At 48.9% G+C, this 71013-nt stretch overlaps 1 protein-coding gene and 1 long non-coding RNA gene across 3 annotated transcripts; one reads left to right on the top strand and one right to left on the bottom strand.

The window, feature by feature from the left end:
- Positions 1-7127: 7127 nt before the first annotated feature.
- On the bottom strand, positions 7128-41014 carry Clstn3 (calsyntenin 3). Of its 2 annotated transcripts, none has more exons than XM_042274081.2 (18): positions 40562-41014; positions 38211-38333; positions 37582-37777; positions 35510-35718; positions 35113-35262; positions 34714-34899; positions 34035-34316; positions 33113-33225; positions 28589-28751; positions 27970-28023; positions 27068-27225; positions 26789-26937; positions 16879-17105; positions 16389-16559; positions 15370-15515; positions 14818-14953; positions 8271-8473; positions 7128-8038 (listed from the first exon to the last, which is right to left on the bottom strand). In XM_042274081.2, the coding sequence occupies exons 1-18, from the start codon at positions 40623-40625 to the stop codon at positions 7898-7900; spliced, it is 2871 nt and encodes a 956-aa protein (XP_042130015.2). In that variant the 5' UTR covers positions 40626-41014; the 3' UTR covers positions 7128-7897. The 2 variants fall into 2 exon arrangements, with proteins under 2 accessions (XP_042130015.2, XP_042130016.2); XM_042274082.2 differs by having other exon boundaries at positions 27970-28020; positions 40562-40918.
- On the top strand, positions 34516-35233 carry LOC143272523 (uncharacterized). Its single transcript, XR_013050162.1, has 2 exons — positions 34516-34663; positions 34899-35233. It is a non-coding gene; the product is annotated as an uncharacterized LOC143272523 (long non-coding RNA).
- Positions 41015-71013: the final 29999 nt, after the last annotated feature.

Consider the following 71013-nt stretch of genomic DNA (forward strand, 5'->3'; position numbering starts at 1 on the left):
ATTGCTTTCAACTAAAAATTAACCTAAAGCCAATACATATCTCCAGTTAAAAATACAGAGCTCAAGAAAACTTGTCTCAGAAAAAGGAGCAATTTTCAGATTCAACAAAATCCTAATTAAAATATCCATAAAACTCCCTACTGAAATAGGAAAAAAAAATCCCAAATTCAGATGGAACTATAAAAGACCCCAGACAGCCAAAGTAACACTGAGCAAAAGGAACAATGGCGGGATCACCATTCCATATTTCAAAATATATTATAGAGCTGGATTAATAAGACTGTGATGGTGGCACCAAACATATGTGTGACAATGGGACAAGATACTTGACCCGAACATGGCCACACACAACTACAGCCATCCGATATATTTGTAACAAAACAAAAACAAACTAAGGAAAAGACGGTATCTTCAACAAATGGTCCTTGAAAAACTGGATGTTCACACACAGAACATTACACCTGTGTCAATTCTCTGAGTTTGTACACACACACACACACACACACACACACACACACACACACACACACAAGTGGATCAAAGGCCTCACAGTGAAACAAGAAACACTGAAACTCCCAGAAGAAAACATGAGTGTAGGAAATGACTTTCTGAACAGGACTCCGTTTGCTCAGGAATTAAGACCCAAAATTGGCAAGTGGGACCTCATAAAACTAAAAAGCTTCTGTATAGCTAAGGAAGCGGGGAGTTGAGGGAAGGAGAGACCCACAGAGCGGGGGAGTATCATTGCCAGCTCTATATCAGATAGAGGATTAATATACAAAATATATAAAGAACCCAAAATACAAATAATCCTGAAAACAAAGGACCCAACTAAAAACTGGGCTATGGATCTGAACAGAGCGTTCTCAAAAGAAGGAAAATATGGCTAATAGGTACTTCAAAAATATTCATAATCTTTAACAATTTGGTAAATGCAAATTAAACCAACTTTGAGATTTCATCTCACTCCAGTCGGAATGACTAAAGTCACCAAAAAAACCCGGCAGAGGAGTGCTGGAGAAGATATGGGGGAGGGGACCCTCATTCACTGTTGATGGGACAGCAAACTGGAACAACCACTCTGGAAATGAGTACAGAGAACCCTCAAAAGCTAGAGTGGGGATCAGGGAAAGGTTTGGAGGGAGGAAATAGAAGGGGGAAAGTGATATAGTTCTATCTTAATTAAAATTAAAATTTATATATATATATATATATAAAGCTTAATTTAATTCTAAATTCAGACATTTTAAACTTATTTTCAAATTAATTTCAAGGCACTATGATTTTTCCTTCCTGTCTGTATTCTAAATTCTACACCTTCTCAGGGTTTTAAGTAATTTGTCCCACTAGTCAGTGAAGTTTGACCTTCTCAGGGAAGTTGAAATCATTTGGTTTAAAAGTTAGTGGTGGAGGGGACTGGGAGGCCTGGGGCTCAGTGGCAGAGTACTTGTCTAGCATGCCCAAGGCCCTGGGATTGACCTCTAACACCATAAATAAGTAAAAAATAATAATGTCTGCCATGAACAAAACACTATGTCTACCATTCATACACTGAAAGTCCAGTTGATAATGTGAGTGGCTGGAGCCTTGGGGAAGTGATGAGGTCATAGTGCTGAGACCTCATGGATGGGATTAACGCCAATGATGGTCAGAGTTCACTGTCAGCTTAGAAAAAACTAGACTCACGTGGAAGATAGGCCTCTAGGCTCACCTGTGGAGAACTGTCTTTATGATGGGTGTGGGAAGACCCATCTTAATTGTGGACAGGACGATTGCCCGGTTAGGGGTTTCTGGGCTGTATGAAGCAGAGCAGTTAAGCTGAGCACTAACACTTGTGTGGTAATGCATTGCTCCTTGCTCCTGACTGTGAGAACAAGGAGTCCAGCTCCCACGAGTTCCTGCGGCTCTAACTAACCGGCCACGATGGACTGTAACCTAGAACTGTGAGGCAAATGACAACATCTCTCTAAGCTGCTTTTGTCAGGGGTATCTCAGCTCAGTAATAGGAAAAGGAACTGAAGCTGTACAGCTCTGGGAGGTGAGAGGCCCGTTGCCCTAACTCTTGCTTCGTCCTTCCATGTGAGGACAGAGAAACGAACTAATCTACCAACCAGGAGGACAGCCCTCACCACACACTGGATCTGCTGGGGCCTAGATCTTGGACACCCTAGGCTTCCAAACTGTGACAAAGAAATGCTTATTGCCTAAGTCACTCAGGCCACAGTCCTCTGTTACAACAGCCCAAACCAAGTGGCAGCTTTTTATTGATCTAACGAAACACCTGAGATAATTCACAGAGACTTTGGCTTCTGAAACATGACATGACAGGACCATTGTTTATAGGTCACTGCTGTCATGTCAGGTGGCAATGACCCACGGCAAAGTGAACTGCCCGCCTCGGGGAACAAACCGGAAAAGGAAGGGGGTCAGGGACGGCTGCAGTGACAGCCGCTTTGACAGAACAACTCTAGTGACCTAAGAACCTCCCACCTGGTCTCTCATTAATTGGTTCCATCTCCTAAAACTTCCATGGCCCCTCAACACTGACTCTCTGGAGACCAAGCTTTCAAGCCAGAAGCCATAGAAGGGCATCCACCTGCATCACAGTGCCAGGAAACTCACTTGTCGGGTTGGACAGCAGGCATAGAAAGCTCTGGACTACTCGCCAGCAAGGCCACTCTTACTGGTGACCTCTTAGAACTTTCTTCTGGAGGAATTGCCTCTGCCGCCCTCCAGATGAAGAACGAACGTCATGACTCACACCAACCTGGCATCTTTTTCACAGTGCCTTATCTGATCTTGGGTAGACAGGCTGATACTGCCCTCTTCAGAGCTCGGCAGACTGCCCTCACACAATAAGCTCTACACACCCTCGGCATTGTGCTTGTCTACACCAGACTCTATTGACCTGTCAACGGCCTCTTTGTCAGCTTTCTATTGCAAATGCCTGAGATAATCTACTGAAGGAGAAAAGGTGGGACCAAGGAAGCTTTGTCAGTAAGGGTCATTGGGTCCGAGGTTCACGCAGGAATCAGCTCCATGGGGACAGTGGCATGAACTGCTAAGGTCCACTTGGGCTTGGTATTCTGGAAGTAACGTCATACTGTTGTCTGAAAGTTGCCACTGCTCTGCCTTCTTCCGGACTTACTTTCCCTCTCCATAGTGATATGGAAAGAGAGAGGATGCTCCGCGGTGACCTAGCAACAAACCAAAGGTATTCTCCGATTGGCTATTGTATCTGTGAATCGCCTCTCTCCACAGCCAGCCATATTGCAACCCACAGAAAAAGGAGGAAAACACCAGCTGACGAGGGAGGTAGGAGAAGGGGCTGGAGGAACCAGGGGTTATGTCTTAGAGTCTGGAAATTGAAGGAGAGGCTCCCTCATTCTTGTGAACTGGAAGGCAGAGCTTGGAGACACACAGGCTTCTCACTCTTTCTCTGACAGAGCCGGCTCCAGTACACCCCAGAACCTCCATCCCCCGCCTTCTATCCACTGTCTCTAAATTTAGAGCTTTGTCTGTCCTTTTCTTGTCGGATGAGGGTATTTTAAGTACTCTCGGGATGATGTCACAAGAGAGGTGATAACTCTAGCACCAGAGGCAGATAAAACAGCTCCTCCCTGCTGCCTGCCAGGGGTTTACCCATCACCCTCACACCTACCTCCCTTCCCCATGCCTTCCTCCCTCTCAGGAGGCAGTGGAGGGAGGGAGCTGTGAGCCTCCACAAGCTGCTGAGTGAAGTGGATTCAGGAAATTGGCACCCACCCTGCACAGTGGAACTGTGGGCACCAGTCCAGCCTCACACGGTGTACTTACAGACATCCACAGCCAACACCACAGCCCAGAGGAACCGCACGCACATTGGGACTGGTCTGCGAGTTTTTGTGAAATCACTTGGGGGGGGGGGGTCTCTGAAAAGCTGAAATCTGGAAGGAACCTGAGATCTTCCACAGCTCCTTGAAGAATGGGAGCTAACTAGTTCTTGACCCTACCCAACAAAGCCCCCAAGGCGAGGCTGATGTGTTGAGAAGCCCTAAGTGTTACTGATCAGCCCAAAAGTGTAAGGTGGATCTATGCACAACTCCATTGAACCTGCATGCTCGTGCCCCGGTGACACCAAGGCAGGTTCCCAGGGCCCTGGTGTGGTAACATGGATAAAGACACAGTTTGTCCTTGAACTAGTCGTTGACACACCTGCCTGGGGAGCTTCCCAAGAACTCAGATCTTCCTCATGGATTAAGCTAATTAATTTCCACCATCAAGAGTGGACTCAGGAGGGAAAGAGCCCCCGCTGCAGGAGGAGAAATTGAGTGTGGCCAGGGGAAATGTGTTTGCTACGTCTAATTAAATTGGGAATAGATGAACTTGAAGCCCAGCCAAACCTGAGATCCTGGTGTTTTGCCAGATTCTGTAAGGGAGGTTAGGGAATGTTCCAGGAGATCTTGAGCAAGAAAATAAAGACCCATTTGGACTCTCGCCTGCTGCCTTTTCCCTGGATCTTTGAAGTTGGCGTCTTGATAATTCTATTATATTCTCTCCCTCTCCCTCTCTCTCTCGTGTGCATGTGTGTGTGTGTGTGTGTGTGTGTGTGTGAGAGAGAGAGAGAGAGAGAGAGAGAGAGAGAGAGAGAGAGAGAGAGATGGGGGGACAGAAACAGGGAGAGAGGCCAGGTAAGAAGACACTCAAGAAATCAGGGACAGGAATCGAGACATACAATGGTGCAGAGGTCACAAAGAATGAACTGAAAGTGAGTTGAGCCCAAGGCCCAAGCCTCAGCCACAGCACAAGGGGACCCAGAGCAAACAAAATAATGGTAAGGCCTGGCTTCTGCTCTTCTGCTTGGGAAGCCTCGGTCTCTGAGACTCAGGGTGAGTGAGGACCAGGAGATTGACAAGAAGGAGGAGAGGAAGGTCGGAGACGCTGGAAGTCAGGACCGCAGACTTCAGACTCTCATGTACTCTTTGGAGAATTAAAGCTTCCGGTGCTCTTGAGCCTCTGACCTTCACCTTGGGCTTCTGAAGGATGACAGGAGCAGCCGGAAGGCTCCTTCCCATGCGGCGTTGTCACAGATACAAACAACACTTCAGGGCATCTTCTGGGCCACCTACCACCCCCTAACTTCCCAGGCCAGTGGGTCACCAAGGCAGCTCCTCTCTCCCTGGTACGTCTTGTCTTCTCCGAGTCTGAGGATCACCCACCACGTCATGCATCATTTGGGAGCCCCTAGTCTGTGCCTGGCCCTACAGGAGTGGCAGAGGATACAGAGACTCCATGTGGTTGACATACATGTGCTATGGCCTCAGGGGAACGTGCTGCCACGGAGTGTGACCTCAGGGTATCTGAACACAGAAGACTTCTTAGGAGAGGCAGTTTCATGGAGCCTTCGATAATGAGTAGGACTGTTTGGTAGCCAACGGGGGAAAGACATGCCAGGCAGAAGGAACAGTTCAGACAAGGACAGAGAGGCGAGAGAGAGCAGGGCAGCTCTCAGAAGCGCCAGGGGTTCGTGTGCCCTGCATTCAAGTACGCAGGGGTAGCGTGCGGTGGCAAAGAAGCCAGAGTGGGGGAGGGGCTGAGAGGCTGCCAGGGGACCTGGGACTGACTCAACCAGCGACAGAAAGGAAGATCATTCCAAATAAGAGAACGACACAGGTGGCAGTGTGTGTTAGAAAGGCCACCAAGGCCCAGAGCTAAAGGTGAACGATAGTGGAATAAGTCAGAGGAGACGGAGCAGGCGGGAGGCTCAGGACAGACCAGGTCAAAGGTGAAGAGCACGCATCAGTGTGACAACGGCACCAGCAGGACACGTCTGAGAAAACCGAGGAAGCCGTGACAAGGTTTCGTCACCGTGTGGACACGGGGATGGCTGAGAAAAGGAATCTAGACTGACTGCCAGCTTTCTGGATTAGCGCACTGCATGGGAAGGCGAGGGAGAGGGAACCATGAGGGAACCATGACTGCAGTTTGGGCAAAGGCTAAGTTCGAGGCAGAAGATGCCAGGCCTTCATACCAATAGACAGGTAGAAATACCAAAACAGAAAAAGACCTGGATGAGAGACATACACATGCGGAGCCATTAACGTACAGCTGAGAGCTGGAACTGTAAGCTAGGTCCAGGGCACCTGGTACAAGTGCGAGCAGAGGTGAATGGAGCATCGGTAGACTAGGAAACCCCAGTTCCACCGCACGATGCCACAAAGGACCAGAGAACTAGGGAAAGGCTAATGCCCTAGGTCACAGGCTCTTCGGAGAGGAACTAAGGTGCCCTGGTATTATTGCCTGGACAGGGACGGTACGGGAGAGATAGTGTCCATAGCAGCAATTTCCTCTTCATTAGCTCCACCTGGGGCCTAGGGACAACCAAGGCCAGAGAACCAATGGCCCAAAAGGTTGAGGACAGACCAGAATCTGCCATCATAACAGTTCAGTGTGAAGAGAGCTAAGGCCACTCAGCAGCCATGTGGGGGATGTGGCAAAGCAGAGGTCCCTGGGGCCTGAGTCACAGATTGGTCAAAGAAAAAAAAAAGAAAAAGAAAGAAAGGAAGGAAGGAAGGAAGGAAGGAAGGAAGGAAGGAAGGAAGGAAGGAAGGAAGGAGAAAGAAAGAAAGGAAGGAAGGAAGGAAGGAAGGAAGAAAGAAAGAAAGAAAGAAAGAAAGAAAGAAAGAAAGAAAGAAAGAAAGAAAGAAAGAAAGAAAGAAAATAAACCCTGATCCCTTTGTTGCAAAGAGAACTGCCAGCCCCCTCCCTCAGACTCTCCAGGTGGGAGCTGACGTGGGATGTTGAACATGGTGAGGAGGAGCTGACAGGGTCCCCAGAGAGCACTGGGCATTTGCCCATGCTACTACGTCATTCTTTCCCAGGATGCAGAGGGGAGAGGACAGTGCGAGTCGTGTGTCGTCCCCCCCCATCCCCCGTTCTTACCTTCCCAGGGACCTACCACCCTAGGGATTCCCACAGCCAGGGCACCAAACGACAGCCAGAGCCAGCCCTGCCCTATATCACCTCAACCTGTTCAGAGACCTAAGACAACGGCCTCTGAGGTCAGAAAGCCCACAATCACACAGCGTCAGCCAGGTACACAGCAGGCTAGAGAGCCCACAATCACACAGCGTCAGCCAGGTACACAGCAGGCTAGAGCTCTTTTCTGGTTGTTTTATTTGAAAACCCTAGGGTGTGTCCCCTCCTTTACCACACCCATCCCCTACCCTCACCCCAGGACATGACAATGCCACACACACGCACACATACAAGGCTGTGAGCTGCACACAGAAACACAGGATGTGCTCACGACAACATTGAAAAAATATACACTATATATAATACACCTGGGGGGGCCCCCGCTCCTCCTCCTTCCCCACAACCTAGGCACTAGCAGGCCATGGAGAAAGGGACGGGGACCATAGGACCTCGGGACTGGTCAGGCAGGAGAGGAAAAGAGGACAAGAGTGGGGGGAGCAGGGATCCCCAGAGTGAAATGGAAGTGGAGGCGAGGGGACCCTAAGGGAAGCAGGGAGGCCCAATGGACAGGACAGAGTGGGATGGGCACACAGCAGGCTCCTAATCAACCCCATTCCCACCTCAACCATGGCTGTTCATGTCCCCCTCCCCAATACAGTGCATGACTGGCAGCCGAAGTCACCCAGCCTCTCCCAGCGCAGCCAGCTAGGGCAGACGCCGCAGAATGCCAGGGGAAGGGCAGCCCAAGGCAGGGGCAGGCTGGAGGAGGAGGGCAGCCCCTGCGGGGCCTGCTGGGTTCTGAGCGTGAAGGAGCCCTCCGCGTCAAGAGCGCTGTCTCCCCTTGGTCTCTCTTCTCTCGGAGGAATGAATGCCGTTCTCCCTTTCTTTCCCGGGTGCCTGTCTCTCCAGGGCAGGCCTCCCTCCAGGCAGAGTTGGAGCCTCAGTAGCGGTGTGGGGGGCTCTCAATGATGCGTCTCTCATCGCTGCTGGGGGAGTCGGCTGCCTCTGAGTCACTGCTGTCCTCTTCCTCTTGCTGGCCACCAGCTACCCCCGCCACACCGGCCTGCTGGTTCTGATAGGACTGGAGAGGACAGAGGCAGAGAGAACAAGAGCTCAACGGCCTGCCCACAAGCAGAGCTTCTCCTTGAAGACGCAAACGCAGGAAGGCACGCACCACCACGGTGTCCCTCCCCATCTCCTCCTGCATCTCACCCTTCCTCCTCCATGCTCTCAGCAGCTGTACCAAAAGCTTTCACCTGGGGCCTGGACCCTCATCGGGGGTATTTGCCCCCTCATTCCTCCAGGCCACTCACCTCCATGGGGTTCACGATAATGGTGAGAGCAGAGTCATCCCAGAAGAGGTCAGGGTCTTTGGGGTCAGTGGAAGGCCCTGAGGGTCCGCCAGTTCCCGAGACGCGGCGGTGAAGGGAGTGGATCCGCACTAGGCCGAGGATGACCATAAGCACCAGGAAGCCCACACATACCACAATGATGAGCGTAGCCGCACTGGGGACCACTGCAGGGAGAGCTAGGAGTCAGCGGAGCACAGCACACCTGGGAGATCGGGGCACAGGGGCTGTAGGGCGCTGAGGGAAGAGGTCCTGGTAAGAAAAGACAGCCCCCACGGAGGCCTCGAGGAAGCCACGGACCTGAGAACGTGGAAGAAAAACAGACCCCACCAGGAAAGGTCAACAGGAAGTGGAAAAAGGCTACTCCAAGGGCCGAAGACACACAGACCGGAAGGGAGATGTGCAAAGAGAGGTGGGTGGTGTGGAGAAGGCTCCCAGCCTGGTGCTGCCTTGAGCAACCATACTGCCTTTGTGTAAACGGCAAAAACTAGACGCTGCCTCTGCCTTTCTGCCTGGACCTTCCCCAGGGACCACCGATTTCCCAGAGGGAAAGAGAGGGGCAGCTAGGGGGCACTGACTGGGATGAGAAGAGAAGCAGCTGTAAGCCCAGCCTCCTGACCAGGGGAGCTGCTGTCCCCAAGGCTGGGGACAGGTTCCAGTGACAAGGAATGGCCCCTCCACTTACCCACCTGGTCTGAGCTCACTCCTGCTCCGTGACACCTCCCTTCTCCTTGGAGGCTTGAGGTTCCTGGTCCTGCGGGGATTCTGTTCCTTCCCAGTCTCCCCCTGAGGTGTTCCTGCTTCCACCGCCGCACCCCCAGGCCCCCTGCCCTGTAGCCTCATTCTGATGCCCAGGTTCAGGGGTACATGGACTCTCACGGGCAGAGAGAAACACATGGGTATGTGCACTCTCACATGGACCTTGGAGCTGATGGCCGAAAAGCAGATGTGCATACACAGGCATGCGCCAACCAAGAGCGAGTGGGCACACAGCTGGACAAACGTTGCCATGCCCCATACCCGAGCCAGGCCTCTGGTTACCCACACACCTGCCTGCACCAGCCACCTAGCAGCCTGCTCACAGAGCAGGATTAACGGGATCCGTGCCAGAGTCTCTAGCACAGCACCGAAGAGCCATATAGGCAGGGTCGCGCAACTCCCCACCAGCTGGGCGAACCAAGCAAGCCCCTGAAGGAAGACATAAGCACTACAGGCATGGGCCCCAAGGGCCGCAGAACAAGCAGCTGCAAACACAACCTGGGCTCCCTTCTGCACACACACACAGAGCACTTGGAGAAGCGTAAGGAGCCAGAGCAGGGGAGCCGCCAAGCCCTGAGACAGCAAGTGGAAGAAGACAACCCACAGATACACTCCCAAGCCCAAAGCCCTCTTGGGCAGCTGGATTACTACCTGCCACATGGATCCACACTTCTCTTCACACCGTAGGCAATCCTACTGCTGAGAATTAGTCTGTGTGTGTGTGTGTGTGTGTGTGTGTGTGTGTGTGTGTGTGTGTGTCTCAGACTAGCAATCTCACAAGCAAGCCGTACATGAAGGTCACATTGCAGCCCAGCCTCAGATTTACCTACATCCTAAAACTCACACATTAAGAAACAGAACAGCCCAGAGGAGACAGCATAAAAGCCCCCATACACCCAGCTGCAGACCCCTCTTACCAGCAGCCAAGCACACACACAGCCACCGCTCCAGGACCAATCAGGTAAGTGGAGAATGCCTGCTGGGGCTGTCCCAGCCACCACACACCTCCCTAAGGCTGCCCTGGTTGGTGGCTCTCTGACAAGCTGGTTCGCGGCCTGACCTGACCCATGGCCCATTTGGGACCACTTGCCAAATAGAGCTAACTCTGCGGGGGCGAGGCCAGCAGGCTCACCAGGCCCTGGCTCCAAGGCAAAGATGAGCCTGGTTGGATCAGCATTTCTCAATTGCCTGGGTATGGGGGAAGCAGGGGAAAGGGGACAGAGCTTCTCTTTCTGTGCAAGTGCCCAAAATAGCCCCTCTCAGGTCCCCAGGTCAATGGACAAGTCCAAGGAGTAATGGCCCTGCCAGCAGATGGGCCCTGTGGCCAAGCCCAGGCAATCCCACTTTCAGAGGGCAAGCCACAGCAGGTGACCTTGCACTAATGGGGACCATAATAATGAACCCAAATCAGATGCATTTGTACCCCCGAGGCCCCGACATAATGAAGGAAATGCCATGTTGATTACCATGAACATGAAGTGACTTCAAAAAGGACAAATGCAAACACCCCCAGCTGTGGGCCAACACTCTGACTCATTAGGACAAGCCAATAGGTTGGGAGAGTTTTTAAATTAGCTACTGACTTCAAAAAGCCCATTCAATCTTGCTGCATTAGATCTTACGCAGAGAATTCTGGCCTTCAGTGGCCACTGCAGCCAACATTAAGAGATGCTTAGCAAATGGTCCCTGAGGTCGTAGAGACACTGTTGAAAGCAGTCTATAGCCCAACATAACACCACCCCCCTTGATGAAGAAAGCGCCTCAGAAGAGCTGTCTTTCTGTGCCCAGCGCCTACCCTGTGATTCCACACTTTTTCGGGCTCCTTTCTGCTTTAGCTACCAGCTCGGATGTTTGAATCTGGCACAGCTTTGCAGCCACACAGCAGCTCACAGCGTATGCTTCTTACGAGCTGACATCAGTCCCTGGCTTCACGCATCTCATCTCCTCCCATCGCTGTCCTGCCTGCCTTCCTTCCTAATCCTTTTCTCTTTAGAGTATTTTGGTTTAGGTTTGTTTGTTTTGCTTTATTTTGGTTTCATGAGATGGTGTATCGCTTTGATGCCTAGGCTGGGTTTGATCTCTTGGATCTCAAGTAGTCCTCCTGCCTCTGCCCCAAGTAGCTGGAAATATAAGTGCACAATGCTGTGCCAGGCTTGTTTTCTCCTGTCCTTTTCTTTCTTTCAACCATGGACCCTGAGAGAATTAGTCATCTTTTTAGGAGGAATTTTCTTTTTTCTTTCTTCTTTTGATTTTTGTTATTTCATTAAACAGGGTTACACAGGCTATTTCCATGCAAGTACATAACGTATTTTGAGTATAGTCACCCCAACACCCCAATACCCTTTCCATTCTACCCCATCACTCAAATTAATCACTTTGTTGTCCCAGACAACTTCAATTCTTCTTCCACATCAACATCATTTTCTTTTTAATACTGTTTCTTTGCATATAATTCTGTGGTGCTTCAGGTACTTATAAAAATCAAAGCAGAGAATGGGTCCCAAACTTTGCTGAACAATGGAGTTAACATGGGGATCTTTAAAGTTAAACACTGATGGAGATGGCTGACGAGATGGCTCAGTGGGTAAAGGTGTTTGCCTTGCAAGTCCAGTGGCCTGAATCCAATCCCTGGAAAGCATGTAAAGACAGAAGGCACTGGCTCCACAGAGTTGACCTCTGACCTCTGACACATGTGCCCACATAGACATACACACCCAAATATACAATAATAATATTAATTAATTAAAATTAAATAAAATAAAAAGGCAATGATACCTGTCTCTCACCAATTTGGGGTGTCAACCACCAAAAGATTTTAGTTCCCCATGTGACCGGTGTGAATCAAAGTTTGGAATAGCAGCATAATGTCTTCATCACCTAGTCTCACTCCTTAACCACCCTCCAATCCTCAGCGTCTCCCAAGCTTCTTCCGCCTGCCTGAGACTCCTCCTCTCCACGATACAAGTGCAAACCCCACAAACATCACAAAATCTCCCTTGACTGACAGTTTATTCCCCGGGATCTCTTTTCTCTGCTGCATAAGAAGCTGCACAGAAATTAGCTTCTGCCATTGGAGGAGACGGCAGAGCTACGTCTACTCTCTACATCATCTACATCCACTCTACAGCTCATCTACCTCTGAGACGGTAGAGTTTACGTCTACTGCAGCTTTAGAGTAGTGTAGCTTCATGAAACCCTAGTTGTGCAAAGAATGCTTGGACTTGGGAGGTGAAAGGGAGGGAACACCTTGGTGTCAGAATCAGGGTATGGAACAGGCTTGGTAGGTGTGGATGAAGTGTGTCACCCGGTGAGCTCAAGCTATATCACTCACAAATGGCCTCAGAAAAAATGGTGAACTCTGTGCCTACTGGGGCCAAAATAAGGGAAGAGGTGAAGGCAGGTGACTACTGCTCATGGAAATTTCAACAGGAAGTGTAGTTGACCTGGATGTAAGTCACAAAAGGGCATAGCATGCAAGTATCAGAGCAGGGGGATAAGGGACAACAAACACTGCCTTTGGAGCCAGCGGGGACAAGGCAGCTGGGCACTCCGGGTGGAAGCCCTGAGCAGTTAGAACAAGGACATCCCTCCTGGGACATCAAACCAAAGAGAGAAAGACTGAGATCAGGGCCATGGCACCCAGATCTAGCTTGAGCCTGCTCATGGGAGCAGAACCCAGCATCCAGCCCAACGAAAGGTGCACGAGGTGACCCAGTGGCCATGAGCTCCTCGGGGAATTGCCTAAAGAGCCTGTGACCTTTTGCTGCTTTTCAAAAGTGACAGCCTGTGGCCTTTGGGGGTGGGCTTAATGTTTAAAACTTCTAAGTGACCTCCAGCGCCAACTCCAACACAAGCGGATAGTGAAGTTGGGTAACTTTACTGGGTCAAAAGCAAGGTGTGTCTCAAAAGTGACGGAAATAAATAAACGCACCTCCAAATGGGCTCTGAAAACAATTCTAAGAGGGTTCCCAAGAGTCACTTTCAGCAATGTACCACCATTGTTCAGATTTTAATAATTTAAGACAAGACTTATTTTATAATCTGAAATGCAAGTATCAGGTTACAAGATGGTGTGATGTCAACTTCATAAAATGTAGATGATAGATCATTAGATAGATCAATAGATAGATGATAGATAGAAAGAAAGGTAGGTAGATAGATAGATAGATAGATAGATAGATAGATAGATAGATAGATAGACAGATAGATAGATAGACAGAAAGGTAGGTAGGTAGATAGATAGATAGATAGATAGATAGATAGATAGATAGATAGATAGATAGATAGACAGATAATAGATTGGTAGATAGATAGATAGATAGATAGATAGATAGATAGATAGATAGAAAGGTAGATAGATAGGTAGATAGATAGATAGATAGATAGATGGGTAGACAGATAGATAATAGATTGGTAGATAGATAGATAGATAGATAGATAGATAGATAGATAGATAGATAGATAGAAAGGTAGGTAGATAGGTAGGTAAATAGATAGATAGATAGATAGATAGATAGATAGATAGATAGATAGATAGATAGATAGATAGATAGATAGACAGATGATAGGTAGATAGATAGATAGATGGTAGACAGATGATAGATGGTCAGCAGAGAGAGAAAGAGAGAGAGAGAGACAGAGACAGAGAGAGATGATAGATGGGTAGACATACCATTCCACAGCAGGATGGTAGCCTCAATCTGACAGAAGCAAGGTTGATTTTTCTTCTTTATACTCATGTTTTCTCCTTTCCTCTTTTATTTTTTCTTTTTTAATTAAGGAACTCTTATTATTACAAACAATCATTGAGCCACTAGTGAAAGACCATAACCAGTGGGCAAGACTGCCCCATCCACAGACAACATTTGGCATGTGTTGATTTAGAAATATTCTTGGGATTTTTGCAGAGAACATACAATTACAATTACATGTCTAATAGTGCCTCCTCTTTCCACAGGGAGTGGGGGAGAGCAGCTATTCTGTAATTCTTTCTTTGTATCGCATTTATTTGTTTATTTGTTCATTTATTTGTGCATGTGAGCCATTCTGCCACCCCTCGCTGTTCTTCTCTCTCTCTCTCTCTCTCTCTCTCTCTCTCTCTCTCTCTCTCTCTCTCTCTCTCTCTCTTTTGTTTGTTTGTTTTTCGAGACAGGGTTTCTCTGTGTAGCTTTGCGCCTTTCCTGGAACTCGCTTTGGAGACCAGGCTGGCCTCGAACTCACAGAGATCTGCCTGGCTCTGCCTCCCAAGTGCTGGGATTAAAGGCGTGCGCCACCACCGCCCGGCATCTCTCTCTCTTTTTTAATAGACAGATCTCACCACGTGGCCTAGGCAGGCCTCCCCCGTCTGCCCCAGCCTCCTGAGTGCTGGCATCATAAGCGTGCACCATCACACATAACTCCTAAAAGTCCTTTACACCCCCAGTAGCATCTTCAGGTTGTCCTAGCATGCTGTAGTCACTACATAAATAACTTCACTACAGAAGATCTCTAGATCCCAGCTAACTTGACTTTGGAAGCAGGGAGGGCAGCAAGAATAATAAAATGCCTACACTCCACACTGCTTTGTGAGTCCAGGCTTGAGCACCCTGCATTGACCCAGGATTCACCTTCACAGTTAACAGTCCAGGGGGATGCAGAGGTTCTCCCACAGCCATCACTAAGGCAGGTACCACAGAGAATAGGATCTACTGCCTGGACCTCCTCCCCTCCCAAGGGTACAGAGATGGATGTCATGCCCACTCAGCTTACGTACTGGAGTTCCGGTGGGAGCTGGCCAGGCTGTGTCCAGCCATCTCAGGAGGAGGCTGGTGACCCCGGTGCAAGAACTGCTGTGAGCTGAGCACGTGACTGGGGTGGGCCACTCGGTTCATGCTATGCAGGACGTTGACCTAAGGAAAGGGAGGACTCTGTAGGTATAACTGCTTCTCCCCAGGACCCTTTCCACCCAACTCCAAGCTCACTCAGTACACCCCTCTCTCATTTGGGATGGGACTCCTACCACACAATGTGTGTGGAGATCAGAGGACAACTTGCAGGAGACAGTTCTCTTTGCTATGCAGTTTCTGAGGATTAAATCCAAACAGGCCATTAAGCTTAGCAGCAAGCCGTATCACCCATCCCTATCACCTTAACTATCACCCACATCTCCTCCTCTTTCTCCTCTTCCCCCTTCTCCATCTGTCATGGGTCTGGGAATCTTCAATGCAACAAAGTCCCTGTCCATCAAGCATCTACCTGAGTCCAATACATCCTGGCTCCTTGCCAGGAGCAGGTGACCTAGAAAGGAAAGGGATTTTCCGGGTACCTCCACCATGAATTCGTTGCTGGAATAGCGGCCATTCATCTCTGAGCAGGAAAGCCTGAATTTCCTGGCATACAGGGCGGCTCCATGCCGCAGCTGGTAACGAGCATGCCTCAGGATCTCTTCATACACAGTGATGGTCTCCACCCCTGGGGCATAAGGAGACAAGCTCAGTGGAGAGGTCAGTGAAGGGCGCTCCAGGGCAGCAGTGGGAGGGATGTTAGCCCCACCCCTCAACAGAGGCATAAGCTGACACCTAGGAGAAGCAACACCCCCACACACCTGATCTACAGGGGTAGAGTAAGCAAAGCCACGTTTGTTCCCTGCCCTTCTCACCTAGTCATGTGACCTTTGGGACTCCCCAAGGATGAAAGAATCTAGCTAGTTACAGAAAAGAAGGCAGAGACATCCTCCAAGGGAAGGAAGATAATAGACAGAAGGGACACAGCTTTGGTGAGGCCCGCAATGGAATGGTCATTGCCGTGGTTTCCCATTCTCCCTCCCGGATGCCGTTGCCTCTGGAAACCACCAAACCGTCGCTCCCCACCCCCACCGTTCACCAAGTGAGGACTGAAAGCTGTGGTGGATGCAGGGAAGGATAGAGAGCCTAAACACACCCAAGAGCTACAAGACTCCAAAGCTGGTTGGGGAAGACAGAGGCAGGAGAGGGCAGAGACCCGAAGGGACATGGAATCAGGAGAGGAGGGGAGCCAGGCTCTGGAGAGCAGAGGGAAGAGAGACGAGGTTCAGAGACTCTGCCCAGGCACGCGTCCCTCAATCTGGAAACCAAAGGATCTTCCAGCTAAGAAGGGACAAAATGGCATTTGACCAACATCCTGGGAAGGAGGAGCCATGTGCTTAATTGGTGGAAGGCCACACACACACACACACACAGACACACACACACACACACACACACACACACGCACGCACGCACGCACACGCACACGCGCGCGCGCGCGCACACACACACACACACACACACACGCACACACACACATCAGACCCTGGGCCTCACTGACCAGCAATGGTGAGGTAGGCAGATGTGTTGGTGAGCTCCAGGCCTCGCTGCTGCAAGGACGCCATGTCCAAGAGCAGGCTTTCTCGCTCAGGGTCTAGGTCATCTCCCACCAGAGAAATTTCACAGCCATCCAGGTTGTGTACAATCTCATCTGACATGCGTGTGTCTGTCACTGTGGGAGAGAGTCGGGGTCAAGGTCAGAGCTGTGCCCACTGAGATGCTGAGATCCAGCCACTGTCATGTATTATGGTCACTCCTCCTCCCCACCCAGGGCCACCCCTTAAGGACGGCAAACATCATCATGACTATCAACATGCAACATTTCTCTACACTTGTGGCTTCCCAGAGGCTCTGGTTTTTAAGGGTGAGTTGTCCTCAGTCACACTGACCTGTGAGAAAGCCTTCCCATTCCATCCCCACAGTCACTCCCTCTTTCTAGTTCCAGACATCACTGTTCTCTGGACCACATCACTCCTTGGGGTCATCCCTACCTGTGCCCTGCCAACTCTCATCTGCTTTGGCCTCCACCTGGTGGGAAATGGAGCAGGTGATCTGAAGATCCGGGAACAAGGGGACCCCCTCGGGTCCCTCAAAGTCCACAGCAGGACGGGCAAAATGAGCTGTGCCACTCAGAAGGATCTGGGGGGCATCAGGCTGAAGGACCACCACATAGCCTTCCACTTCAGGGATGGAGACACAGGACTCTTCACTGAAGCACCTATATAAGAAGAGAGGCAGCTTGTCACTCACTTAAAAACCCAGAGTCTGCCCAAGCATGATGGCGCATGCCTTTAATTCCAGCACTTGAGAGACAGAAACAGGTGGAGCTCTGTGAGTTCAAGGCCAACCTGGTCTACATACAAGTTCTAGGCCAGCTAGAGCTACACAGTGAGACTGTGTCTTAAGAAACTCTGAGCCCCCACCTCTGCATCAGAGGAACACCCCAGAGAGAGTGAGGAAAGGAGAGAAGACAGTGTCAGCCTCCCTATACCCAGTCCCCCACAGCAAAGCCCTTCCTTGTACGGCACTGCTATAGGAAAAGCGGAGGGTAAGATAGCCTCAGTCTGTGGGGTAACCATCAAGGCTACAAACCATGGAATGTCTGTCACGTTCTATTTTAACAAAAATAATAAAATAAAATAAATAAAAGAAACTGAACTAACAAAAATGCACATACATGAAGATGGAGTCTTGTTCACATCCTCTTTCTGCCTTTCCACCAAGCATGGTAACACATGCCTGTAGCCCAGCACTCAAGGGGCTGAGACAGGAGGATTGCAAGTTCAAGGCTTGAAGCTTAAGCTAAGACTCTGTCTCAAAAAATAAAGATAATGCCAGGCGGTGGTGTTGCACACCTTTAATCCCAGCACTCGGGAGGCAGAGCCAGGCAGATCTCTGTGAGTTCGAGGCCAGCCTGGTCTACAGGGTGAGATCCAGGACAAGCACCAAAACTACACAGAGAAACCCTGTCTGTAAATAAACAAACAAACAAACAAACAAAATTTTAAGTATAAACACATTTTTCCCAATGACAGTTACATGGGTTCAGTAAAATATCTGCCAGATATGAGTTCCAAAATATCCAACACTAAGAGTGAGCTAGGGTGGGGTATCTATCAATAATGTCATCTTTTTTTTGGGGGGGGGAGGTGTCTTCTATCTCTTTTACTGGACATCTGCCCAGAAGACTTGCTCAGCCAACCAACCAGCTATGCCCCGACACACTCTTCCAGCCCCAGCCCTTGAGTAGCACCCTGACCCCTCACAGTCTCAGGCTCTTGCTAGCTTAGGAAGCATTTTGTCACGTTATTTCCTTACAGCAGTGCTTCTGATAGGGTAAGAGACCAAAGCTTAGAGCCATGCACTGTACTGCATATCTCTAACCCCAGCACCCAGGAGGCTGAGGCAGGAGGATTACTGAGTTCAAGGCTATACATCAGAGTACCAAGCCAGCCTTGGCTAGATAGCAAGACCCGGCATCCAAAAAAAAAAAAAAAAAAAAAAAAAAAAAAAAGTATGATACATAGTTTAACTACCCTAGACACTAATTACCAAATAAAAGGATGCTGTGGAGATACAGTGTCATATATTACTTGTTTAGAACAACAGTATTCACCATGAACTTACTAAAGATTCTTCAGTTGCTACAATAAAAGTGTCTTCTGTCTACTATATTAAGCTAATTAGAATAGTTTAATATAGTAAATCAATAATCAATATTTTGGCACCTCTGTAATTAATGACTGCTCACAGCATGTTTATTCTCTACTTCAAACATATGATTCAATATTTTTTTAAAAAGTGTCAGGGACAAGGACAGAATCTCTAGTTAGTGGAAAAATACAGGACCCCCCCATAAGACAGGGAACTAGATCAGCTTACAGTCAGGTTGCCTAGCAACAGGACATTGAATCAGAACCCTTGACCCTCTCACCCTGTAAACATCCTATACAAACATCTTGTTCCTTGCCCCACCTTATGCAGATGACAGCTTCTTGCTCCCCCCACCCTGCAGGAACTATATAAACCCTTGTGGAAGGAAATAAAGTGGCACCTTGATCAGAATCTAGACTTGGTGTCTTTTCCTTTGTATCTCCTGTCCCTACATTCCCTCCTTAGGGTGGTCAAGAACCCGTTGAAGCCCTGCAGGTGGGGCGGAAAAAGTCCATTGGCTCTTCCAGGATACTGTAGTTCAGTTCCCAGTATGTCATGTTGGATAACTCTAGCTCCAGGGATGCTAACGCCCCCTTCTGGCCTCCAACAGTGCTTGCACACAGGAGCACATACACACAGACAAGTAACTAAAATAGTTGGAAAAGTAGAATTTGAGGACTTGGTAGTCTCTCAATAAAAGAATAACATTCTAAGTTTGGCATGATGGTGCACACCTGTAATCCCAGCACTCGGGAGACAGAGGCAGGTAGGTCCCTGTGATTTCTTGGCCAAACCTAGTCTACAAATCAAGATCCAAGCCAGCTAGTGCTACATGGTGAGGCTCTATATAAATGCCAAAATAAAATAAAATAAGCAAATGTTAGGAAAGAGAAAAGGAAGGAAGGAAATACTGGGCCACACAAGCAGTAGTCACCACAGAGTCAAGGCTTCAGCCAGAGTCCAACTGCAGCCCGTGTCCAAAGCCCTGATTGGTACCAGGGAAATTTCCCCTCCCCATGTCTCATCCTCTTCCTGCATCTTACACCATGGAAACAAGACAGCCTTCACTAGACACCAGAGCCTCAGTCTTGGGCATCCCAGCCTCCAGAACTATGAGAAGTAACCTCTGTTTTTATAAATCCCCCAGTCTCAGCTATTCCATTATACAACAAAGTAAGTCAGGAAATTGGGACCAGAGAAGCAGGGTGTTGCAGTAACTAAAGTCAGACTGTGAGAGCAACTTTGGAACCAGGAAGTGGGGCAGAAGCTGAAACAGTTTGGAGGGGATGATCTGGAGGGAGTTGTGTTGCCACAAATGGAGATTAAGAAGACTCTGTTGAGGACTCAGAGAGAAGAAGCTATTTTGTTTTGTTTTGTGTGTTTTGTTTTGACGAGTTTCTCCCTGAGCCCAGGGCACGCCAGTTGGTTACACTGGATGGCCAAAGAGCTCTGAGGATCCACTGTCTCCCCCACTCGACCTCCCACAACCATCTCAGCACTAGGGTTACAGATGCCACCTCCTGGCTCTTTCGCGTGAGTGTTGGGGATCTGAACTCAGGTCCCAGGCTTGAGTGGTAGGCACTTTACCTACTGAGCATCTCCTCAGCATGGAACCTCTTAAGAGATGACTGAAGATGCCATCACCAGGACTTTGCTAGAGATGTGGTCCAAAAAGGCCATTCTGCAGAGGTCTAATGAGGAGATGGAACTGAAGACACTTTCATAGAAAACCAGAGTCAGGACCATCCTTGTATACACTGGCAAAGGACTGAGCTGCATTCTGTCCAAGTCTGAGCATTTGGGAAGCAGAACTTAAAGTCAATGAACGAGAGCAACTGATCGGGGCTGGAGAGACGGTTAGCAGGGAAGAGGGCTGCCTTGTTCTTCCAAAGGATCCAAACGTGGTTCCCAGCATCCACTTCAGCAGCTCACAGCTGCCTGTGGCTCCAGCTCTAGGGGATCTGAGGCTCTCTCCTGGATTGCATAGGCACTCACAAACACATGTGCATCCATGCAGATAAATGATACTCTTTTTAAAGGATAGTTAGTGAAAGAAACTCAAGGACAAATATTGAAGAAGCTGCATGAGTACCTTTAGTCATAGGATTAAGATGAAAAGAAAACTAATTTAAAGATGGAATTCATAATTCAAAAGCAAACAACATATGGATTTGAAGGATTCATAGCCTCCCAGGTAAAGAACGAACAAGCAGACAAGAATATAGACAAATGGTCCTTTGATAAAGGGATCAGTGCCGACAGAAGGAAGGTGCTGTTATCAAGACAAGGGAAAAATAAAGGCATTTCAGAAATCTTCAAGGCAGCCCCAGGGTGTGGAGAGAAATCAACATTCCAGGCCTGGGTCACTTCAGGTCTCCGTTCCCTACTTTCTGATACAGAGCCCCACCTCCCCAGGCCCACCCCTCATAGACATGGTTCAGCCATCCCAGGTGCAGCCTGGATCACTTATGAGAGCACACACACAGGCTTTGGTAGCATCCATGTGGTGGATTCTAGAAAGAGGGGGCATGGTTCATTTCACCTTGATTTCAAACGATGTTACAGAGAGCCCCAAGAGTCATGAGGGTCTTCAGTCCTCCAGAGCAATGAAGGCAAATGGGGTCACCAGAGGCCCCAGAGCTGCAGAGCTCCTAGCATGGGTCATCAGCCTGGCAAAGCTACAGTAAAAGCTGTTACATAACTGATCCCAGCGAGTCCTGGAAGGAGGGCTGTCTGATGCCTTCTGGCTGAACCCCAGCCCAGTATCTCTAAGAGCAGCACATGGAGCCGGGGTTATTTCAAAGCTTTTGTTTTATTTTGTTTTGTTTTGTGATGGGGGTCTCATGTAGCCCAGGGTGTCTTCAAACTCTCCATGTAGCCAAGGATAACCTTAAACGCCTGATCCCCCTGTCTCCACCTTCTGGGCCTTCTCATGCCCAATTTGTGTTGTGCTGGGACTCAAATCCAGGACAAGCAGTTCTACCAACTGAGCTGCATCTCGAACTCATTATTCTGAAATCTTAAGTTTTGAATGTAGCATGGCTATGGAGACAGTTCAACCAGCAAAGTACTCACCACGCAAACACGAATGCCTGAGTTCAGATCTCCAGAGCCCACATAAAAGCCAGGCTTGGTGACACAAGCCTGTACCCGAAGTGCTGGAGTGACAGAGACAGGCGGATCCTTGAACTTACTAGCTAGCCAATCTAGGCAAATTGGCACGCTCCAGAGTCCATGAGAGGACCCAGCCCAAAGGATGAGGTGGAAAGTGATTGAGGACACCTGGTGTTTATCTCTGGTCTCCACTCATGCGCACACACATGTTCACATACAAACAAGTGCATGTATGCATACACAAAAGAGAAAATAAGACATAATATTAGGTAAGTGTGGTGTGGCACACGTATAACCCCAGCACTCAGGAGGCTGAAGCAGGAGGGTCACAGGTTCAAAGCTAGCTTGGGCTGCATAGTGAGATGCTGTCAGTCTTGACTACTTGGGGATGTGCTTGGAGGCAGCTTTTTCTTTTTCCTTCATTCTTCTCCCTTCCAGAATGGGCATGTCTAATCTATGCATGCCCCTTTCATTGTTTTGGGGAAACAGCTAATTTGTTCCATCACACAGGCCCACAGGTGAAGAAGCATTTGCCTCAGGGCATTTCAGGCCCTACATTGCACCCAGGTCTCATCTGATGACACTCAAGACTTAGGGTTTTTGGAGCTGATGCTGGGATGAGACAAGACCATCAGGGTGGAATAGATGGTCATACAGGATGCATCCTCATAAAAATGGATGAGCTCTGACTAGAAGAGAGGGGGGCGTGAGCCTAACAGCTCCCTCTCCCATGTTCATGTTCTCCCTCTCGATCTCTTTCTCTCCTTCCCTCCTCCCTCCCTCCTTCCTCGCCCCGCCCCCAGCCTCTCAGCTCTTCCATTAGGGGATGATAGAGCAAGAAGTCCCTAGCCAGACACTGGCCACCAATCTTAGACTTCCCAGACTCTAGAACTATAAAAATAAATAAATAAATAAATAAATAAATAAATAAATAAATAAATAAATAAATAAATCTCTATTCTTTCTAAACTGCCCAGTCTCCGGCATTCTATTATAGTAACACGAAACAGACTAAAGCCAGGCAAGGTGGCTGATGCCTGCAATCCCAGCACTCAGGAAGCTGAGTCAGGAGGACTGCTGTGAGTTTAAGGACTGTGTGGGCAACAGAGTAAGACCCTGTCTCAAAAGCAACAACAAAGGAAGAAAAACAGGCTGATTTACTCTTCTTGAACAAACAGTCTCGGCAAAGGGGTTGTGTTCTGCAGCGTTAGGGACTCTGGTCTCCATGGTTGTACTAGGTGAAAGGATTTGGGGGAGAGGACTGAAGTCATCGGCATTACCAAGCACACCCAGTTGACTGTCGGAACTAATAGAAAAAGCTGTGCCCTCAGCAGGTGTGATGGGCTCAGAGCCCCTGAAAGGAGCCTGTTATAACCTGCAAATGGCCCCAGCGGCCTGGGAATGGAACACAGGCAGCAGCAGACCTGGGCTGCACTCATGCTCTAGGTGATTCAAACAGGAAAAGAAGGCTGTACCAGCTTCGAAAGCCAAACAAACGAGCTGGTGCAGAGATTCTGCATGGCATACAAACGTCAAACTGCAGGCAAATATGGTCACCCCAGAATGAGTTGGAAAGATGGAAAAGTAAAAATGAGGATTCAGAAGAAGGAGAAATTCTTCCTGGGCAGGATAGAAGTAGAATTTTCTTTTAAGGAAGGTAGGAAGAATCAGGAAAATTAGCAATTGAGGTAGCTTTGAAAGGGTGAAGGACTTTGCACAGGAGGAAGTTAGAGCGACGATGGAGAACATTCTTCATGGAGTGAGAGGCATAAAGCCAGCAGGTAGCAATGGCTGAGGCCTTGGATAATGACTAACATTCAGTTTGCAGTTTCATAACACAGACCTCATGGTGTCTTTTTCATCCGAAAATGGTCTGGTTTGAGCTAGGCACGGTAGTGCACACCTATAATTTCAATGCATTGGAGGATGAAGCAAGAGGGTCTCAAGTTCAAAGCCAGCCTGCATTAAAAGGCAAGACCATGTATTTGAAGAAGAAGAGGAGGAGGATGACGACAGTGAAGAAGGAGAAGGAGGAGGAGGAGGAGGAGGAGGAGGAGGAGGAGGAGAAGAAAGAAAGAAAGAAAGAAAGAAAGAAAGAAAGAAAGAAAGAAAGAAAGAAAGAAAGAAAGAAAGAAAGGAAGAAAGAAGGTGGTAAAGGCAAAAACAAAAATGTGTGATTGAATATCACTGTCCAAGTCTGGAGTAGGGGTAAAGTAGAATTAAATCACCTGGTTAGGAAGGTAAGACAACAGGGCAGGGTAGAGTAATGGAGGCTTGAGGTAAAGTTTCAGATGCCCAAGCAGGTCCTGTGTGACTTGTCAGTGGATGGGACATGAAGGACAAGGACAGAGCGGAACAAAGATGACTGGGGGACTCAAGCCTGAGTGTCCTCGAGGTCAGAGATGCCATCAGGAAAGGAGTTAGACGCACGGGCCCCTTTGGGTATGGGTTGTTTAAAGTCAATCATTTCAGCATTGGCTCATCTAGGTTGAGGCTACAGCAAATAGGTATAAAGTCAAGAGCCACAGAGGGGACAAAGGTAAAGAAAAAGATGGCCCCATCCACCGGGGCTAATGTCGCCTGGGAAGGCTCTCCTCTCCAAGAGATACATTTTGCAAAGTCTGAATCATTTAATCCTGCCCATCCTGATGATTTCAGGTCCTAGAAAGGTTGAGGCAGGAGGATCACAAATTCAAGGCCTGCCTGAGCTACAGAACAAGTTCACAGACATCCTTGTCAACTTAATAAGAGCTTATGTCTCAAAATAAAATGTGAAAATAGAGCCAGGGATCTAGCTCAGTGACCGAGCGCTCGTCTGTTATGCACACAGCCCTAGTACCAACAAAAAGTGAGGGGTGGTGCAACTTGCATTGAAGCACTGACCGAATGGTTGCATAAATCTGACTTTAAATGATCAGAAATCCAAACACTGGAAACGGGAAGCTGGGAAAGCCACACAGACAAAGAGAAGGATGTGTCTCAGAGGACTGGTGTGATAGGCATCTTGGTCTCTGCTATGAGTTGGACACACACACACCTCCCAATTTCTTCCTATGACTTCAGGGAGGTGAGGTGGACTGGCCACATAGTAGCCCATAGGAAAATAAGGGCTGGGGCGTATTAGCTTGAGTCGGAAAGGTGCTTGCCCAGCACATATAGCAGCCAGGGCTTGATCCCCTACGTTATGTAAGCTGATGTGGTGGCGTGTGCCTGCAACCATAGTACTTGAGACATAAAAGAAGGACAGAGGGTTCAAGGCCATCCTCAGTTATATAGTGACTTTGAGGCCAGCATGGACTACATGATACCCTAGAGAGAGACACAAAGGCAAGAAAGGGAGAAATCTCATTAAAAAAAAAAAAGTCAGAGCCGGGCGGTGATGGCGCAAGCCTTTAATCCCAGCACTCGGGAGGCAGAGCCAGGCGGATCACTGTGAGTTCGAGGCCAGCCTGGGCTACCAAGTGAGCTCCAGGAAAGGCACAAAACTACGCAGAGAAACCCTGTCTCGAAAAACAAAAAACAAAAACAAACAAACAAACAAAAAAAAAAAGTCAAGGCTCTTCCCTCTTCTGAAAAGACCAAAATCAGTTTCCAAGTCCTTAGCAAGCCTCTAGTCTAGGCTTGAATGAGGTAGCAAAGACGTTGACACAGCCCTTCTGGGATGCCCCTGACAGAGGTCCACCCTTGGCCAAAGCACAGTTCTCTCCTCTGTGTAGCTCCTAAGTACACAGAAATAGTGAGGCAGCTTCTTGGTTCCTGAGGGATGAAAGGGCCTTAAGAACTCTGACTAGACGAGCGGAGAGGTGGCTCAGAGATTAAGAGCATTAGCTGCTCTTCCAGAGGCCCCAGATTCGATTCACAGCAACCACATGGCACCTCAATACAGGTTGTAACTCCAACCCTAGGGGATCTATCCATGCCTTCTTCTGGTCTCTGCCAGCACTGCACAAATGTGGTATGCAGACATACGTGCAGGCAAAACACCCATATACATAAAAATAAATGATATTTTCCAGAAGAAATTCTGACTAGTACATAGTGGGGTTCATACAGCTCTGATCCATGTTCACAAGACGCTCAATAATCTGTGACCTTCAGCTCCACAGTGTAACCTCATAACAGGCCAGCACCCCCTTCCACGAGTCTGACTGGAGCTTGGTAATTGTGCCCAGTTACTTTAGGTCTCAGGGCCTCTCTCCCAAGATATCTGAAGTCAGATGCTTCAGGGAATTTATGGGGAAACTGAGGCAGAGAAGGGAGAACGCATGAAATCTGACTCCTGGATTATGTGGTCCACCCACTAGATGGCAGTATCTCCTAAAACTGCCCTACAGACCATAACTGGGGTGAAATCACCTACAGAGCAGGAACTCTGGCAAGCATTTGCTCTGGATTGTAGCATTTAGTTCACAACAGTTCCACTGGGCAGGTTCTATCATCCCTCGAGCTGTGTTTTAAAATATCCGATAAATGCTTAAACCTTGAAATCCACAATTTTTTCTGCTAAAGAATTCAAAAATCATCCCATTAGAATGCAAAGTTCATCAGGCTTTCCCTGTAAAAGACAATCATCTCTCTCTTTTGAGAGTCCCCATCCCAGCTACTCACCTGCCAGCACGCTATAAAAGCAGCCATGAACAGTAGGCAAACAGGCAGGCCTGCACGCCACTGAAACTTTCCAGAGTAGACAGCAGGCCAGATTTGGCCTGGGACCATTCACGGCCTGGGTTCATCAGATTCATTTTGCAAGAACTTGGTGAAGTAAGATTAAAATAGGCAAAACCAAGCAGCGCTCACCATTTGCCCAAGGTCATCCAAACAATTAGTATGGAGTCAGAATTAATGCCAGGCCCCCCAGTTTCCCATCCTCTCTGTCCCACTTTATCTATCAGCATAGAGAAGACCAGAACCCCCAAATCCTGGCAACTCAGTTTCGCAGAGAGGAACAGATTGGGAAACCTGATTCTGGTCCAAGCTCTTTTACCAACATGACCTTCAACAGGTCAGCTGTCCTCTCTCGGTGCTCAGGGAGGGACGTGAAATGAGAAAGGTTTGGCTAGCTCTAGTGATGTCCTAAGACAAAGAGTGACACTGGCCCCTGCTCCGTGACCTGACCTCCCACCCGACACTCACTTGACAGCGGTGGTGAGGCGCAGGGGCCTGACGCCGGGTGTGGCAAAGCGCAGAGTGTTCATGTAAGCCACATGCTGCAGGGCATGGTTGAAGGTCTCCACATCATCCCCCTCCAGGGTGAGCAGGGACTGCGAGGGGTTCACGTGGACCTGGGTCCCAGACACAGACATAGCTCAGAGCAACACCAGGAGGCAGGAGAGGAAAGGTGCAGAAGTGTAGAGGGGCCAAGGGGAGGGGCAGGGGCATGCCGGGAAAGAGAGGGAGTGGAAGGGGCTATACCTTCATGCCTTTGCCCAGGCTCTCGAAATCCCTATAGTCCAGCCCCTCCCGACATGCATAGAGGCACTCGATGACCTCACGGCTCTCCAGGCGACCTGAGCGCACGCTGAAACCAGCCAGGTAGCCATGGAAGTAGTGGTGGATCAGCAAGGGGTCTCCTAGGGCGGGAACACAGGGGCAGGCCAGGTGGTGAGAGGAGAAAAGAGGAGCGGAGGAAAGGTGGGACCGAGGGTGGGGCCGATGGAAACGGGAAAGGGAGAACAAGAGAGAACTCGAGAGAGAAAACGAAAATGCGGGAATAAAAGAGATGAGAGGTGAGAAAAAATGGGGCTAGGGGTGGGATAGAGAAGACCGATGTGCCAAAAGGCAGGATAGAATTTTTTCCTAGCATGTGTGAGGCTCGGGGTTCCACCCCTAGCAACACACATAGAAAAGAAAAATGAGAAGGAGAGGAGGGAAAACACAATAAGGAGGAAGGGGAGGAGGAGGAGTGGACACAAAAAGTTTCTGAGGAGAGAGAAAGGGAAAACCACAGTCAAGAAGAGGAACATTGGAAACCACCAGGAAATGAGGAGACTGTGAGAGAGTCAGTCTGTCCAGGAACATGCAGGGAGACCAGGATGAATGTGTATGATCTTCACAGATGCCTAGACTGTCCCCTCCTGCTACCTGTTTTCTGCCACGGGGAAAGTCAGCAAGAGAAACATTACTGCATTCCGTGAGCAGGGGAAAAAAAAAATCTCCCCAGAATCCGACCAAGCTATGCCCAAGGACACCTGCTTGGTATGGTCCAGAGACTCTGTACCATGGCGGCATGTCTGTGAAGCAGACACTGGAGAGGCTGGCTCGGGACAGACAGCTGAGATTAGAACTCTGGTCTCCAGTTCTTATACGCGGTGTACCTGGGCTTGTGTCTGTATTGTTGTCTCCTTTTTCCTTCTCTTTGTTCTTCTCTTCTGGGAACCAAGGGGGAAAGAGTGGCAGTGAGCAGAGGGCTGTGACAAGAAGTTCTGCAATTCCCCTAAATCCTCCCACGCCTTGTAGGATTTACAGGCTCTCAGCAGAGTCCCAACCCCTCTTGTGCCATGCCCTAATCTTGCAGACCTCTGTTACAGATGACTCTGTTGCTGAGGAGACAGGAAGGCTCTGGTAAGATAAGTCCACAAACAGAAAACTAACAGTCCTCTGAAAGATTCCTGTCCTCCTGCAAGGGAGAGGCTGTGGACACCATCATCTCTTTGAAGGAACAAAGTGAGACCTGGCTGGAGTTATAGTGTAGATTTGTGGATGGAAATTCCACCAAGTTTAAGGTACTGATCCACACAATAGGGGTGGGGGGCGGTAGTATCGGAAGCACAGGTCTCCTCCAGCAGAGATTATTGGGAGTCATCACCCTGCCCAGCTGTACAGAGATGCAGGAGGTAGCCTCTGCAGAGGGACAGGCCAGCCTCGCTCCTCACCTGACCACCTCCCCTCAGCCCTAAGCCACTGAGTGTTTACTGAGAAGATCAGGGGACCCACCAGTCCAGCAGGCCCCAATCATGAGTGCAGGTTCCCTCCTGGGTGGGTGGATGAGACCGTTGTCATGGATGAGAGCAGGGTCGAAGGAGATGCCATCGGTGTAGAGTGTGACTGTGGGGAACTCGAGGTTCAGGGCATAGTGGTGCCATTCGTCATCACATACCTGGGGGTGCAAAGTGAGGGCCAGAGCCTCTCAATTACTTGCTCTCCAAGGAACTAGCCCCAACCCTGCTCCATGTCCCGGAGACAGGACAGTCCTATACATCCCCAGTTCTACCAGCACGGCTGCCCACCCAGCTCAAGGAATAGCATCCTTGTCCAAAATCTGCAAGGCAGGCAACCTCCTATAGAAAACTCCACGAGTTAGGGGAGCCTTTAACCCTACAAACAGAGCTAGGCACAGGAGTACCTGCCTAAAGTCCAGCAACTCAGGAGGATGAGACAGGAGGATTACTCGAGTCCAGGAGTCTGAAAGTCAGCTTGGCAATACAACAAGCTCTTGTCTCAAAAAATAAAATAACAACAACCAAAAAACAAAACAAAACAAAAAACAAACAAACAAAAAAAAACACTATGCTGTAAATGAATTTCTCCAAAGATGTTTATGAATGAATAGATGGAAGACATTGTGATTTCCAGGGTGGCTTCTAACCCAACAGGAACCTCTGGGACATTACTGTTTCACTCTGCCATGTCTCCTGGAGTCATCAAGATGGGAGAGGAAGGCGTGGGAGTCTCTTCCTTCCCTACTTCCCAGTGTTGAGATCCCGCAAGGCTCAGGCACAGGCGCTCTCCCTTACCTGCTCTACATCCTCTTCCTAGGAGTATCCTAGTCTGTTCACACGACTGTTCATCAGTCCACATTTACACTGGTAACACCGCCATGCCCACCTCCAGCCCAGAGCTCTCCCCAAATTCTGGGCTTTCCACTCAGATGTCTCCTGGCCACCTCAAACTTAACACGCATAAGATGGAAGCCAATATGCTTCCCAGCTCCCCTCACATCCCATCCTCCACACCCAGACCACCAGCAGGTGCTTTCATCTCAGGACCAAACAAAACTAACAGCTGTGGGTTTCTATGTAGGACTCTCCATCTCTATGGTCCCATATCCGTGAGTCCCCAGGCCCTTTTGACTTTACCTCCTCTTTCCTTCTTCTTTGAACTGGAGACAGAACCTAGGGCTTTGAGCTTCTGAGGCAAGAAGCACTCTACCTCTAAGAATATCCCTGGTCCAGTCTTTTTCCAACTTTTTATTTCTGCTTTGGATGGTTGGTTTGCGGCTTGTTTGTTTGTTTGTTGTTTGAGGCAGGGTCTCTCTATGTAGCCCTGGCTGGCCTGGAACTCACTTTTTAGACCTAGATGTCCTCAAACTCACTGAGACCCACCTGCCTCTGCCTCTGGAATGTTGGGATTAATGGTGTGAGCCAAGAGCCATCATACCTGACGGTTTGGGGTTTTTTTGAGTCAAAGTCTCATGTTGCCTGGGCTAACCTCAACCTCATCAGGACCTTGAACTTCTGACTTCCCCGGTATGCACCGTGATACCTGGTCTTATGTGGTGCTGCAGAATTAGCCTAGAACTGTTCCCTGCTCCCTCGTATCCCATCCTCCACACCCAAACCACCAACAGACGATTTCCTCCCAGGGCCAAACTAACAGCTGTGGGTTTCTGTGTAGGATTCTCATCTCTAGACTGCCATCAGTAGGCAGGCACTCAGCCAACTGAGCTATACCCAAAACGAACAGTGGTGGTGGTGGTGGTGGTGGTGGTGGTGGTGGTGGTGGTGGTGATGGTGATGATGATGGTGATGATAATGATACTTAAAAAACAAAGTCTCACTAAATTGCCAGGAGAGTCTTGAACTTTCAATCCTCCTGCCTCAACCTCTGAGGGATCACTGGCCTGTGCCACGAGGCCTGGCTTGCTTGCATTCCTCTACCCCATGAGTACAGCCCTCCCACAGCTACCCAAGTGACCATCTTCAATTATAACTCTGACCAAGTCACAGTCCTGCCTTAGGCCTCCAGACAAAGGCTCCCAGAAGCCACTGTCCGTTCTCCAAGCACCCCTCAGCCCTTCCCGGTTGTCTGCTGTGCCTCGGCCCCACTCATCTCTTCCTTGCCTCGGAGATTTTCCATCTGCTGCTCCTATTTAGATATTTTTTAACTCCACCTCCTCTAGAAGCTAGGTTAGGGGTCAAGGATTGGCTTGACACACAGTGGTCCTGGGCTCGATCCCCAGCTCTGCCAAAAAGAGGAGATGGGGAGAGAAACAGAAGGCAAGGGAGGAAAAAAGAAAAAGATGACAGCTTACCTACCCAACTAAAATATAAGCTAAATGAAATTGAGTATTTTGATTGACATTATTAAACTCCATTGTACCCTGGAATCTATCTGTTGAAAAGGCAAGCACTTAATTTGTGTTTAATAGATGTTTTAAATAAATGAGGATAAAGAAAAGTTTAAAGAGAAGGGCGGACTAGGGATGTAGCTCAGTGATGGAGCACTACCCTAGCACATGTAAGGCCCTGTATTCAGTCCCCAGTAACACATACACACACACACCTACACACACACACCTACACACATACACCTACACACACGTACACACATATACACACACACACACCTACACACATACACTTACACACACGTTCACACATACACACACACACATAAATACACACATACACCTACACACACACACACACACACACACACTCTAGCCTGGCATGGTGAACAGGCCTATAATCCCAGCTCCTTGGGAGGCTAGGACAAAATGATCACAAGTTCAAGGATAGCCTTGGCTACACAGTGAGTTAAAAGCCAACATGGGCAACTTAGTGAAACCTTGTCTCAAAATAAAAAGTAAAAAGTGGGCTGAGGGCCGGGCGGTGGTGGCGCACGCCTTTAATCCCAGCACTCGGGAGGCAGAGCCAGGCGGATCTCTGTGAGTTCGAGGCCAGCCTGGGCTACCAAGTGAGTTCCAGGAAAGGCACAAAGCTACACAGAGAAACCCTGCCTCGAAAAACCAAAAAAAAAAAAAAAAAAAAAAAAAAAAAAAAAAAAAAAAAGTGGGCTGAGGACACAGCTCAGCGGCAGAGTGAGGCCCTAAATTCAATCCTCAGCATCCCAAGGAAAGGAAAGAAAGGAAGGGGAAGAGGGGGTAGGTAACAACATGGGAAAAGATCCAGAAGCAGCAAATGCAAATCTCTATAAACGTGCTACAAACAGCCAAAGCTTTTGTAAACAGACCTCGCATGTCAGGTTTGTGTTTCCCAGACCTTTCCTTCTCTTCTGTCTCCTGTGCCTTTTTCCATTTATCAATTGCTCTTATGGGGTGTTTAGGAAAGGCAGACAATGGAAACCCAAATCAGCTCTCACTGGCCCTTGTAGTCAACTTGGGGAAGGAATAGACAGGAAACGGTGGCACAAACCCATGGTCCCAGCACCCAGGAGGTAGAGGCAGGAGGGCTGGAAGTTCAAGGCCAGCCTGAACTATAAAAACCATCTCAAAAACCAGACTGCAACTCCGAAGTGTTGACTTAAGAGAGACTCTTAGTTCTTTCGTGCATTTTTATCTATCCTTCATAAGCATGGACAAAATAGAGAAGATTAATGCATATAGTGTTTTTAAGTCTGTAAAGGTCTATTGTATAATTTGATCATACAGCAACCTCAGGATGTAGAATTATTTTTAGCCTTGTGAAAAGGCTAAAGTTGAGCTTGGCGTGATTGTACACACCTGTAATCCAGGTACTTGAGCAGTGGAAGCAGGAAGATCAGCAGTTCAAGGTCATCCTCTGCTATTTAGCAAATTCAAGATCAACCTGGTCTACAAAGAGACCCTGTCTCAAATAATAATAATAATAATAATAATAATAATAATAATAATAATAATAAAATGAAAAGTTACATATTTTAAAAATATTAGCCAGACGATGGTGGTGTATGCCTTTAATCCCAGCCCTCAAGAGGCAGAGGCAGGCGGATCTCTGTGACTTTGAGGCCAGCCTGGTCTACAGAGCTAGTTCTAGGACAGCCAAGGCTACACAAAGAAACCTTGTCTTGAAAAAAAAAAAAAATTAACTAGTACTGAAAACCAGCAGGCTTCCAAATCAACACTGAACTGTAAGCTCTGAACTTGACCCCAACATCTCTCAGTTTCCTGGTTACAGCTAAGAATCAAGGACACATACTGTTATATAGGTATTATATATAATATTATTATATATAATCATATGTTATTATATAGGTATTATATGTAAGAAGAAAATGAAATAAAACAAGGACCAAGATGGATGGCCAGGTTTAGTAGAGAGTTGCCCCTATTTCCCTTCAATCTACAAATGCTTCTCTAGGCAGCAAGCCTTGAGAGGACCAGACAACCTGGGGTAGATTAATCAGGGACTGAGGTTGGAGGAAGGCCAATGAAAACAACAACCCCAGAAGCTTGGAAACCCCTTCCCTCAAAGTTAGTTCCGCCCACCCAGCCCTCTCAGAGGCAGGCCCCTGTCCCACCTGCTCCAGCTTCCAGAGAAACTTGACGGGACGTGCACTCTCCAGCAGTGGCCAGTAGAGGAAGGCGATTCTGCAGCCGTGGACCGTCAGTGAGTAGTGAGAGAAGCCGTCCTCTGGGGGATAGGAAAGGGACAGGAGTCAAACACAGGCCGGAGACAAGAAAAGGTTCAAAGTGACAGCTGAGTCTGTGCTCTCATTTCCTCACTGCCATTGAGAGGGGCATGTGGAGAGAGGCAATCAGCGCCTAGAGAAATGGGTCAGCCATTACCACTGCTGGGGCCTTTGGGGGTGAAAAGACAGGACAGGGATGCAGGGAGACTAACTTGGCAACTGCCAGCAGGAAGGACAATGTTGTCTGGGAGTCAGTCCCGCTGCATCCAGAGCAGGAACATCTCAAAATATCATCTCAGCAAGTCACAGAATTACAGCGGTGGCAAATCCAGCCCACGATGGCGTTTGCCATAGTCATAGCTACCAGGCAAGGTAAGGTAGGAGGACCTCTTAAGCCCATGAGTTCGGGGTCAGCCTAGGCAACATGGCAAGACTCCATCTCTTTTTCTTAAGGTGGTGTGGGGAGTAGTGGGAACTTCCTGAAATCTCAGTGCTCAGAAGGCTGATGCAGGACTGTTCAAGCTAAGGGCCAACCTGGGCTACATAGCAAAACTAAAAAGAAAGACAGAAAGACAGAAAGACAGACAGACAGAAAGAAAGAAAGAAAGAAAGAAAGAAAGAAAGAAAGAAAGAAAGAAAGAAAGAAAGAAAGAAAGAAAGAAAGAAAGAAAGAAAGAAAGAAACCCATCAACTTACAAATTAAAAGAGGGAAAGAGACCTGTCAACACTCTGCACTGGGTAGTGACAGGTGACAGACGTGGGACAAAGAGCCAGTGTCCCACCTCAGGTTAGGGCCCCACGGAAGACTCACCATTCTGGACTGTGTTACACACAATGGTCTCCTCCTCCTTCTTCCCCTTGCTGGGAGTCACGCCATGCTTCATCCAGAAGGACAGGGTGAAGTGGTCACTGAGGCCATCCTGCGGCCCAGAGCCCAGCCCAGCCGGGCCACCCAGGGGAACCTGTACAGCTTGGGTGCCGTTGAACCAGTAGATGAGGCTGCTGTCCTGGCTGTAGTGCACGGAGAGCCCCGCCGTCCAGTTGGCATTGGGGCCGGGCATGGGCAACAGGTCTACCTCCCCAGTGGCAGCACCTGCAGAGGCCCCAGGAGGCACACGTGTCAGAGCCGAGAAGCAGCGGATGAGGAAATGGGAAGGAAGCAGGAAAGGGGAACTGGCAACCATTCACCACCTCCTGCAGCCTTTCAAAGACAAGAGAAGGATAGCTCTCTTTCTTCTAGAAATGTCTCTCACTAACTCAGCCCATTCACCAACTCTCCATTGCTCCCAAACATTGTTCTGTGGTGCCTCTAGTGGCGGGTCCAGCGGTTCATCGCCTGCCCTTTGGGCCACCAAAGCCACCCACAGGCCTCAACTCTCATGGAGATATAAACACCTGTGACGGCCCAAGGAGTCAACTTTCAGAAAAGGGACAGAGAAGGTGAGGGATGGCTGGGAAGGGATGGTCCTGGGGGAGGGGGACACACGCACCACAGAGCTTCCGAAGAGCCCTCTCCGAGTAGTTGTCTCGGTCGCAGCCCTTGGCCACATGGCTGGTCTGCAGCTCTATGGTGGCTTGAATGTTCCACAGTGGTTCATCACAGGTCTCCAGGCGGATGCCCGGGAACAAAGCCAAGCTCCCGGCTCCCGGGGCATACTCAATCCTTTTGTTCCAGCCTGTACAGGTAAGACAAGAGAAAAGGCAGATGGTAAGGCAGTCCCCTCCTGCCGGGTGCACTGACCGCCTGCAGCTCCTAGGAAAATCGCCTGCCCGGAAATGTGCTTCCAGCACCTACCCTACCTTCCGTGGTCATCAGACGGGGTAAGAGAAAAATGTGAAAACAGCGGACACGACGGGATTCACAAGCAGGAACCCGCCGAGCGCCTCACCTTGCCAGCTGGGCTTGCAAGTGGGCTTCACCTGGATCTCCACCTCCGCATCGTCTGCTGCCCGCTTCTTCCCACAGTCGTACGCTGTCACCGTGAACTTGTAGAGCTTCTCACCACTGTACTGCAGCTTCTCTGTGTTCTCGATGTTGCCTGGGGTGGGAAACGGGAGGGCAGAGAGACAGGTCAGGTGCGCTAGAGGAAGCCCAGGGAGGCACAGGAAGTAAGTAAGCATCGGCGGGAGCATTTATCAGCAGAATGTGGGAAGGAGGTATCCGGGAAGAAAAGGGCCCCCCCGCAGGGACAAAGAGGGAAATGAGGGTCTGTGGGGAGGGGCAATGCCCTGGGTCAGTCATCCAGAGAGCAGAGGGTGCTGGGCAGCGAGAGACAGAAGGCTCACCGTCATTGTCGATGAGGAAAGGGGTGTTGGGTGTAAGGATCTCGTAGTAGCAGATCTGGCTGTACTGAGGGGAGCAGTCCCCATCAATGGCTTCCACGCGTAAGATGCGATCGTACAGCTTCCCCTCTGTCACCGCAGCACGGTACAGGCGCTCCACAAACACTGGGGCAAACTCGTTCACATCGTTGACCCGGACATGCACGGTCGCCCTGCGTCCACAGGAACAGAAAGGACACGGAAGCATTAGGCAGCTGCAAGCACCAAGCAAAATGCAATCAGGAATCCAGATGGGGACCGAGAGGAGGAGGGAGCCAGTCTGCCCTTGAGACTGCTCATCCCACTCCGCAGGGCACTAGGCTGTGCTCGACTCATAACGGACATAAAACCATACAAGGGAGAGGGCCCAAGGAAAGGGCCAGTGACTGGGAAAGAAGGAGCAAGCCTAGCGAACACCAGAAGCCATCTTGGTGATTTCTGTCCAGAAGGCTGGAGAGAATGAGGAAGAAGAGAATAAATAGGTTCAGTACATATCTAATACCTTTCAACTGCCTGCTCCTGCCTATCTACACATCTCATAACACACACAGATCTCAGTGTAGTTGGGGAACCATCAATGGGATGCCAAGGTGAGTGGAATGGCAAAAATAACAAAAAACAAATAAGTAAACTTGGCAGGTCCCTGATTTAACAAAAGTCAAATCTTGGCGGGGGGGGGGGGGGGGGGGGGGCGGGGGCGGCGGCGCACGCCTTTACTTCCAGCACTCGGGAGGCAGAGGCAGGAGAATCTCTGTGAGTTTGAGGCCAGCCTGATCTACAAAGTGAGTTCCAGGAAAAGCTCAAAACTACACAGAGAAACCCTGTCTCCAAAAAGGTCAAATCTTACAGAAGAAATGAGAAAGATACACACACACACACACACACACACACACACACACACACACACACACACACAGTTAAAACCAGACATCAGGAAGTGGCATTTGACGGGGAGTCATAAGTTGATACATCTGAGTAGTTCACCTGCCTAAACTGTATCTCAGCCATGGCCCTTCCTGACTCACACCTTCCCAGGCAAACAGAGCTGGGTCTAGGACCTGCATTCTATGCCCTGACTCCAGCCAAGAGCCAAGCTCTAGGCTCAGAGGCAAAGGCCTTGTCTCTAAATGGGAAACTGAGTCACAAAGAACTTTCTAACCTCTGATGCCTCTCAGTGGCCTGGGATCCCTAATTACTGATCTGTTTCCCATTGTCTAGTGAGGAACTAGCTGGTGACAGATGTAGGGGTCTGCGAGACAATCCTCTTCCGAGCTCTCACCATCCCTCCCTTCCCTGGCCCCTCCCAGCTGTGTGTATGTCACACGCCCGATGTCTGCTGTGAGCCGCAAATGGACCAACCGGAGGGGCACGTGGAAGGGTCTGGCTGCGTGTGGAATGTTCCCATCTCTTCCTCACTGTTTGTCTTGCCGCTGCCCAGTGCCCATGTGCTGTGCAGCAGGTTTGAAGGGACACACTTTTAATACCAGCCATCTCCCATAAGCTTCCTAGCAACACCTCTGTCTTGTAGACAAAGAGAAGCAAGCCCAGAATGTCTGAGTACATTGTCCAAGGTTGCAAGAAGCAAAGTGGGATGAGTGGCCACTGAACCCTCCTGTACACTTGTGACCTTGACCGAAGATCCCTAAACTCTGTGAAGAGCAGGGGTGGGGTGACATTCAGTCAGTATGGTCAGGGACTAAGAAGGCCTACTATTATTACGCTAGAACAAACAATAATCAGTTGACACAGAGAAAGAATAAAGTGGGCATTATTACTCATTTTTGGTGGTAACTTAGAGTAAATTTGGGGCTGGAGACATAGCCCATTGGTAGAGGGCTTCCCTGGCACAGGTAAGGTTGTGGGTTCCATCCCCAGGTTCCGGTTGGTCTATCCTCAGCCAACAAGAGGCTGAAATGACTGAACTTGCTGGACTAAGCATCACTCTTAGCTTACGAAGGAGAGCCCCATCTCTGAGAGACCACTGTTGAAGGAAGAAGGGTTCCATAGCAAATAGGCATGGGATAGGTTTCCCTCACTTGTGAGACTTCTTGGTGTTGGTGCCATCCGGCCCCTCGCCACAGTCATAAGCCTGGATGGTAAAGGTGTGTTCCTTCTGGGCCTCACAGTCCACAGGCTCCTTGGCCCGGATCAGCCCTTCACCTGTTGCCTTGTCCAGGATCACAGCCTCAAAGGGTACCCCAGATCCATGCAGCCGGAAGCCACAGATCTCACCTGGCGAGGCAGGAAGAGAAGAAATGAGTCTCCGCGTGACCCAGAGCATCTCCTTCCAGCCCTCAGCCTCCTTGCCTGGGCCGTGCCCAGCTGCACATCTCCTCCCAAACTCCATCCAAGCCCTTCTCCTGATGACATGAGTATCAATGATCCCCAGCTTCCCTGAGCACCACACTCAGAGCCAGCAGGTCTGAGGTCTGCAAAATCTCTTGTGTTTAATCCCTGGCTGCTCCACTCTGACACCCTTTGCTACATCTTCATTCTTCTGTGCAACCCATTCATTCCCCTTCTTGCTCCTCCTCTTCTCTGATGCCCCCCCACCCAGGCCTGTGCTCCACTTCCCCTTCACTCCCGCTACCAGGACCTCCCACCCCTCTCTTGCCTTCCGTCTTCCCAGCCATTTTTCCCAATCCCACCGCGGGAGCCCCAGTACCTGCATAGCGCAGCGGGGCATCTTTATCCAAGGCAAAGAGTGGTGGATTCAACAGGACCGTGTTGTCGTTCTCCATGACAATGCCCTGGTACTCGGCCTCGATCCATGGCTTGTGCTTGTTGGCTGGCCCCACCCCAGGGAGAGGAGAGAAAGTACTTATGAGCTGAACCTCCACTACTCCCAGGATGCAGCCCTGGTTAAGCCCACACCCTAGATCAACACCCTTTCCACGCCTCGCCACCTGGCAGGAGGGAGAAGGATGCACGACAGCAGGACTCAGAGGCTCTGTAGGAGGTCACAGCCTTCAGTAGAACCGGATAAGCAGCTTCCATGGCAACTACCTCCCTGTGAGGAAGGGACCATCTCTCCCCCTGGGGATCATGGTTAGGGGTAGAGAATCTCCTATACGGTCTTTTTGTCTTGGCAAATGGTGACTAGGGACTCAAGAAAAAAAAAAAATGGTGGCCCTTAGAAGGTCCTGGGAAAGGACAGGGATGAGCGAAGGAAGAGTTCGGACTAGGGAAGAGTATTGACCAATTTCCTGTGATCTCAGTGGTATATCCTCCCCGATACTGAATTTCAACCCTAATCCCTTCACTCTCTACTTCTCCAAGTCCGGCCCAGACTCCAAGCCACTCTCGCAGGACAGGAGAGAGGAAAGAAGTATATAGGACAGACGCAGGGGGACAGAGAGGGGCAGGGAGAGAGCAGAGCCATCAATCAATGACAAATGACTGGACCCAGCAGAGCCACGTCCTGGGGGATTACAGAGCTGGCCTAGAAACACAGCAAATCCCTGCCTTACTTCCCATCCCCACACCCGAGGGAATGCAGTCCCAACCAGTACATTTCTAGGTCCTCTCAAGACCTCCACACCCCACAGTTCCTGAACTCTTATAGACCTATGACTGAATCCTAATTTTCTCTGCCCTACGTACATCACCCTTTCTCCTACCAGACCCTCTCAAGTAGAATCTCTTCCCCAGGACCAACTCCCCTCAAGCTCTTGAGGGGCTACCGGAAAGGCAGCCATGTCTCTTCTACCTCATCCCCAGACCCAACCTCCACCACCTGACCTACCTAATCCCATTGGGCCCATCCATGCTCCCAAAGCCAGACACGGAGAGGGGAGGATATGTCATCAGAGGGAAACTGAGTCACCAGAGGACTCTCACCCCAGTATTTCATGATGAGCAAGAAATTCTGATTTCTATCCATTCCTCTAACCACAGGCCAACAAATGCCCTGGAAACTGCAGGCCTCGCCATTTCATGAGGGTGACTGCCATAGCCCTCTTCCTTAACGGCCGAAGAGAAAGCCTCAAGATGGTTTATGGAGGCCAAGTAGGAAGTGATAGGAGGCTCGAGAGCCAGGAGGACCATCCCGAAGTAGGAGCTCCAGCCAGACACAGAAGACGACAGAAGAACCACCAAGGACAGAGCCAGGCAGCCTGCAACCTTGTGCCTCCTGTGGCCCCTGAGCCCTTCTCCCGGTCCCCTCCTGGGGCTGCCTGTCCCTCTCCTGTGGATGTCCTGTGTCCATTCTTCTTGGCTCTCTCCTCCCCCACTTCTCACCTTTCCTGCTGATTTCCCTCCCTCCTTCTCGGCCTCTACCTTTCTCCTTCCCCACCCCTTTATTCCCTTCCCACTCCTCCTCTCCCTTCTCACCTCTTTCCTGGAGCACCCCACACCCCTTTCTGCCCTTCCCAGCCTTTCTCCCTCCCCTCTGCCTACCTGAACCCTCTGCCCCTGGCCCCACCCTCCCCCTCCCCCTGACGGTCTCACCCAACCGAATTTATCTGCTGTCTGCCAGAGAGGGCAGCTGTGGTCACCCACCACCCAGCGGATGCATGCAGAAGGGTTTGGATGCAGAGGGACACGGAAAAAAATATACGTGCTCGGAATTGCTGAGCTGTGGTACACAGTTTCTCCCCAGGAAGGCATGGAGACAACCAGATGGATCGGCCACACACCCTCAGTGTGCACACCCAGTAAAAAACGAAGCTGAGGGAATGTCACCCTCGGAGAGCAAGTTCCTTTGAGACAGGAGGTGTCTACCAGCATGGAGGAGTGGGGGGAGGGGGCAGAGAGACCCTAGGTGGGAATGGAGACCAAATACAAGCAGGACGCTGGGCGAGCACATGTAGAGATGGACCAGAGAGGAGGAGGTGGCCCTTGGAGGTGAGATGGGTGAAGGGAAGAGGTCTGAGGAAAGGATGGAAAGAGGCAGTCAGTCAGAAGGGAAAGGACACCTGTCATGCGCCAGAGTCTCGACATCTCCTTCCCTCCATAACCCCCACATCGCTCAGCCCGACGCCCCAGTTCGGAGGCCCCCCTCCCGGTCTCTCTCACCTTTGTTGCCAGAGCTGAGCTGGAGCAGAGAGGCCATCAAGACGGACAGCAGCAGGAGGGTCATGGTGCGCTGTAAAGCACGCCAGGCCAGGCGTTCCCGTCCCCTGGGAGCCTCAAGCCTGCTAATGCCACCTTGGGGGAGGGATGCAGAACGTCTGCAAGGAGGGGAGGGCAGTGGGACAAGATCAGAAAGGAGCTTGCTGACCACGCTGGTCCATACAGCAGATGCGTGCAGACCCGCTCGGTGGCCGAGACGGAAGACTTGCAGTGGCTTCCCTTGCTCTCCAGCCCAGCGTCCTCACTCTGGCTCGCTCGCTCGCTCTCTCACTCACTCCCACCCCATCCCCGCTACTGCAGGATGACATCAGCACAGCCAGGCAAGGATTGATGGGGCCGCTGGCCAATTGGAAGACCGGGGGCGCCAGGTGCTGCAGGGAGGGTAGAGAACCAATGCGACTGGGGAGCAGGGGCGGGAGAATGTGTTAGGGCTTTTTCCCCTGGCTGCAGTTTGGAGGAGCAGAGAACTGCGGGGGCTAGAGAGGAAGCTGGAAAGCCGCGGGGAGGGTGGGGGAAGAGGGGACATCGGAAGACCTAGCTGAAATCCCGGAGGTGGGGTGAGGACGGGAGACGTCAACAGACTTGAGGGTGGCCAAGAGAGGCAGTATCCACGTCACCCACCCCCAACTCTGCATTAACCTCTTTTCACAGCCCGTTCCGTCAGCTAGTCCCTGCTGTGTGCTTTCTGGGAACCGGGAGGCAAAACCTTCAGCCTGAGCACGAGAAATTCTAGCATTTCAGTTTCAACCCAGGGCCCCACGGGAACCAAAGGAGGGACAGCAAAAGCATGAGAGGGGCCTGAGATGAGGAAGAGGGGGCACTTCCCGCACCCCTCTCCGCACGGTCCACCAGCACCTGGAATGTCAAGCTCTCTTTCTCCTACTGCTTACAGTCCCTGAATTCCCGACCTTAAACCATGATGGAGCCACCCTACAGCTTGTGTAGCCAGAGACAAGAGCGCGGGCCAGTTTGGGAGACGGGTGGGCAGCTGGGGGCAGGGTATACAATGATTTCAATATCCCCCCCCAAGCCATCATGATGATGTGTCTTGATAAGGAGTGACAGGTGATGGTATCCAGGACTCAGGATTGAGAGGAACACCCTGGATCCCAAACCAGAGAATAAAATCCTCAGCCCTCCCATTCCTTCTCTTGATCTCAACACTCACTGAGCTTCGGTTCCTCCGCCTCCCTCTTACTCGTCCTGGAAGACCAAAAACACCGGTTTAAGGACCACATTCAGCCAACTGCGAGGGAGCTGTGGAGGCCTGGGGGTCCAGGCCGTGCTTAAATGTGGCTCCTGGCTAAGAGGCTGTTCTCACCTCCTTCTCTCACACCTCTGAATATCCCGAATATCACCCTCACACCCTGACTCAGTCTAAGGAGAAAGCTGGATGGATAGGTGCTCCACACTGCCATACCACGGGGAACCTCCAGAGGGAGCCCTCCCTCGGGTTCCCAAACCTGCCAGAAATGGCAGGAAGGCCATAACTGGCACTCAGAAAATTCAAGTTTTGAATGACTGACAGCTCCAAGGTCGTTTCACAAAAAAAGCTGAGACCAGGCATGACTTTGTCAAGCTCCTGCCTCTCCTCGGTCCGCAGACACCAGACCAGAGCTCATCACTGGGGGGGGGGGGGGGGAGGGGGGCGGCTGGACCTTCCCACACTGCATATGGAGGCTGATCTGGAAGGCTGTGAGCCTCCTCTTCCAGATAGCAACCCTGCCTGACTTCTCAGTCCGTTCCTGTCTACACTGAACACAATGCCTCCCAACCTGTTCCAGAAGAACTTGGAGGACTACCTGGAGGTCCTAAGTCATGACCTCACCCTTCCAGACCTTCTGGGTTCCCCTTCCTCCTCTAGGTCCTGCTGAGAAGCCATGCTGGAGCTGATCGGACACCCCACCTGGTGGCTTAGGATCCATTTCCCTCCAAGGCACTGCCCTCCACGGCCTTGACACAGCTGTTGCGGGCAGCAAGCCCCTGGCTAGTCGGTAGAGCCCTTCGTAAGGCTCAATCTCCACGGGCATCAGTGTGGCTCGGAGGAAGGGAGTAAGTACCACTGAGACCGGACAGGATCAACCACCCTCGCACCCACACAGTGGTGAAGTCTCTCAGCTCCTTCTGGGCCGGCATCATGGAACTCGAAGTGGAAATAGAGTTTGAGGAGGATCTAAGGATCGTGGGCGGATGAAAATGCCAGGTACTTTCCCTTGAGCTGACAGGGCACAGGGAGATGAACAGGGGCCTCCTAGCAATGTGAGCCAGAACAGCGCCCCCTCCAGCCCAAGCCAGGGACAGTGCCCACCTAAGCAGGCCATGGGATCCCCAAATAACGGTCCCTGGCACCAAGAAGCTCCTGCACTCCCCAGCTCCTTCCTACCTCTTCCTTACCCCTTTTATGTTTTTAATAGAAGAGTTCATTCAGCTTACTTATCTTCTAATTTTTAAAAATTTCTTCTTTCGATTATTTTTATGTGGATGGATGTTTTGCCTTCACATATCTGTGCACTACATGCTGAGGAGGTAAGAAGAGGGTATCGGGTCCCCCGGAACTGGAGTTATGAGTTATGACAGTTATGAGCTGCCAGGTGGGTGCTGGGAATTGAACTCATGTCCTCTGGGTGAGCAGAGAGTGCTCTTAACTACTGAGCCGTCTCTCCAGTCTCTTCCTTGCCCTTCTCAACATCAGCCACAAGAACATAAAGTACAGTCCAGCGAGCAAACGTCTGTTCATCCTGGAGCCTGTGACGCCGGGTCTCTGACGTGTTTGTTTGCTTGTTTGTTTGTTCTTGACTTTCTTCCTGTTTGCCTGAGGACTCTGGGCTAAGTCAGCTGTGCCCATGCTTTCCGCTGCCATCTGTTAACTGCCCTTGACATTTCTTCCTCTGAGCGGCCAGCGCCTGAGCCCCAGAGTGATGTTTCAATCATCTGGAAAACGTTTCCATTCTGTGTGCCCAAAGTCAAATTTGAATTCCTTATCTCCTCGGGTCCCTAGTTCCTCCGCTTTCGTATTTACTGTGTCTGTGGATGGCTATACCAGACAGACCTTAGCCACACAGAAGCCCCCTTGTTTTCCCATTGCCACACACACCCCTCCCCCGCCCCGCCACCACATCCAGAATTACTTCCTGCACCAGCCAACATGGTAGCTATTTGGCATGTAATTAGTCCAAATTGAAATGTGCTAAGTGTAAAATACATACCACGTTGTAAAATAGTATCAAAAACATGTCCAATTTTCTTATTGCTCACATGCTGAAATTATAGTATTTTGAAAAGTTTATATTAAACAAAACATATTCCTAAAATTGAATGTGCTTATTTCTCTTTGGTCTTCTAATAGGTCTTCCTAGGATATTTTACGTATGTGGCTTGCATTTATGGCTTTTATTTCTCTGCTAAGTGTCTGTCTGCTGTTCTTTCCTTCCTAACTAAGGCCCTTATTTCTCACCTGCCCCAAATTGGTCCCCAATCTTAATCCTCCCTTAACCAGGCTGCATAACCTGTACACAGGGTCCTTCTAAAAAGTAGAAATGATCCTGTCACCCTGCTTACAGCACTCAGTGAGGACTCATACTCCAGATAAAGGCCACTTACTGAGTGGCACCAGCTCCTTGCTGTGTCCCTGTGGCCTCCCAGGAGCATCTGCCTTCCTTCTAGCTCCTGTGTCTTCTCTTTCCTTGCCTGAAATTCCCCGTTGTGAGCCACACTTAGTGACACAGACTTGTAATATCTGCAGGCTGAGGAGGGAGGGCTGCAAGTTCAAGGCCTGGCTAGGCTACAGAGTTCAGGGCCAGTCTGAACTGGGGGGGGGGGGGTGGGGGGGGCTAGCAGGATGTCTCAGCTGGTAAAGCACTCACCTCGATAGCACGGGTTCTAAGTTTGAGTCCCAGAACCCACGTAAAAACGCTGACACAGTGGGGTGTGTTTGCAGTTCCACCCTAGGAAACGGTGAGACAGGAGGATCCTTAAGGATCGTTAGCCGACCAGCCTGCTTGTTATATAATTAGTGAGCTCCAGGCCAAAGACAGACCCTGTCTCTAAGAAGGTGAGCAGCAGCCAAGCACAGGTCTGCACACAGGTGCACATACTCATATTTTAAAGAAGGGAAGGGAATGTGGGTACAGCTCAGTGGCAGAGCACTTGCCTAGCATGCACAAAGTCCTAGGTTCAAACTCAAAGGAAGAAAGGAAGGAAAGGAAGTATGTTCCCAACTTCTCATCTCTCTAACTGAACTCCTACCTCTCTTGGTCTGGCTCCTCCCTCCCTATTTCCATTCCCGGCACTCTGGCCAGATATCAGATGCCTAAACACTGATCCTCCACCAGTTCAAGACTGAGCAAGCCTGTTCTCTGGGAGGCATCCATTAAGGTCTGCTAGAATTCCAGGCTGGGAGGGGGGGGGGGGGGCTCGGCAACTAGCATTGAACCTGAGCAGGAGGGGAGGAAAGACCAGCGTCTTTGACTCCCAGGTAACCTCTTTTCTTTCTACAAAAGTCCATCCAAAACATCCAGCAATGTCGGGAGGATGCTGTCCCCATCTCCGTCACCTGCCTCTCCAGCTTCGCCCTCGGTTAGCCTGCTCCTCCCCTGCTCTCCCCATGGTCACTGTAGATAACTCAGCCCCCCAGCCTCAGGTCTTCATGGTTCCAAAACCTCACGTGTTTACCAGAATGAGATCCAAGGCCACGCTCACAGAGGACACCAGACTCACATCACCCGCGTTTCCCACCTGCTAGAGCAAAGGATGGGGCTGGGCAAGACTTGTACAGTCCCGGAGGAGGCCACAAGCTTCCCTTGACCTCCATGGCTATGTGGGAAGCCATGGGGAAACCAGGGGGGCTGGGAGAGAAAGGAGGAGATGGCAGACACAGGCTTGGGGGACAGAGGGATACGTCACACTTGGGTGTGGGAGTGACAATAGGGGACACTGTAGAGACCCTCTGCTTACAAGCCAGCCAGGCTGGGGACAGAGGACAGGAGGGGCAGCTGCAGAGAAGGAACTGAGAGTTCCAGAGTCACATTGTGGAAAACAGCCAGAAGGGTGGAGCTGGTTCAGGACCAGCCTCAGCCTCCCCCCTCCCTCTAAAGGCCTTAGTTCTTTCAGGGTAAGAGTCTGTGGGTCAAGTGTCAGACAGAAGGGACTCCGTGGAAGACAAAGTGAGGTGGAGGGGCAAGGAGGAGGTGTTGGAAAGTCCCGGAAAACAGGTATGGCAGCACACGTCTGTTGGAAGAATTTTCTCCTCGAGGGTAGGGGGAAGAATAGGCAACTTCTACTCCCTTCCTTCTGAAGTTTCAACTACAAGCCAAAGCGTTTTCCACCCGAGTTCCCCCAAGGGAACCGATGAGTTTGTTTGACTTGCTTGCTGGGGCATGAATGACCCCAAGCACCCACACTGGAAAGTCTACACCAGCTCCACGATGGCTTTCCCGGAGCTGCATCGGCGGAGATTCCGCCCGCTACTCCCTCCCAGCCTGCGTACCCCAGCTGCTCGGTCACGTGCAGTTGGGGCAAATTGCACACGAAGGTTGGGAGGAGTGGTTGGGTGTTCAGGTGAGGGTCCAGTGGCCTTCCCCACCCCTCCTTCCATGAGGGACTGTCCACAGTCAACAAGTCCAGCACACTCAACTGATCTTACGAAGATGACAGTCGTTTGGCTCAGAGGACAGGGCTGCAGGACAATACCTAAGATCTCAGCTTTGGGGGGACGAGGGAAGAGGGAGACAAGGCTGAGGCCCAGTTGGGCTATATAGTGGGATCCAGTCTGCTGTGGGATGGTCTGTATGTCAAATGTGTGCTCTGATTGGTCAATAAATAAAACACTGATTGGCCAGTGGGCAGGCAGGAAGTATAGGTGGGACTAACAGAGAGGAGAATTGAGAGAATAGGAAGGTGGGGGGAGTCACTGCCAGCTGCTGCCAGGACAAGCAGCATGTGAAGATGTCGGTAAGCCACGATCCACATGGCAAGGTATAGATTTATGGAAATGGATTAATTTAAGCTATAAGAACAGTTAGCAAGAAGCCTGCCATGGCCATACAGTTTGTAAGCAATATAAGTCTCTGTGTTTACTTGGTTGGGTCTGAGTGGCTGTGGGACTGGTGGGTGACAGAGATTTGTCCTGACTGTGGGCCAGGCAGGAAAACTCTAGCTACACCAGTCTTTGCTGGATGAGGGCAGGGGAACCTGTTATTACCAACTGAACACTCCTGCTTTCTCTTCCTGCAATAGCTAGGTGCCTTGCCCATCAAAGACAGTTACTGGGGCTCTGCCCAAGCACGAGACTTGACCCTACATTGATCCCAGAATGAATTTGGAAAAGAACTCAAAGTTGAACTGGCCTTACCCTCTTCCGGGACTTCCTAAATGTCCTCAGCACATTTAGGAAGTGGAGTCCTCTTCTCAGAAAAGCTCTGTGGACCACTGGATCCTCCCATGGCTCTCCCCACTCACAGCACAGGAAGATGTTCCCTGTGTAGTTATCTACTGTCCAAGGAGCTAGAGTGTTCCATGGTGGCTGTGAGACCCAAGCCAAAGTGAGCTTAGTCCCTCAGAACTCACCATGACTCGGGGGTCCAGATCACCCACTCTGCAAGTCCATACCCTCCCCCCCAGTCATACTCCCACCAAGATCCAGAATCCTGTAGATCACCCAAAGAAGTGCAAAAATATCCAGAGCAGGACTGAGCAGCTCCAGAAGCCACTTCAAGGAGTTAAGAGCCTCAAAGGACTCAGACTCTGAAAATAGAGTGCTGTTCCCATTGTGGGCAGCAGATGGCGCTACTCTGCAACACTAGTCCACACACCTTGGCTATGCCACAGCCCCCACACACACACACACACACACTCCCCCTTTCCAAACCCGCATACAACCTCACAAGACAATGTCCCTCATTCAAATCGACCCTCATTCATCCTTGCAAGGAAGAGATGGTTGCCAAGGGGATAAGTATAAGATAATACTTAATATATTAATAATGTTAATAATAATATTAATATATATTAATACTTAATAATATAAGAGAAGGGCCCAGGGTCAGACAGGGTAAGTCCCACCCCTAACGCTTTCTGCAGCATGTGAGACTGTGGAGTTGGCTTTGTCTGCTAGAGTCTTAGACCCAGGGATATGATCAGGAGTCCTGAATGCTTATTTCCGCAATCCATAGAGGGCTACACTGACGAGCTAGGCCTCTGTCCCAGACCCTGAGGCCAGGTTGTCTGACCAGGAGCTGAAATAGGCAGCCGCTTGCCCTCCCCACCCGTGGGTCTCGGCCACCAGGGCTGGCCAGGACCAGCTGTGTGGGCATCTATGCTCCTTGACAAACACTGTCCCTCTTACCAGGGTCTGCCCAGATCCCAAGGGGACAAAGTAGACTGGGTCTCCACACCAGCCCTACAGTAAGAACATGGGCCTTCAGCAGATAAGTGTGTGTGCCAGTCACCGGAGGATATACCCAGAATACTTCCTTCTCCTAGAATTCTATGACTTTTCCATGTACCATCATTCAGCAGTGTACCAGGAACAGAATTACACAGGGAAATGTTCGCTATTACTATTTGAATTTGTAATAATAGAGCTCTCCAAAGTGGGAGCAAAGCATTGTAGTCTACAGATAAGGACAAGGCATCAGTCGCCAGTTCCGCTGAGGTGTCACTAAGGACGTAATGACACCAGTGTACAAATGACTGATAGCGGAGAAGTGGAGTTAGTCACCAGAGCTCCCCTACCCGGGCTCTTCAGACAGTGAACTTATCTAGGGAGAACTGGATGAAGGAGAATTGTTTCTCCCCAGTCTGGACCCCAAAACCATGAACCCCACTGTAGTCCACCCCCTCGTGCCCAAGAAAGACACTATATGGAGTGGGGTGTGCATGGCTCTGAATGCTTCTGCCACTCATTCCCGCCTTCCTGACAACTAAGGGGCTCTAAGAGTCAGGGAGAGGGTCTGCCTCGCCTGTGTGCCGCTTGTGCAGACTCATCTGGCTTCAGACCATACTCCACAACACACCTGGAACGTATTCACACCACACCTGGGCCCTGCACTTCTGCCATCACCAGGTGTAGACTCCGTCTGCCTGCCCTCCCTGTTCCCTGCATCTTATGTTGGGGTACAGAGCTAATGGGGACTATGGGGTCCAGCCCCTCCATAGTCCCCTCCCAGGGTCTGGGAAGAATCTACAACCAGCTGATAATTAATCTTTGATGATAGGAAATGAATCTATGTACACGAAACTCCTTAGACCATACACTGTATTATTCTGTATCAGTTCCCTCTCTACACAGCTTCTATTCTGCTCTCGTGTCAAGCTCCTTCCTTGACTGATTTCTCTCTACATTTATCTGCTGTCCTCTCTAAGTTCTGTCTTAATTCTCTCGTATTAGTTCGGCCCATCTTGTTCTTGCTCATCTTCCATCTCATTCCTCTAGTACTCTCTTCTAGCCCTTCAATCTAGGTTCTTTCCCATCTAGTTCATTCCTCTCCACTTCTTTTATTTATTTATTTATTTATTTATTTATTTATTTATTTATTTATTTATTTATTTATTTATTGAGACAGAGTCTCAATATGTAGCCCTAGCTGGTCTGGAACTCACAAAGACTGCCTGCCTCTGCTCCTTAGTGCTGGGATTAAAGGTGTATATCACGCTGGGCGGTGGTGGCCCACGCCTTTGATCCCAGCACTCCGGAGGCAGAGGCAGGCGGATCTCTGTGATTTCGAGGCCAGCCTGGGCTAAGAGTGAGTTCCAGAAAAGGCTCAAAACTACACAGAGAAACTCTGTCTTGAAAATCCAAAAAAAAGCCGGGCGTTGGTGGCGCACGCCTTTAATCCCAGCACTCGGGAGGCGGAGGCAGGAGGATCTCTGTGAGTTCGAGGCCAGCCTGGGCTACCAAGTGAGCTCCAGGAAAGGCGCAAAGCTACACAGAGAAACCCTGTCTCGAAAAACCAAAAAAAAAAAAAAAAAAAAAGAAAATCCAAAAAAAAAAAAAAAGTGTATATCACTGCACCCTGACCTTTCATTTTGTTCTTTTGAGAAAGGGTATTGCTATAATGCCAAGGATGGTTTTGAATAGGCTCAAATGATCCTCCAACCTCAGCTTCCAGTCCTCTTCACTTCTTACCCATCTAGTTCTTCCGCTCTCTTTTCTCTTCTCCATCTCGTCCTCAAGTCCCTCAAACCCTCCTCCAAGTCTCCTTATCCCTCTTTTTTTCTCTCCAAGTCTCTGAGGCATTTTAGCTATAAACCCAAGAAATAGCAATCCTCTGGCTGAACAAGGTCACCAGGCTTGAATTCTTCTTTCTTGTTTGTTTCAGTTTTTGTTGTTGTAGTTGTTGTTGTTTTTTGAGACAGGACTTTTTTGTGTAGTTTTGGTGCCTGTCTTGGAACTCACTCTGTAGACCAGGCTGGCCTCGAACTCACAGAGATCCACCTGGCTGTGCCTCCTGAGTGCTGGGATTAAAGATGTGTGCCACCACTGCCCAGCCAGGCTTGAATTCTTATGGGGTCATAAAGGCAGATAAGAGTTTTTCTCAAGCAGTGACCATCAAGCTTTCTTTTACAATCCAGAAGGGGAGTGGTAAAGGAGGAGGTCAGCATATACGAAATATGTGCTCAAACTACATTCCTAGAAGTGGTTAGGTAAGAAGTTAGGGGGGCTATAATGTTAGTAAGGCTGTATAAGAAAGGAGGTTCTCAGCTAAAATTGTACAAGAAATAAAGCTGTCCGCCTGACCTAGGAAACAGGCAACATTTCTGCAAGGGTGTTACCTTAGTTCAGGAGAGTTTGGCCTTGGATGCTTGATCGGTATTTTAGATAAATGCACTGCTAGGAGTTCTTGGAAGCAAGCAAAGTACTCAAGAAAATCACTGTAGGAACAGTTAATATACAGACAAAAGCTGAAATATCACCAAGACTTCTGTTATTTTTTTTTTTTTCAAGACAGGGTTTCTCTGTGTAGCTTTGAGCCTTTCCTGGAACTCACTCCGTAGCCCAGGCTGGCCTCAAACTCACAGAGATCCTCCTGCCTCTGCCTCCCGAGTGCTGGGATTAAAGGCATGCGCTGCCGCCGCCGCCGCCCGGCATCACCAAGACTTCTTAAGCCATGGCTTGACCTTCGGAAAGGTCCTTGACCTTTCCAAGTAGTAGCTTTTGTATAGTAGCTGGGTTCCATGACATGTTCCTTCGGCTTGCAGCACGGAGCCAGCACTATCCTCCTGCCCTGGAGATCTCACGTTTTCCTCTTCACTGAGGGCTCCCTCTCCATCTAGAGAACCCCACCCCCTGAATCATCTTTCCACACTGGTCGGCTTCCAGCCCTCCCTCCCTCTGGTGAAGCCTGAGTGAGCATCTTCTTGGTCTTTAAGGGTTGGTGCCCTCCTGTGACGGCAAGCGCGAGGGGCCACACAAGTGGTTGCTGAACACTTTCTCCCACGAAAATTCACACAGGCTGCACCGTTCTGTCATCCCTGTCTTCTGTGTGGGGAGTGGAGAAAGCTCCGGGTGTGCGAAAGCGGGAGTGAATTGTGTATTGTTGACCCAGGCATGGCCCAGGCATGGCCATATCAAGGACCCAATGCCTGGGGCCCATGGGAAATGGCCACGCCTTCCTTCCTGGTCCTAGTGCAGACGTTGACAGTGTGTGGAAACCGCCCAGCATAGCTTTATCCTCCCCGATGATTTTGGCCTGAAGACTGCTCCTGTACAGGAATGCTAAACTTGCCTCCTGGACTAGGCTGTCCACCAATACGCCGTCCCCTTGGTTCAGCTGTGTGCAATACCCTCCCCTCCCTGTTCAACTGTGTAAAATAAACACGCTGGGCTTCCCTGATGGTGGGGCTTCTCCATCAGAGAGCCCAGTTTTCCATGTCTGTTCATTCTCGCACTGACCAGTCAGGTCAAGTCCCTGGCGCTGTGCTGTTCGGGGCATGTGTGGATATGTCTGTGTGTCCTAGTGTCCCAAAGGTGTGCTGACAGCCAGCCTCTTTTCCTCCCTTTGTGCTCATAACAGTAACTATGGCTTCTTCGGGGTCCTAAGCAAGCGGCCCAAGGCTAAAAGCATCCTTGGACAAGTCACTGTTGAGACCCCCACTCGGTGGTCCTAGGCAAGTTACACCACTTCCCTGTTTTGTCCGTGACTGATCCGCTGCCTTGCCGTCTGTTCCAGCCCCTCCCCTCGGGTTCTGCTCTCTCTGCTCAGCTATTTTAGGAAAATGCTTGCTCCATCCCCTTGACACAGCTGCAAGAAAGCTATCGTCATCTTTAGTATAACAAAAACGTCTCCTCTAGGTCTCCGGTGCGGAGAGAACGCACACGGGAAGGGACAGGTAGCCGGCAAAGCCCGGTCTCCATGAAGCCGTTCCCCACCGCCACTGCTCTCCCCACTCATTCCGCGGTAGCCACTGCGCTTCTGAACAGCTCAGACGGGCTGGGGTGGACTGTCTGAAGAAGGATTTACCAAAGCCATAAAAACAGGAGGGGCGGGACAAGAGAGCTCTGCCCTTCAATGGCTGAGGCACAAACCCAGCTTCACCCAGGAGCTCGTCTTTGTGAGGGAAGGACGGTGCAGAGTCTAACAGAACCCTCCATTGACGAGCTACCCACATAGGCAATGTGCCATGGAGCTTTGACTGAAGGTCTTTGCCGCAAGAGGAAGGTCCACACACAGGCCGTGGGACGTGGGAGGTTTAGGTCTGGTCCACACACAGCTGGTGGGACGTGGGAGGTTTAGGTTTAGACTCTTCAGCCAGGGAGCATGCTCCTTTGGACCATCTTTTCATGAAGCCTCGGGACACCACAACGTGGTTGCCTCCACTAAGCTAGAAGAACCTTCTGCCCCAGGCTCCTCTAGCCAGCCCTGCCTCATGCCTCTTCAACAGATCCTTGCATCTTTTTAACACCTTGAGGTCCTCTCTAAACCCCACCTTTGCTTATGTTCGATCTGCTGTAGGCCATTTGGGTCTGTCCAATCCTGCTAATACGGGGGGGGGGGGCTCTTCAAATGCTAGAAATGACTCCTGAAGCATTCTCTTTGAAGGTCCCTTCGCACTCACGCCATCTCTTCCCACAATGCTTTGGGCGTGGCCTGAGTGAGAAATAAAATATAAAAGAAGTGAAACCCCGTCACTTCCAGGGCTAGGTTATTCTGGAAGTTCCCCCACCAGCTCTTGTTTTCAGTGCCTGCTCCCCCTGGCTTGTGGCCTGTTTTGAAGGTTATAGAGCCTTTGGGGGGTTGGGGGTGGCTGGTGGGAGCCTTTGAAGGTTATGCCCAGCACTGTCCTCAGGCTTACTTTCTCTGCTCCCACTACCACAGGCTAAACCACACCTCTGCACTTTCCCCAAAGTAATGGACTGAATCCCTCTGAACCTAAGAGCCAAGGTCAAGTTTTCCTCTGCTAAGCTGTTTCTGCTAAGCATTTTATCACCATGGTGATAAGAGTAACTAACAGGGTTGAAAAAGAACTCTAGCCTCCGACCTTGCCTTTTTTCTGTTTGGGGTCATGCATAATGGCTCTCAAGTGTCCTATGGAGAGCGCTGTGTGGCAAGGAGCAGAGGCCTCATCCGGTCTTGGCAGCAGACTTCCTGCCCAGTCAAGCTTTCAAGTGCTGAATGCCCTGACCACAGCTGAAGCCTTGAGAGACCCTGAGGCTAGACCACCCCTCTAACTTCTGATTCCGGACTCCAGCCACTGTGTGAAATGATACATGTGGTTTGTTTTAAACTAAGAGAAGGGACAATTTGTTGCGCAACAGATAACTAATATTTGAATTCCATCATAAGTGACTCATTGCTAGCCTCAGTATTTACCAAATCCTCGAGAGAATGGGGTGGGGATGACTTGGGAAGAGAGAAACTCCTCCAAACACAAAAGTCCCCTCTCTTCTCCGTGCCCTGTCCTCCTCAGTAGAAACCCAGACACCACCCTCTTTACAGGTCTAAGGAGACTTCACCCTCGCTAGGCTTTTGAGAAAGCTGTTTTTTCCCCTTTCTTCCCTCTGCAAGCTCCTCCTGCCCCAGTGATGTCAGAGGACCCCCCCACCCCCACCCCACCCCACCCCGCTGCCAGGTAACTGGTAAAAGCAGTGTCCAGAATTTCAGGTGGATCCCCATCCCTCTCCCACGTGTGTGTCCTCACTCTGCATCTCAGTGCGCATCAGCGTCATCAGAGAAAGGCCGGTCCAAAGACAGGAGACTACCGCAGAGAGCACCAGGTCTGGAGCTGGTGAGAAACTCCGCCAAGGGTGGAGCAGCTGAACCAGAAATCGTAGCACTGAGAAGAAGGCTTGTGAAGACGGACTTAATGTCTGGAGCGCTTAGTGTCATGGGACTTGCCCCAGCACCAGAGCAGCAGTGTCCCAGCCTGGCAACTGTTACCAAAGGATAGACCCCCGTGAGGAGCAGCTGGGCCAGCTCAGGCTTAGATCCTCATTCACTCATGGCACTGCTCCTTCCAACAACAGATGAGGTTCCCATCCATGAAGAGTGCTGGGTGATGTCTGGTCACTAGGACAAAACCCCTGACAACTTAGGGAGAATGTAGTTTGGCTTGTGGTCCCGGGGATATGGGTCCGTTAGGGTGAGGAAGATGTGGAAACGAGAAAGGCAGTGAGAGCCCGTGACATGGCTTGTTCACATCTTGGGAGATCAGGAAGTGGAACACTCAGGGAAGGGACAGAAGCAGATAGACTCTTCAAGCCTCCATCCCACCCATCCCACTTCTGCTAGTTAATTCACACATCCCAAAGGCTCCCCAAACTGTACTGTTGCTGGGGACCCCATTTTTAAACACATGAACACATTTACCTCCAAACTATAATGGTACCCAACAATGGCGAGGGAAGGCAGGTATTGGGGTTAGAATGCCCATGTCGAATTGCAAATGGAGCATGGCTACACCCACACCGTTGGCCTCCACTCCCACCCCCAGATCCTGGACCTGCCTGCCTACCTCCTGCTCTACCTCCCTCAACATCAAGGCCAATGCTTGGTACCTACTTCGCTGGCCCACACCCACCCAAAGACATAGGTGGTACCTGACCTGCCAGGCTCTACACTCAGTCCTGAGGATGCCGAAACCCACAGGACAAACTCCTTCCCTCAAGGAGCCGCTTATTTGGGAAAGACAGACACGTGAACAGGTGGATGGCCTGCATTAAGATACGCTCGAGGATCCAACAAACATAGGGACAGTAATGTCACCCAGAGTCGGGAAGGCTTCCTGGAGGAGGAGACATGTGGAGAGAACTAATAATAATGGTGGCTGAATGCTACTTGCCAAGTAAGTTACTCCTTAAGAGCCCTGTCACAGGTTAGAGAGGGCTCTGTGGTTAAGAGCTCTTGCTGTTCCTGCTGCTCCTCCAGAGGACCTGGGTTCGATTCCCAGCACCCACATCAGATGATTTACTGTAACTGCAGCTCTAGGAGACCCTGTGGCATCCCCCACCCCCATGCAAACACATAAGTAAAAATAAAATAAATATTTTAAAAAGAGCCCTATCATAGCTCGGTCCAGTGGTGCATACCTGAGGTAGAGACGGGGGAATTCAAGATCTTTCTGTGCTGCATAGTGAGTTTGGGCCATTCTGGCTACATCAGATGGACACCTACATCAGACAGGTGAGGTCTTGGAGGAAGGGATATATAAATTGCCTTTTTTTTAATTTGATTTTTTTTTTGTCTCTGTTTTACAGTCAAGGAAACTAGAGAGCAAGTTTCAGTAATTTACTGAGGCTATGTGTAAAATAAAAAGGGAATTTGGAATTTGAACCAAATTTGGAATTTGAACCAAATTTGGAATTTGGCAGGTTGGAGCTGAGCACCTAAACCTGGGTTTCTCAACCTTGGCAGTATTGACATTTCACATCTGTGTTACTGTTACCAGAGGCACAAATGTAGGGTGCATCACTGGTCTCTACCCACTAGGTGGCAGTAGCATTCCCCCACTGTTTAAAAAAAAACTCGAGAGATTGTCAAATATTCTCTTAGGGAGCAGTTCTGCTCCTGGTCGGGAACCACTGAGGTAACCATTTTTTTCTCCCTTACCTCCATAAACTCATAACGAAGCTTGTTGTTCACCGAGGACCAGGCATCCTCCTAACAATTTATTAACTCATTTCATCTTTACAAGGGCTCTCCAGTGCAAGCTTCGCTGCCCTGTGTTCTGCAGAGGAGGACATCAGTGGCACGGAGAAACTGCACACCCTGGAGACAGTCACAAAGCTTCTAGGTAGCAGAGCCTTGTTTTGAACCTGTTAAATGTGACTTGGAGCCAGCTTTTTATGGCGGGGCTGTGCTGTTTTTTTGATCTCTCTTGACTGAAGGGCACAGCAATGGGTGCAGGGGTGGGTCAGGCAGGTGTGAGAAATAGAGACTCCATGAGATTAATAGTGGGCTGTAACACATGATCACAGCCAAACAGAGCATAGTGAGGCTTGGGGAAAAAATATGAGACAGCCGCAGTTACTGAGGAAGAACCTGACGGGACAGACAGACCTCTCAGAGGGCTCAGACCTTGAGAAGGTTTCAGATGGGGTTGGTGTGATTTAGCTGTAGAGAGGGCGGCGGCGGAGGGAGGGAGGGCGGGCTGGAGAGCTAAGACTGGGATTTTTGGTTTGATTCGGACCCTGTTGTGAGTGGGTGTCCGCGACTTAAGTCAACGAGGGTGGGATGGCGCGCACAACAAACCAAGTCGTCAGAGCCGCCCTGTCTCCCAGTCCCACACCCCTGATGTCCATTCAGAACAGAAACCCAGGCTCCCAGCCCGACCGACTCAGGCCACCTCAGGCCCGATGCTGTTCTGGATCTCCCTTCAACCCTGGTACTGGACCCAGAAGCCCCGGAGTGTCCTGGCCCCGGGCAAAGCTTGGAAAGGAAAAGCCAAGCTGGGCTAGCGAGATGGCTTGAGTTTGATGTCAGGATCTTACGTTGTCTTCTGACTTCCTCACGTGTGGAAGTCAACACACACACACACACACACACACACACACACACACACACACACACACACACACACACACACTGTTTCCCCAAAAGCGGGGGTGGAGGAAGGATGGAGCAGCCAATGCTGTCCCAGGCCCCTCCCTCCACCTAGGGTCTCCTATGGCCCCTTGCACTGGGCAGAGCAAGTAACTCCTCTCCCAAGGAAAGCAACAGAAAACCCAGACCGGGAAAATCCAGGCCCTTTCTCCTGGGCCCATCCCGGCCCAGAACAGCAGGTGGCAGCACCGACATGATTTTCAAACTGAAACCAAAGATAAAAGCCAGAACTAAAATGTGTTTATGCCCTTCCTGGATTACGTATCCTCGCTGCTTTCCCTCCATCCCCCTCTCCCTGCCATGCCCTTTGCCCGCCTCAGTTAATGAGAAACAGAAGCCAATGGGCTTGGAAACAAACTTAGGAGGTGAGAGGGACCATTGGGGTGAGGGATATCAATTTGTTTTTAGACTTATTCCCGGTCTCCCGAGCACAGCACTCTCGCAGCTCCCCAGGGTTACATCTAAGGTTGAAAAGTTCCTCACGACCAGAGAGATGGCTCAGACGTAAGGAGCACTTGCTGTTTTTGCAGAGGACCCCGGTTTGATTCCCAGCACCTACATGGTGGTCCCTGACTTCAGTTCCACAGTATCTGACACCCTCTTCTGACCTCTCTAGGTATCAGGCACACCCACAGTGTACATACACACATATAGACAAAACATTCATGCATAGGAAATAAACGCTTTTAGCCGGGCAGTGGTGGCCCACGCCTTGAATCCCAGCACTCGGGAGGCAGAGGCAGGCGGATCTCTGTGAGTTCGAGCTAGTCTGGTCTACAGAGCAAGATCCAGGACAGGCAGGGCTACACAGAGAAACCCTGTCTCGAAAAACCAAAAAAGAGAAAGAAAGAAAGAAAGAAAGAAAGAAAGAAAGAAAGAAAGAAAGAAAGAAAGAAAGAAAGAAAGGAAGGAAGGAAGGAAGGAAGGAAGGAAGGAAGGAAGGAAGGAAGGAAGGAAGGAAGGAAGGAAGGAAGGAAGAGGGAGGGAGGGAGGAAGGAGAGAGAGAGAGAGAGAGAGAAAGAAAGAAAGAAAGAAAGAAAGAAAGAAAGAAAGAAAGAAAGAAAGAAAGAAAGAAAGAAAGAAAGAGGGAGGGAGGAAGGAGAGAGAGAGAGAGAAAGAAAGAAAGAAAGAAAGAAAGAAAGAAAGAAAGAAAGAAAGAAAGAAAGAAAGAGAAGGAAAGAAAAGAAACACTTTTAATATTATTTTTTAAAGCCCCTCATTAGTGGTGAGTATTAAAGATACCACAGAGCCAGTGTGTCACATTATTTTACTTGGGAGCCCTTTGTGATGCCTCCCACCTGAGTGCTGAGGCAGGGGGATTATCATGAGTCTGAAGCTAGCCTAGGCTACTAAGTGAGAGAAAAAGAAATTCCTGGCTTGTTCCTCCTCATCTACCTTAGAGAGAACCATTATTCAACCACAGTGATGTCTATTTTATAAAATGTCTATTAAAATATACTCATATATTCTGGGGCTGGGTACATATATGCCACCGCATGCGTGTGGAGGTCAGAGAAGAAGGTTCTCACCTCCCCCACCTTGTTGAAGCAGGCTCTCCCGAGTGGCTTTGACTGCTCCAGGCTGGCCGGCCCACCTCCCATCTCACGGTAAAAATGCTGCGATAGCAGATGTGCGCCAGGTGGATTCTGATTGAACTTGGGTCAGCAGGCTTGGGTGGCTGGTGCTTTTATGTGCTTCGCCGTCTTCCCACCCTCCTTTGGCCTTTTGAGCTAGAGTCTCTCTTTGTAGCCCAGGCTGGCCTCAAAGTCACAATCCTCTTGCCATAGCCTCCTGTGCACTGGGATTACAGATGTCTGCCACCACACCTTTACAGATCAAGGTGAAAACCAGAGTCCTTTCATCCCCTATCATCTTTCTGACACCAGGCCTGCCCTGTCTTCCTGTGAATTGAACCCTTCCAATCTCAAGTGAATTGGTATCAGGCATTAGTCACAGTGCAAGAAGAGAAACTAATATGTTCCCTCTGTCAGAAACAAGTCCCTCGGACTAAACAAGGTTTGGGGTTCAGGGGTCCTCTTTAATTTTATATCATCCTTTTAGATTTATGTCTTCCTTCCCCTCAGGTCCCCCATTGTTGTTAGGCAGTTCATCTCAAACTTTATACCTTAAAAATTATCGAGAACCTCAGAGAGCTTTTGCTTATGTAAGCTCTGTCAAGCTGGAAATTCCAATGGAAGATTTTAAAACAAAAAAATATGCAAGATGCATCCCGTGGTTATCAGAGGATGAGTCACCACACGTCCGATGTGCTCCACTGCATGTTTATGAGAAAATGAAAGAGAAGCAAACAATATCTTGAGGTTTTTGTGGAAATCATTTTGACCCAGAAAAGGGTTCTGAAGGACCCCTAAGGCTTCCCCAACTGCACATGGAAAGATAATACTCTTTGGAAAGCCAGGGAATAGCAATTACAGTATACATCCTTAACTCCCAGCCTTCAAAGGTTACGGCCATTTAGTCATAAACCATACAGTACGGTAGTATGGGTTCTGCCCTAAATGATTATATGCAGTTTAAAGATTTTAAGAAGAAAAGTGTGGGGCTGGAGAGAGAATTGGGAGTGTGCTTGCTGCTCCTTCAGAGCACCCTCCATGTCCCAGGAACCACATCAACTGGTTCACAACCAATTGGAACTTCAGCACCAGATCTGATGCCCTCTTCTGGCCTCTGTGGGTAACTGCACACATCACACACACACACACACACACACACACACACACACACACACACACACACCTATCTTCTTTTTTTTTTTTTTAATGCATTTTACATTTACCTACAAATTCACCATTTCTCTGTCCTCTTCCACCAGTCTTGTCCTTTCCTGAAGACATCCCCTCAGCTTCTCATGGGCAGGTCTGCTAACGACATTGCCTTAGTTCATCTGAGTCCTGGAAGACTTGTTTTTCTTTTTTAGATAGAGTCTCAGTATTGACGTAGGCTGGCCTCACACTCATGGTTCACCTGCCTCAGCCTCCCAAGGGCGTGGCTTACAGGCGCCTTTTACATCACTAGCTCTTTTGGTAGCATCTTAAAGGTGGTGTTTCTGCTATATATTGTTTCTGAGAAGAAAATACTGACATCATCAAAAATGTCCTTCATATGTCATGAGTCCTTTTCTTCTGGCTGCTTTCAGGGGACTTCATTCATTTGTTCATTCTTTCATTCATTTTTGGTCTTGAGGTTTGAACCCAGGGCTGCACATGTTAAGCAAGCTCTCTACCCTACTCCTCCCTGGCTGCTTTCTGGATCTTTCCTTTATTTTTGCAGTTGACTCTATTTTTAATTTTCAATTCTGCGTTGGGTTTACTGAGTTTCTTGGATCTGAAAACACGTCTCTCACTCAAGCTAGAAAAAGTTCAGCCGCGGTTTATTTTGTATTTTTCTAGTTAGCACATAAAACAATGGATTTTATTTATATTGTACTTTGCTCCTGTTCATGCCCCCTTTATCTTCTCTTCTTCCTCATTCCACCTCTGCAGGTTCCCTTCCCCTAACAAATACGCTCCTCTGTTCTCATGCCCCCATCCACTTCCTCTTAAATCTAGATTCCTTCTTTTTGGGTCTGGTTTATTTTGCTTAACATGATGATCTCTAGTTCTGTTCATTTCCTAAAAGTGGCATCTCCTTCTCTTCATTCTCCTCCTCTTCTTCTTCTCTGAATAAAACATCACTCTGTGTGTGTGTGTGTGTGTGTGTGTGTGTGTGTCACATTTTCTTTTTGATGGGCCTCTAACCTGATTCCATATCTTGGCTGTTGTGTATAATGCTTCAGCAAACACGTATGTGCTTGAATCAGTGGAGCTGCCATCATTTCTTCCAACGATTCTTCTGCATGATTCTCTCTCCCCACCTGTTTGAAATTACAGGAACATATGTGTTCAGAAGCCTTACATTTCTAACAGGTCTCTGAGTTTCTGCTCATTTTTGAAAAATGTTTCCTCTGTTCTTTAGTTGGATTGTTATTATTTCTGTTTTCAAGTTCACAGACTTCTGTTTTCCACCTCGGCATCGTTCTATTAAGCTCACAGCTATTCTTTTGGTTTTTTTTTTTCTTTCCTTTCTTTCTTCTTGTTTTGTTTTGTTTTGCTTTGCTTTGTTAAGATGGAGTCTCACTCTGTAGCCCCGGCTGGCCTAGAACTCATTAATATGTAGACCAGGTTATCCTAGACTCACAGAGATCTGCCTGCCTCTGCCTCTCAAGACTTAGGACTAAAGATGTGCACTGTCCTTCAGCTTGCTTGCTTTTGGTTGTTGTTTTGTTTAGTTTTGGGGGCAGGGTTGTTGTTTGGTTTCGTTTGGTTTTTTGAGACAGGGTATTATGCCCTCTGTGTAACTAAGGGTGCTTTTGGATTCCTGATCTCCCTGCATCCACCTCCCAAGTGCTGGGATTATAGTTATGTGCCACCCACCCTGACCATTTTTGTGGCTTTTGATTTTTGAAACAATGTCTCACCATGTACCTCATGATCCTCTTGCCTCAGTTTCCTAAATGCTGGGCTCACAAGCATGCATTGCACACTTGTCCAATTCTTATGCTTCATACATTTCATTCTTTGGTACTAGCATTTAAATGTGGCTATGGGGTTTTCTTTTGGGAAGTGTAAACATATATTTCACAGCACAGCTTAACACAGAACAGTAACAGTACGTTTCTTCATACTTTACAGAAGGGTTTGAAACATAAAGACTTTCTATTAATACCCATACCATATTGCAGTGAGCTCCTAAATAGATGCACTGCAGTTTGTTTAGAATTTGAAGATTCCATAGGAAAAAAATCAGAGGAGGAAAAGGAGTAAGTTTATGTTACATAACCAACGTAAAAATAAATTCAAGAGGTCATTGAATGCGGTTTCACATGACTTGAAGGATATGATTTATTTTCTGTGTCAAAACAAAAGCAAGTCATCTGTTTGGAACTCTTGTGACTGCCAGGTCACAGGATCAGCAGTCCTTCCCGACAGGAGCTGCCAGTCTCCTTATCTTGATTGGCAGGTCTTGTCCAAAACAACTGTGCCTCCCCATTGTGGTCCATGCCCGTGTAATTGCAGCACTTGGTGAGTAGCGGCGGGAGGGTCTTCAGCAGGAGGGTCTTCCTCCTGGGCTACTGCGGTGTTCCTCTCAGTTGTCAACTTGATGAGATCTGAAATTACCTGGGAGATAAGCCTCTGGGTACACCTGTGATGGATATTTAGCCTCTGGTCATGCCTTCTGAGGGATCGTGTTACTTAGATTCACTAAGGTGGGAAGAGCCTGTGGTGGTTTGAATAAGAAGGACCCCCATAGCCTCATGTGTTTGAATGCTTGGCCACAGGGAGTGGCACTATTCAGAGGTGTGGTCTTGGTGGAGTAGGTGTGGCTCTGTTGGAGGAAGTGTGTCACTAGGGGGTGGACTTTAAGATCTCAGAAGGCGTTCTTTTCCTGCTGCCTGTGGATCCAGATGTAGAACTCTCAGCTCCTTCTCCAGCACCACGTCTGCCTGCATGCCCCTATGCTTCCCTCCATGACAATAAGGGACTAAATCTCTGAACTGTAAGCCAGCCCTGATTAAATGTTTTCCTTTATAAGAGTTGTCATGGTCAGGGCTAGAGAAGGCTCAGTGGTTAAGAGCACTGGCTGCTCTTCCAGAGGACCTGGGTTCAATTTCCAGCACCCACATGGCAGCTCACAACTGTCTGTAACTCCAGGTATAGAGGATCCAACACCTGCACACAGACATACATCTAGGCAAGACACCAGTGTATATAAAATAAATAAATTAATTAATTAATTAAAAAAAGAAGAGTTGTCGGGGTTGGGGACTTAGCTCAGTGGCAGAGCATTTGCCTAGCAAGCCCAAGGCCCTGGGTTTGGTTCTCAGCTCTGGGGGGGGGTTGTCATGGTCATGGTGTCTCTTCATAGCAATTGAAAGCCTAGCTAAGACAGTCCCCACTTACTGGAAGCGTTTGGGAAGGACTAGGAGGTATGGTCTTGTTGAAGGTGTGTCACTGTTGTGGGATATTTGATCACACTGTGACACTATGAGACTCTTAATAAAGTTAACCGTGAATCAGGGAGCAAGTCAATGAGCATTTGACTGGAATTAACCATAGAGATTTTAGAGGACCCAGGGTATGATAGAGAGTACAGAAAAAAGCAGAGAGAGGCTTAGAAAGATTCAGTCCCTTTCAATCTGGGAAGCGTGGAGAAAGGGTCAGCTGGTCCTTCCTGCCCTACTTTCTTAATCTATCAGGGTTTTACCCCAATATCTGATTCCCGGGTTTTATTGATACAGAACAATTTAGATAACCACTTCCTGCCTCCGGGGGCAGGCTTTGATATTTCAAAAGCTCATTCCATTCCCATTTACCTCTCTCTGCCTCGAAGTTATGTCTCAAGATGTGAGCTCTCAGCTACTGCTCTAGCATCAAGCCTGCCTGACTGCTGCATGCTCCCACCATGATGGTTATGGACTCAAACACCCTGAAACTGCAAGCTCCAACTTTCTTGTAGTTGCCTTAGTTATAAAAATGTCAATAGAAAATTGATATTGTAATAGAAAATCCATTAGGACAGACCCACACTACAAATGGAGTTTGGTCCCAGACTGTATAAAAAGGAGAAAGTTAACTGAACACAAGCATTTGATGTTCTTGGCTTCCTGATTATGGATATGTTGTGCCCTCATCGCAAGACCACCACAGAGCCAATATCCGATGCAAAACAGACCGGTTTACTGATAACAAGCGAGCCCAGGCTTGGTCTGTGTCCAACACTCAACACAGCGGGTGGAGGAGGACGGCCCTGAGCTCTCAGGGTGAGGGGTTTTTAAAGGGAAAAACCGCAAGCAGGATGGTACAAGCCTTGGCATCATATGATTGGGTGAGGTTGTGTAACCTTTGAATTTCCTGGGTGGAGGTTACAGCTATCATTTCTGGGCAGGCCTGGACAAGTCCCAGGCTCTGTCCTTAAGCTGCCATGGAGGCTGGCTGGCCTCACGTTCACATTGACCCCTGCATGTAGCTCTAAGTTGGTGAGGGGTCCCAGGCAGTGAACAATTGGCTGAACCTTCAATGGTCAGAGTATGTGCAGAAAGGGAGCTACTGCAAGGACTATGTCTTTTTTTCCTGTCCCTCCCAGAAACTGCTTGCTCAAGTCTCAGGAAACTGAAATTGAGGGCTGAACTCTGAGAGAAGACTGAGCAGCCTGTTGTGGCATCTGCCTGGTCCTTTCAGATACAATGTGACCCACTGCTTCAAGTTATTGCTGCCTTGACTTCTTTGTCATGAGGGACTGTTTCTTTGATCCATGAGCCAAAACAAACCCTTTCTTTCTAAGTTGCTTTTGTTGGGGAATATTAAAATGGGAAAATTAACTAAGGCAGTTATATACCCAGTTCAAGGCCATCCTGGATTATGAGACCCTGTCTCAAAAAGAAACCAAATAAGCAAATACAAACAATTGCAAAATCAAACTGTGTGCTGTTCTTTCTAGTATCTGGGGAGACTTGATTTACTAAATGGGTCGATTCTTCTAGGTCAGGAATATCCTGGGTCGTTGGTTGGTCATGGGATGTTTATTGGTGGTGATCTAATTTTGGCTATTGTTAAAATTTTAATTTCCTTATATACTGTCCCTACCTTTCCCCCTTTTTGTAAATGTATTTTTTCTTGCATCTTTGCATGTTTACTGTTTCCAACATCTGTGTCATTTTGAAAGATTATCTCCTTTGAGGACTGAGATTCCAGCTCCCAAGCCACTGCCCAGAGTTATTCAGAGAATGCTCCTCAAGAGTGAGGGCTCAGAAAAGTTTCTTATCTATAATAAATTCACACACAACCTGAGGGTCATTTTTTTTTTGGGGGGGGTGTTTTTTTTTTTTTTTTTTTTTGGTTTTTCGAGACAGGGTTTCTCTGTGTAGCTTTGTGCCTTTCCTAGAACTCGCTTTGGAGACCAGGCTGGCCTCGAACTCACAGAGATCCACCTGGCTCTGCCTCCCAAGTGCTGGGATTAAAGGCGTGCGCCACCACCGCCCGGCGGGTCATTTTCTTTTATTCTTCTTCAGCTCTAATTCTTCTTCACAGCTCTAATTCTTCCTAGTTCTAATTCCTCCTAAGTTCTAATTCTTTCTAGTTCTCCTCTGTTCTGCACAGCTATATACATATTTTTCAGGAGGCTTTTTTCAATAATAAGAAAAGTTAGAAGGCTACCTTTGAAAATCATAGCACATTCCTTGAGTAAATGATAAGGAGCAGAGCCATTTACCAGGCAACACAAGGTTTCAAGATTTCTGGTGTAAGACTGTGACCAGAGGCCAGGGCACAGTGCTGGGTGAGACAGGCTGCTAAGAGATCTGCACAGAATCAAGTCTTTATCAGCCAGACTTAGCAAGTGAAGAACTGGCGTAGTATCTTAGGTTGCTTTGTGTTACTAACATTGATTAGACATCTGAACTCTGTCCTTGTGCATATCTGTAAAGGTTTAACTTACAATCCAGTTACAGAGACACTCAGTCCAGTTTGAATGTGCACTCAGGTAAAAATGAGCTCATTGTGTGTAGTTTGTCTTAGACTGGGGAGAAATTGTTGTTTTCTTATGTTAGTCTGAGTTTAAGGAACAAAGCAGGCTTCTAAGTGTCTCACAGTCCTCATGGGACAATAGATCTAGTTATGAAGCATATCCTAGCATATTCTATTCATCAAAATTATACATCTTAAGTAGAAATCATCTTCTTGACCACCCACAGCTGTATGTGTGCCCAGTAGATGGAATATATTCATGAGATAAACACACAGCCATGGGGAAAACACCCATAGAAGTTTTTAGGGATGAGATGTAGTGGCACATGAGAAAAATTACAGACAGAAGCAACCAGGTACTTAAAGTCAGTGACCCCGTGGCCTTGCCAAGTGGGGCTTCCCATCAGAGAATCATTCGACTGGTGAGACAACCTGCTGAACACTAGTTGTCACCTGCTGTATACTCCCATGGTCTCTAACAGTGTCTCTGTCTCTCATCTTCTTCTTCCTCTTTTCTTCTTCTCCTCCTCCTTCTTCTTTTTGAGACAAAGTTTCTCTGTGTATCGCTGGCTGTCCTGGAACTCACTCTGTAGACCAGGACAGCCTCAAACTCACAGAGATCTGTCTGCCTCTGCCTCCCTAATGCTTGGATTAAAGGTGTGCGCCACCACTGCCTGGTTAGTTCAGTTTCTATCGCTGTGATGAAATGCCATGACTATAAGCCACTTGGAGAAGAAAGGGTTTGTTTGGCTTAGACTTCCACATCACTGTTCATCATCAAAGGAAGTGAGGGCAGGAACTGCAGAGGCCATGAAGAAGTGCTGCTTCCTGGCTAGTTGGGCTTGATTTTTTTCTTATAATCAACCCCCTTTTAATAAAAATAAACATTTATAAATAATATTTTTGGAATTTGGGCATAGCTTCTCATACTACTTCCTGCTGGTTGAGGGCACTGGCAATCTAATGGGGATCCTGAGAAAATCAAGAATTATGGTCAAGTCCTGACTGGAGTAGTCTGTGAGGCTGCATTGTCTGAGCCAGTTGCCTTGAAGCCGTTTTGGATGCTGGATCATCTGGGCCATGGTGTCATTGGAGACCTTTCAGGGGGTCTTGGCTGATCAAACCATATTAGCCTGGAAGCAATCCACAGGTCCTCATCTTCTGTGGAAACAAAAGCAGAACCTCTTTTCCAAAGCAACATATCCTTAAACAAACTTTGAAGTCAAGATATCTTTAATATATATATATATATGTATGTATGTATTGGCTTAACTCAGCAGCCTTTATAATCAAATGTTCTGCAGTTAAAAATCTCAAAGACAATGTAATCAAGACTCTGTGTGTGATTTCCATCTCTATGTAGCTTATTTTTTATATTACTTTTACTGTCCCTTTAAAAGACTTTTTTAAAAAACTATTTATTTTTTATTTTTTATTTTATTTTATTTTACAATACCATTCAGTTCTACATATCAGCCACGGGTTCCCCTATTCTCCCCCCTCCCACGCCCTTCCCTTACCCCCAGGACACCCCCATTCCCACCTCCTCCAGGGCAAAGCCTCCCCCGAGGACTGAGATCAACCTGGTAGACTCAGTCCAGGCAGGTCCAGTCCCCTCCTCCCAGACTGAGCCAAGCGTCCCTGCATAAGCTCCAGGTTTCAAACAGCCAACTCATGCAATGAGCACAGGACTTGGTCCCACTGCCTAGTTGCCTCCCAAACTGATCAAGCCAATCAACTGTCTCACTTATTCAGAGGGCCTGATCCAGCTGGGGGCCCCTCAGCCTTTGGTTCATAGTTCATGTGTTTCCATTCATTTGGCTATTTTTTTCAATAATTGAGTAAAACAGAAATTTATTATAAGCCACAGTCATCCTAGGGACCTCCATGCTATATATATAGCCTCTATGGTTCTATGGGTTGTGGTCTGATTGTTCTTTATTTTATATCTAGAATCCACTTATGAGTGAGTACATACCATGACTGTCTTTCTGGGTTTGGGTTACCTCACTCAGGATGATTTTTTTTCTAGTTCCATCCATTTGCCTGCAAATTTCATGCTTTCATTGTTTTTCTCTGCTGAGTAGTACTCCATTGTGTATATGTACCACATTTTTTCCATCCATTCTTCCGTTGACGGGCATCTAGGTTGTTTCCACGTTCTGGCTATTAAAAATAGTGCTGCTATGAACATAGTTGAGCATGTATCTTTATGGTATGAATCAGCATTCCTTGGGTATATGCCCAAGAGTGGGATGGCTGGGTCTTGAGGTAGTTCAATTCCTAATTTTCTGAGAAACCGCCATACTGATTTCCACAGTGGTTGTACAGGTTTGCATTCCCACAAACAGTGGAGGAGTGTTCCCTTTGCTCCACATCCTCTCCAACATTGACTGTCATTGGTAAAAACTATTTCTTTATACATCTGCATATACTCCTTTTCCTCTCTCTTCCAAGCCTACATGCATTACATATAATGCAAACCATTTAGAGTTTTATTTCATCTGAATCTGACTTATTGTGGCTCTATAATCATTCTCTGACCAAGAGAGATTTTTAAACTACTAAACTGAATGTTTAGGACGAAAGCTGCTGACTCCACCCAGTTCAGCTTTTCAACATGGCGGAGGTAATTTACCTCCAGCTCTGGGAGCCATGCTCTTGGCTGACTCTGGGAAGCAATGGGTCCATGCCTCCATCCAGCAGTGTGTAGCCCAGAAACTGTTTGTTTTTTTTTTTTGTACTAGCAAAAACTAAATCCACCACACAGTATACTGCATAGCTTGAAGACACCTCTGTGTACTGCGGCGGGAATCCACCATGCTGCAGATCAAGTCCATATGCTGCAAACCCGCCATACTGTTGTAGCTCAAGCCCGCAGGCTGAGGCTAGCCTGAAAGACACACTAGGAAGCTGTTTTTAGCTCCATTTTAGAATCTTTTTTTAAGTTCTCTCAAGTTTTAGGTGGAAAGTTGAGCCAAGACATTGGGCAGCCAAATGTAGCCGGAAGTTTTCCCGTGTCCCGTCCAGTCCCGAAGCTGCTCAGACCCAAATAAACACATAGAGGATTATATTAATTACAAACTGAATGGCCATGGTCCATGGCACAAGCTTCTTGCTTGCTAGCTCTTATAACTAAACTTAACCCATTTCTATTAATCTACATGTTGCCATGTGTTCTATGGCTTTACCTGTGTGCCATTACATGCTGCTCCCTGGATGGCAGGAGGGCGTCTCCTGATTTTTTACAGGACTACCAGCCCATTAATAACACTGCCCCAGTGAGCTGAGCTTTCACACATCAATCATCAATCATGAAAATATACCACAGGCTTGCCCACAGGCAGACCAGGTGGGAGTGCTTTCCAGTTGAAGTTCTCTCTTCCAAAATGACTCTAGCTGCTGTCAAGTTGACACAGGACTAGCCAGCACATTCTGCAAATTAACTTTTCTCATAAGCACAGTTTGTGTTTTTCTTTCCTTACATTTTGAGTAACTTTGGATTATGTATTAGTTATTTCCTCCTTGTGCTAAAATGGCTAACAAAAGCAGCTTAAAGAAGAAGTGTTAGTTTTTAATCTCACAATGCAATAGTTGGCATTCCATCATGGTAGCATGGGGAGGGAAAAACCTGAGTGAGCTAGTGTGGTGGTATTGTGTTCCCCAAAATATTGTGTACCCTAAAAAATTTATCTGGGGTCAGAGAACAGAAAAGCCACTAGATACTTAGGCTGGAAAATGGTGGTGCTCACACCTTTAATCCTAGCATTCCAGAGGCAAAAATCCATCTGGGATCTCTGTGAGTTCAACTCCACATTGGAAACAGCCAGGCATGGTGACTCATGCCTTTAATCCCAGGGAGTGATGGCAGATAGCAGAAAGGTATATAAGGCATGAAGACCAGGAACTAGAAGCATTTGGCTGCTTAAGCATTTGGCTGCTTAAGGTTTTAGGCTTTGAGCAGCACAGTTCAGCTGAGATTCATTCTGGATGAGGACTCAGAGGCTTCCAGTCTGAGGAAACAGGATCAGCTGAGGAACTGGTGAGGTGAGGTGGCTGTGGCCTGTTCTGTCTCTCTGATCTTCCAGCGTTCACCCCAATAACTGGCCTCAGGTTTGATTTTATTAATAAGACTCTTTAAGATTCATGCTACATCTAGGGATATAGTTCAGGTTGATAAAGAACCTACCCAGCATGCACAAGGCTCTGAGTTCAGTCCTCAGCACCGCATACACTGAGCATGGTGGTGCACACTTGTTCATTCTAGCCCTTGGAAAGTGGAGGCATAAGGATCAGAAGTTCAGGGTCATCCTCGGCTACACATTGAGTTTGAGGCTACCCTGGGCTACATGAGACCTTGCATACAAAAGAAAATGAAAAGGCCTGGTGATGAAGGAAAATCCAACTCAGGAAGTAGACCTACCTTGCCTCACACTGCTCCCCTCCCCACAGCTCCAGAGCCCACATTGACTTATCGTCTTTCCCACTCCCAACCACGGCCAAGTGTTACCATCCCACACAGTGTCAGCTCTGAAAAGACTGTGCTTTGTGTTGGTGCCGTAATTATTCAGGCAGATACCTCTGCTTCTTACAGCATAGTCTCCACATTCCTGTCTCTGCCAGCTGGAGAGGAGGTTCCAGGGCACAGGAAGTAGTAATGAAAGTAGAACAGGGGTGAGGCTGCTTATCTCCAGACCACAGGGGCCTGGAGTCACCAGCTACACATACAGTCATCAGTCCCAAGTCCTTGGGGGCTTCCTCCCCTTTACCCAAATACAAACTTTGGCCAAAACACCCAGGTGGGAGCAAAGTGGACCCTCATATTCAAAGGTAGATTCTCCACCCCAGGGACCAGCATATCCCAGCCCTGGACTCCCCGTCTCTCTCCCGTCTTGGCTCCTTGTGTCTTTCCAACCAGCCTCCACCCAGTACTTCAACTCCTGACCATGTAGGATGAGCATCTGTTCTGAATTTTCCCAGAATTTCTTCTGTTTTAAAAGTGAAAACTCCCTATCCTGGGAAACCCCTCATTACCATTGAAATCATAACAGTATGTCCCAAAATACCCCTGAGTCCCACGCAGGACAGAACCATGAGCCCTGACACCTGCCCGGGAGTCTCCTTAAAGACTCTCTTCTCCAGAAGATCTCCTGGGACATCCTGTCTGAGGGGCTAGCCTGGGCGCTCAGGTCCCTGCCTCTCTTAATGAATGGCCAGAAGCTCAGGAACAGAGTGCAGACTGACCCCTGCAGACTGTCAAGGACAAAAGAGCAAGGCCAGCTATTGAAGAACTCCTCACCTTAGCCAAGCTGTTTTCTTCCTGACAGATTGGTCATGGGTCAAAATGACTGCTCACCCTGTGAATACGAGCCATCTCTGGCTTCCCAGGAACTTTGTGTGACCCTAATAGTGAGAGGAGGAGACAAGGTTAACTAGTCCTTGGGAGCCCAGCTAGAGGGGCCCACTCCTCCAAAGATGATTACAGACCAGATGTGTGCCTGTAATCCCAGCACTCATGAGGCTAAGAGGTCAAAGCTAGCCTGGGCTACAAATTGAGAGTGTATCTCAAAACAAACAAACAGAAATGGGCTGGTGGTGTAGCCCAGTAGCAGGGTACTAGCTTAGCATGTGCAAGGCCCTGGATTCGATCCCAGTCAGGAAAAAAATTTAAAAAAAGGGAAATCATCTCCAGGTGTGTATGGGGTCGGGGCATGGCACAGGGGGTAGATCACTTCTCAGTGTTGTGTCTAGGAAACTGGGTTCCCTGATGCCCACTCCCTGCCTATTCCTTCACCAACGTGGATTGTGTCTCACTATTTTTTTTTTATTTCATGTG

The sequence above is a fragment of the Peromyscus maniculatus genome, chromosome 3 (assembly GCF_049852395.1).
Source record: "Peromyscus maniculatus bairdii isolate BWxNUB_F1_BW_parent chromosome 3, HU_Pman_BW_mat_3.1, whole genome shotgun sequence".
In the NCBI taxonomy this organism is placed as follows: domain Eukaryota; kingdom Metazoa; phylum Chordata; class Mammalia; order Rodentia; family Cricetidae; genus Peromyscus; species Peromyscus maniculatus.

What these genes read in the sequence shown, in the direction of transcription:
- Clstn3 (XM_042274081.2), bottom strand. Translation starts at nt 40,625, where the DNA reads ATGACCCTCCTGCTGCTGTCCGTCTTGATGGCCTCTCTGCTCCAGCTC. An exon ending in GCTCAGCTCTGGCAACAAAG is followed by an intron (nt 38,334 to 40,561) that starts GTGAGAGAGACC and finishes GGGTGGGGCCAG; the next exon opens with CCAACAAGCACAAGCCATGG. An exon ending in GCCTGGGCAAAGGCATGAAG is followed by an intron (nt 26,938 to 27,067) that starts GTATAGCCCCTT and finishes TCTGGGACCCAG; the next exon opens with GTCCACGTGAACCCCTCGCA.